The 60,452-nt window shown below is 38.9% G+C and overlaps 2 protein-coding genes across 3 annotated transcripts; both read right to left on the reverse strand.

Moving 5' to 3' along the window:
* Positions 1-2,953: 2,953 nt before the first annotated feature.
* Positions 2,954-16,780, reverse strand: LOC143854316 (cactus-binding carboxy-terminal, cactin). 2 transcript variants are annotated; one of them, XM_077364200.1, is made up of 13 exons: positions 16,420-16,780; positions 16,100-16,191; positions 14,797-14,896; positions 14,099-14,170; positions 13,883-13,945; positions 13,575-13,715; positions 10,893-10,988; positions 9,254-9,547; positions 7,955-8,093; positions 7,481-7,623; positions 4,188-4,364; positions 3,802-4,068; positions 2,954-3,402 (listed from the first exon to the last, which is right to left on the reverse strand). In XM_077364200.1, exons 1-13 carry the CDS (start codon positions 16,609-16,611, stop codon positions 3,283-3,285), a joined length of 1,896 nt encoding a protein of 631 aa, XP_077220315.1. In that variant the 5' UTR covers positions 16,612-16,780; the 3' UTR covers positions 2,954-3,282. The 2 variants fall into 2 exon arrangements, with proteins under 2 accessions (XP_077220315.1, XP_077220316.1); XM_077364201.1 differs by having other exon boundaries at positions 9,254-9,538; positions 16,420-16,774.
* Positions 16,781-19,133: 2,353 nt separating this feature from the next.
* Positions 19,134-44,804, reverse strand: LOC143854251 (NADH-ubiquinone oxidoreductase-like protein). Its single transcript, XM_077364121.1, has 2 exons — positions 44,438-44,804; positions 19,134-19,510 (listed from the first exon to the last, which is right to left on the reverse strand). Exons 1-2 carry the CDS (start codon positions 44,745-44,747, stop codon positions 19,317-19,319), a joined length of 504 nt encoding a protein of 167 aa, XP_077220236.1. The 5' UTR covers positions 44,748-44,804; the 3' UTR covers positions 19,134-19,316.
* Between the last annotated feature and the right edge of the window lie 15,648 nt (positions 44,805-60,452).

Genomic DNA, 60,452 nt, shown 5'->3' on the forward strand with positions numbered 1-60,452 from the left:
GAAGCCTATGCAGAGGAGATTTTCAATTCTGTTTTTGGGCTTCCAGTTCTCAACCAAGATGGGATTGCTATGAGGGTTCCAAGGTGTTGGAACTCCACAAATACAATCACTTGTCTATTTAGGGTGTGTGAGATTACCTTAATTATGCCTCTAAAAACCTAATCTAGGTTTGGATCAATTACATTAAAAAATGGTCTTCAATATTAATTTCTTCATGTCTTCAAGTCTTCATGACTTCTTGCTTGATGACTTTGGCCTTCCAATTAGTGGTCCAATGTGGGCTTCTTGGCCTTCAATCCAAGCATCCTTGATCTTACTTTATCAAGATCTACAACTTAGACAAACAAACACATTAGTGATAAATGATCACTTGTGTATTGGAATCATCAAAACAAGATGGGAATGCCAAGGTAAAAACCATTGGGCTTACAATCTCCCCCTTTTTGATGATGACAAGCACAAGAGATTTACAAATCAAAGCATATATTCTTTTCACATTTTTCTTACACTAGAGACTTTACTCTAGATTCTTCTCCCCCTTTGTCATCAACAAAAAGAAGGGGTAAGAAAAACAAGGGTTTAAAATTTACAATTTTAAAGCTCCCCCTTTTTTTAAAGAAAAATTCAATTTTAACTCCCCCTAGTTAAAATAATTTTACAATACAAGAGGGGTTATCAAACAAAACATACAAATGAAATATATTCAATTTTAAGTTCAAAAACCCCTAATCTACACAATATGAATATCATCATATGGGGGTTTTGGGAACCCAAGATTTCTTGGTCCCACATCTAGCCCTACTCTTGGATGCACATTGGAATTGGTAATGACCATTCATTCCACAAAAATGGCATCTAACAAGAGGGTTAGATACACTAGTCCTATCATGATAAGCATGTTGAGGTCTAAGACTAGTTTTACTTAGGATTATGTCAATAATTTTATTTCCATTTAGAAATCCATGTAAACATAATCTAAGTCTTTCATTTTCATTATGAAGATGGGATGTTTGAACTAAAGCTCATTTCTTTCATCTTCATAAGAATTGGAGGAGCTTGCCATATTTTGAAATTTTAAAAGTTGGCAAGTTTTCTCATCCAAGCTACCCTTAAGGGTATTAATCTCAAGTTTATGATTTTCAAGTGTAACTTGTTCTTGAGATATGGAAGAAGATAAATCACTTTTCAAAAATTCAAGTTCTTTTTCTAACTTTAAAATGGATTTTTTAAGAACTTTGTTTTTGGAAATTTGGGTATGCAAGGTTTCACATAATTCATCATAAGGTATGCTATCACTTTTACTACTAGATGAAGAATATGAGGGGTTAGAGTTTACCTCAACTTCATGGGTGATTGTCATGAAGCAAAGATCATCTTTTTTATTTTCTTCCCCTTCACTTGAGCTTTTGCCCGATGTGCTTAACGCATCCCAACCGGCGGCAAGAGCCTTATGCTTCTTCCAATCCTTCTTACCCTTGTACTTAGAAGAAGTTGATTTTAGAAGTGGACAATCCGGTCTTTTGTGTCCTATCTTCCTGCAATTGAAGCATCTTAAGGGTCCATCAACATCACTTTCTTCTTTCTTTTTCTTATCTTTCTTATGCTTCTTTCTCCACAAGCTCTTGAATCTTCGTAAAGCTTCTTCTTTGTCACTATCCGCTTCACTTGATGAGTCTTCCTTGGAAGCCTTGAGTGCTAGGGATCTAAATTCCCTCTCCTTCTCCTTTGGCTTCTTTTCCTCTTGTCGGCTAGTAAGAAGCATCTCATGGGTGATGAGAGATCCTACAAGCTCCTCTATGGTTAGAGTCTTGAGATTTTTTGACTCCTGAATCGCGGTCACCTTTGGATCCCAATGGGGAGGAAGAGACCTAAGTAATTTACTCACAAGCTCATCGTTAGGATAAGATTTACCAAGATTAGCTAGTTCGTTAGAAATAATAGAAAAACGAGTATACATTTCCGAAATACTCTCGTTTGGACTCATTCTAAACATTTCATACTTGCTCTTTAACAAGTTTATTTTGGAATCCTTGACTTGTGATGTTCCCTCATGGGTAGTTGCAAGGGTATCCCAAATAGTCTTGGCGGAATCAAAAAGAGCAACTCTATTAAACTCCTCGGTAGCTAAGGCACAAAACAAGGAATTTATTGCTTTGTAGTTCAAATTAGCTTGCCTTTTCTCTACCACATTCCATTCTTCAAAAGGATTGGAAGGTACATTGTATCCATTTTCAACAATGTACCAAAGTTCCACATCTATCGAAAGAAGATAGATGCGCATCCTTGTTTTCCAATGTCCATAGTTTGACCCATTGAAGAAAGGAGGTCTAGTTGTGGAATGGCCTTCCGGAAGTCCGGTTCCAATGTGGGCTTCTTGGCCTTCAATCCAAGCATCCTTGATCTTACTTTATCAAGATCTACAACTTAGACAAACAAACACATTAGTGATAAATGATCACTTGTGTATTGGAATCATCAAAACAAGATGGGAATGCCAAGGTAAAAACCATTGGGCTTACAGGGTTCCCCAGGGTCTCAACCCTAACCCAACCCAAATTAAATCCGGTTGGCTTTCCCAACCCAATTTAAGGCAAAATCAGGTCGAGCCCGCTGAGCCCTACCCCTACTGTGAATAGACATAAATGAAAGAAAAGAAAAATATGAATGATATTTTCATTCAATCTGTTCCTATCAGATGGAATGGTAATGACGGAGGGTTAAGTATCATCATATGGACCTCATTTTTGGGGCAAATTTATCTGCGGCAGGCCAGGCCAGGCCCGGCCCCAAAAGGTAAATGGTTTAGATCATCCATTCATGTGGGCCCATTATTTTATTTTATTTTAGGCCATCCACCATATAAAAACTCTTTCATGGCAAGCGGCCATTGGAAAAGCAGATCGCCCTAGTTCAAGCCACAACAATGTAACTACAAATAAGAAATCAAGACCACTAGAAAAGGCAGTCTCACTATCTATTGTGTAGTATACTCATTGGGGATGTTCTGAAGTGGAGGATCGAAAGCATATACAAGAATAAAATAAACCGAGGCTTCTTATCCTCATCAGCCCTTACAAGATTTTTTTAGCACCAAAACTTTGGAGCTGTTTATCTAACTTACATTGTTTTGTTTTTCGCCCCAGGGACCTTTCGGGGGACCTTTAGGAAGGAGACCGGCAGAACCGGTGTGTTTCGGGCACAGAAAAATTCCACTCTGTTTGAAAATAACATACAAGGCAATGCGGATAATGGTGGCAGAATCAGACATGAGCAGGTGGGTCTTTATCTGCGATACCGGTAGCGTTTGAAGTTAAAGTAGACATGAAGAATCCCGCGTTCAAATGTGCACTTGAAGCCCTTCTTGTGTGAATACTCCCATTCCTTATTCACAATCCGGAATGCCTGTTTTGACCATGAAAAGAAGAAATCAATCACGTAATTAAACACATATAAGCTCTTCTAGAAGCATAGTTTTAAATTTTCGCCGAAATCTGAAATTTCGGTCAAAATATTTCGATTTCGGCCGAGGCCAAAATGAAATTCACCATGAATCGGATTTTTACATAATTTTGCCGAAATTGCAGAATTTTCACTTTTATTTACAAAATTTCCACTGAAATTTCAGACATGTCCACAGAAATATTAAAAATACCAAAAATTTTAACCTAATTTTACATGATTTCGGCCAAAATTTTCAGCAAAACAGAAATTTTTCAATTTCGGTGGTGGCCGAAACCGACACCGAAACCGAAATTTAAAACATTGTCTAGAAGGTCAGCCATGAGAGTGAATGAAACTTACTATGTCCTCGTAAGGGGGTCCAGCATGAAATCTTATAAAACAAGTCTCACCGCTACTCCCATCCTTCTCTATGGTATACACTGGAGCCTTTGTTTTATCAACAAGATCCGGATAAAATATATTGAATTTGTACCCTTGCACAATCTTTGGAGGAGGATTATCATGATCGTAGTGTGTTTGGTTGTATTTATTCCATTCGTATCCCGTATGAACACGGTTGAAGTACTTGGGTTTTCTCGGACGGTATTTATCATGCCACCAGTACACCTGCACGCAAATCAATAGCTTAGCAATGTAATGTCATTTAAAGTGAACAGTAAAAATGAAAAGATAACAGTTGTTCTTGCAAAATAAAATAAAATAAATAAACAGTGGTCCTTGCGAACCTGTGACTCCAGATTTACTTCAGCACCAGAGCCAAATACTGCATCCCCCTCCTCCATGGCTCCCATTGCTTTCATTGCTTTCATTTCTAAGTTGTCTTCAGGTGGAGTAGACTTTGCAGCCATGGCTTCTTGAATCCGTCTTTGTTGTTCTTCTAATACAGCCACACGTTTCCATTCCTGTTTTAAATAAATCACCGGGTATTTAAGAGAGCAAATCACATATGTAAAGAAATTACAGAGTATGTAAGCAGTTATATAGTTCTGTTAAAAGTTTGAGGTCCGTAGTTGGGATCAAGTGCCATAGCCTGTCACAAATATTGTTGTCTGGAATTTCAAGGCAACGGAAAATAAAAGGGAGATGATATCCCCCTTGCATACGCATGCGCCCCCCTTATAACGTGATTTGACGTGAACAGTGGGCAACTTTAACGCTTTTTGACGTCAAGACACATTATAAGGGGGGCGCATGCGTACTGCAGGGGGTTGAAAATATCATCGCCCAAAATAAAAATATCAGGATAATATCGTGATATTTTATGATGAAAATGAAAATATCGCTGTAGGTTTAAAATCTGAGGACTATTTCGGGAGTTTATCGTTTTAACAAAATGTCGCAATAAAAATGCAATATTTTGGAAATATCAGATATATTTGTGACATAGGATATATTTGTGACATAGGCCACAGCCTAGCGTAGTATAGGAATGTGTTTCAAAACCATGAACACCAGGACCCAGCTCGCTGCTTAAAGAAAAACAAAGAAAGGCTCATATAAATAAGGTCATAAACTCGAACCCCATCTCCTTTGCAAGTACACAAAATCGTGGCTTAGCACCACAGCACAATCAGTGGACACCACTTGGCCAGACATAGGATTCTCAACATGGATAATCAATCAAGAGTGCAAAAGATTTACAAAATTAAGAAATTTGGACCTTGTGTACATCAAGAAACAAAGAGAGTGATTTCTGCCAAGTGCTCGTCATTAACTGAATCAATGGGTCCTATTTTTTATTTTTTATTTTTATGATTTCTGCCAAGTGCTCATTATTTAACTGAATCAATGGGTTCTATCTTTCTTTCTTTTTGTTGGCGTTTTTTGCAATTCCTTTTGATGTTTTTTTGGAAGGAGATTCCTATTGAGATTATGCATCCCAAGTTAAAAACCAATTGTAAGCTCAGCTTTGAACCAATCCAGATAGGCGTCATTTGACCAACAGTGACCCGCATCCTAGATGGGCTAGCCTTCTGTTCCATTTTAGTGACAGCTTCCTTCAAAGCAGTTTCACTGGATATCCCACCTAAAGCAAAGCGAAAAGGGTTCCTGCGCTCGAGTGCTGGAAACAAGGTGGGGCCCACATTTTTTGGGTGATCCTAACCATTCATTTGACAGGTTCCATCATGGATGGGGGTGTACCAAAAATCAGCTCCATTGGACCATCTTAGGGTGTCCATTTGTAGGGGAGAAAATAGACAAATATTGTTTGTCCACAAATCTGCCCATTTTTCACCCCACAAATGGACACCCTATGGTGATCCAATGGAGCTGATTTTTGGTGGACACCCTATCCATGAAAGGGCCCATCAAATGAATTATTTGGATCCCCCCCCCCCCCTCCCCCAAATCTGCGCTCGAGCGCAGAAACCCTTTTCTATATATATATATATGAGGAAGTGGTTTGTGTGCAGCAACACAGATAAGCTATCTGTGCATGGCTGCACAAACCATGGGGGGGCCTCATTTTTGGGGGGATCCAAAGCATTCATTTGGAAGGCCCTTCCATAGATAGGGTGTGTACCAAAAATCAGCCCTTTAGGATCATCCTAACCCTACCATTTATGGAGGAAAAAAATGGGCAGAAACAGTGTCTGTCCATTTTCCCCTCCAACTTTGATTGGGTTAGGATGATCCAATGGGGCTGATTTTTTATACACACCCTATCCATGGAAGGGCCTTCCAAATGAATGCTTTGGATCCCCAAAAAATGTGGCCCCCACTATGGTTTGTGCAGCCATGCACAGATAGCTTATCTGTGCAGCTGCACACAAACCATTTCCTCCATATATATATATATATATATATATATATATATATATATATAGAGAGAGAGAGAGAGAGAGAGAGAGAGGAAATGGGGTGTGTATATATAGAGGAAATGGTGTGTGTGTGTGTGTGTGTGTGTGTGTGTATATACACACATACACACACACACACACCCCCTTCCCTGTCTGCGCTCGAGCGCAGAAACCCTTTTCTCATATATATATATACCCCCTGTCTGCGCTCGAGCGCAGAAACCCTTTTCTCATATATATATATATATATATATATATATATATATATATATATATATATATATATATATATATCAGGAAAAGGATTGTACGCTCGAGCGTACCATAAGCTTGGTACGTTCGAGTGCCCAATCACATGGGTCCCACATTTTTGTGGTGATCCAAAGCATTCATTTGCAAGGCCCTATCATAGATAGGGTGTGTACCAAAACTCAGCTCCATTGAATCATCCTAACCCCTCCAAAAGTGGAGGGAAAAAATGGGCAGATTTGTGGACAAACAATGTCGGTCCATTTTGACCTCCACAAATGGATGGGTTAGGATAATCCTATGAAGCTGATTTTTGGTACACATCCCATCTATGTAAGGGCCTTTCAAATGAATGCTTTGGATCATCCTAACAAAGTGGGCCCACATGTGATTGGGCACTCGAGCGTACCATAAGCTTGGTACACTCGAGCGTACAATCCTTTTCCTCTCTATATATATATATATATATATATATATATATATATATATATATATATATATATATATAAATAGAGGAAAAGGATTGTGAGCTTGAGCGTTGGAACATATTCGTGAGCTTGAGCTCAAAAACCATTGAGGCCCACATTGTTAGGATGATCCAAAGCATTCACTAGAAAGGGTCTTACATAGATAGGGTGTGTACAAAAAATCAGCTCCATAGGATCATCCTAACCCATCCATTTGTGGAGGTCAAAATGGACAGACCACAAATCTGCCCATTTTTGCCCTCTACTTTTGGAGGGGTTAGGATGATTCAATGGAGCTGATTTTTGGTACACACCCTCTCTATGATAGGCCCTTGCAAATGAATGGTTTGGATCCTCACAGAAATTGTGGGACCCATGTGATTGGTGCACTCAAGCGCACCATTCCTTATTAGAGCTTGAGTGCACGAACATATTCCTCATATATATATATATATATATATATATATGAGTCATAAACTGACAGCCAACAAAATACATTACCAGTTCAACTCTGTCCTGTTCAGGGTCTATTGCTTCTTCATCTTCATCGGCATGCAACAACTCTGGTGAAAATGAACCAGGCTCTTCTTCTGGCTCGTCCTCAGGTTCATCCATCATGGGTTCCGGGGAGTAGGGTTCATCATCTATATATGAAACACAAATCAGATAAAGTACACTAAGGCCTGTTAGGATGGTAAGAATAAAACTAATGATGGAAAAAAAAAATTGGATTTTTTTCTTTCCATAATCTATAGGGATATCATTATAAATTGATGGCTCCTCTAAAGAAAAAATGAATAGAATTGGTTAAGTTACAGCTTTCGTGAATAAAAAAACATGGGAAATTTTAGAAATATTTTTTCCTTTCCAACCTTTTCCCTAAAATTCTTGCAATCCAAACAGGGCCTAAATGAAATGCAGCTCATACGGAAATCAGTGCCCACCAAAGTTCGGATGGAGAATTAAAGACAATACCTTCCACAGTATGCACGGCATCCTCCTCTTTCGGCTGGGAATCATGATCTGATTCTATGCTCTGTTCAATCTCCACTGGCTGCTCCAAACGTTGTAAATGCTTCCATAGAAGTTTGGTATGAATTTCCTTCAAACAGGCCTGAAATGGATATAATTTAAAAACATAAAACTCCTGAGAATACCATTCCAAAAAAAAACCTCCAATGAATAATAGCGAAGAAACAATTCAGCTACTATAATGAAGAAAATTTGCAGTACAAGGCAGAATTTAATCATCCAGACGAGTTCAGGTGAACAAGTCAGGATGCATACATATTTTTTTGAGTATTCAATGCTCCAGTTTCCAATTTTTTTATTTATTTTTAACTAGTGAAAAAGCTCTAGTTTCCATATCTAGTCCTATAACCCAACAATGAAATTTCGAGCCCCCATTGCCTTCATCCTAGGTCATCATAGTCATCCTAAGATTTGCAATGACCTGCATAGTTTGTCGATGGCCTATTGATCCTCTGCTAGTATTCTTCATAGCCAATTGCTTCAAATTACGCGGGGTTGCTTTGATTTGTCAATGTAATGTTCTTTCTTGTAGCTAACATATGAATGGTTCAGTATCCAACTCTAAGCATACCTTTTCACTGCCTCTTACTCTTATTCAAAAACCAAGGAGAGGATCAGGGGTCAACCATGGAAAAAGACATCACAGAACCACTATACCCTATGTAAGTCTCAACCTAGTACATGCTTAAAAAACAAAGACATTGGATCCTCCTTTTATTCCCAAATGCATAGAACATTCTATCACATGATGACCTAAAATATTCAGATTTACACTAAGTTTTCTATAATAATCATTATCATGTGATTTATGTAATATTGAAACTTCATAGTAACAAAAATGGTAAGATTGACAATTAAAATGGCAATTAGCTTGAATAACCAAATGCCAATGTGGCTGTATATTTGTTTTCAGTTACCCCTACACATGGTTTTAAATGTCGGTTTCGGTATCGGTTTTGGCCACAACCGAAACCGGAATTTTTTGGTTTCGGCCGAAATTTCTACTGAAATCATGTAAAATTCAGAAAAAACAATTTCGGTATTTTACAAGATTTCAGTGGAAATTTTGGTAATTTCACAGCAATTTCAGTGGAAATCTTGTAAATTTCGGCGAAATTACTGAAATTTCGGATTTATGTATTTCCGGTGTCGGTCCCGGCCGAAATCTGAAATTTTGGTATTTCGGCCGAAATTTAAAACCATGGTCCTAGATAATCTGAAAGGTGGGTGAGCATTATGTACCTTTGCCTTGTATATATGAAGTCGTTTCAGAACGGCCTCCCAATACTCAACAACCTTGGCTGTGCCAGAACGCATCTGTGACTCAATCTGGCATTGGAGTGCCTCCAGCTCAGAGTGTGTTTTCCCTTGGAAAAAGTTCTTGACATCAGCTTCAACGCTCGAATGCAATCCCCTTTCTTCTGCAAGTATCTCAGCAGGGGGTTCCTCACCACGTACCCTTGCCCGATCTAACGCATCCCTTTTCCGAGCTTCAGCTAGCTCCCAATCACAAACCACCATTAATGCCTGTTCCAACTTCCAAAATATAAATTGTCAAATTCGAGTAAAGATAAGATTGGGTTATATGATACAATTGGATGGAGGTGTGAGAATATCAGAAACAAAGATAAGAGCTCAATTCAATATTAATACGGTAAGAAACATCACATCTTAGATTTCACAGCTTAAAAAGGAAGATGGAGCTGATGAATTAAGGAGTATTCAGGGAGCCACATTAAGTGATGGAACAAAGACACCCCTTGGTTAACTGGAAAAAGACAATATTGTGTGACATGAATATTCAACCATTGATTCCCAAAATCACGTCTCATTCCAACCAGACATCATTATGAAAAAAAATTTGAACTCAATGATGAAACCAGCAACCCGTCATGGTGGCATCAAGCACATGCCCTCGAAAGAAAAAGTATCCGTAGTTGATCATTTACCTCTCATGCACAAAATAACCATAATGAGTGAGTGGCTTCTCACCTCACAACCTCCGGTAATTGACACACAAAGCTTAACAATTTTTGAAAACAAAAACATTTTCCTGAAAAATAGCAATTAACAATTACAACATTTCTAATTAATTAAATTCTAGAATTTCTTAAAACAATCATGTGCATTAAAGCCCAGAATAATTAGGTTCAGCCAAAACAATTTGGATGCAATATTGATTCTCAGCTAGATAATATACTCACCAAAGTGACGATGTGCTCATGTTCTCGATACTTGGACAAGCTGAGCATGTATGACATTTATGCTCCAGCTAGAGGGAGATTGTAGAAGACTACGTATGAAAGCATATTTCTTAAGTTTCAGGGACAGTTTTATCCTTAGTTTGTAACTTATTGAAACTTAATGTCCCTTCGGTCACTTTTCACTTAACTATAAAAAAGATTGGTGTGTGTGAGTGTGTGTGTGTGTGTGGTGGGGGGGGTTTAGATGGGTGGGATAGAAGAACATATTCTCCCCCTCACTAACCATGTCTTTTTTTCATCTCTCCTCTTTCATTCTTCCTTTCTTTTGTATTTATGGCTATTCTACTTTTAGTTTTATTCTACAGATTTATAACAAAGCACATACTAAAAGTTACACAACATTGTCTCCATATAATTATAACATTTGTATGCGGGGACCATATTAAAAAGTTACCATACCTTATTTGTATGTAATAGGCAAAAAAAATCATCCATGGATTTTATAGTATAAGTTTTAATATGTTAAATTAGCATAAAACAAGGAGTATTCCCCAGTTCCTAGATAAATTCCGGTCTTTAAATAAAATAAAATGAGGAGTATTCCAAGACCTGATAGATAAACGATCAAGGATAATACGACTACAAGATACTTATTTAGAGAAGGAAAAGGATGAGACCTCCCAAAATTCAATATGCGTTGGTGTTGCCCTGTCCAAATCGAGATGCATTTTAATGTCATCACGGAGCTCTTCCATTTCCTTAACTGTCAGACCCTGTTACATTCATATAAATTATCCAGGTTGAGCATACTCAGCATATAGCAATAACAGAATATCATAAGCATCATTCATTTAATATAAACTCAAAATATCATTCATATATATATATATATATATATATATATATATATATATATATATATATATATATATATAAAAACTCAAGCACAAAAAGAGACTCCAACCACCAGTACTAAGAATATCATAGAACAACATTCAAGGCTTTCTGACACTACCCAAGCAAGTATAAACCTGTAGCGAGACGTCTGTAGTCTTAGTCTACTGAACCTCAAGCAATCAGTTTAAGTGCTCTACTACAAAACCAAGAGATAAAAGTTTAAACAATCTCAAATCTAAAGGTATCAGCGATTACTAGAATCCTAAGCTCACGTCCCTATATAGCTCACTTAATCTATGAAATACAAATCAATCTGCTATTATTGAGCCTGTTCTCTATGCTTATTATGCAAAAAATCTTGTGTTGAATTTCTTTAGTTTCATTTCAATAAGGGTAGCGTGTAAGGTTTTCAATCTTTTATCAATTGCAGATAGTGAAAAACTATGTTCTTATGGAAATAAAGGTGGCTAGAGTTTTCTTGCAGGGGTTTGTTAGAAAACTGGACACAACTTGATAATCTATATAATGAAATGAAGCATATTGTTAAAAATACACAAAGAATAACATAATGACCCGAAGGTTACTTTGCAAAAAGGAACAGATGTGCCATAACCAGTGTTTTGAAAATCGGAATCAAATTGTAGATCGTGATAGGGGTCGAATCTTAATGGATCATAATTTGTATCATAAATCGTAAGGTTCATTCAAATTTATATATAAAGCATAAACATACAAATATAAAGATACATAATAACTAATTATTCACTTTCCATCCAAATCCATTGGTTTAAATAGAAATTAGCATGATTAGTTATTCATTATGATAATCTCGATTACTTTGAACGAGCAATCGGGTGACTTGTTTGCTAACAAGCTGGTTACATACTAATCAATCATTTCCCATCCACATCAATGCATACAGAATAATAATCTTAAAAATAATATAAAAAAAAGCTCATTTCAATTCAGAAAGTCTCAAAATCATTTGATAAATATCAATTATCAAAAAATGTTAAGTCGTCGTTGTAATCCTCATTATGGTCATATCCCTCGTCGATGTAAAGTAATATCCTTAAGCACATGCACTGTGCTTAATTGAGGGCAGATACCAACATGAGTTCCCCAAAGGTGTAAGAAGAGAAAGTATGTTGCAGTGTTAATATTTATCCGCATATTCATTTTGTAACCGTTAGTATGCATGTAGTCACTGTAAGACAAAAGGAGAAAGTAAGCTTTAAGAATAAACAAAGAACTTCTAATCTCACGGTTCTCGCATGCTTTTAATCTCACCCAAAGGTCATTCAATCCCCAATTCTAATCTCAGCCAAAGAAGGTAACATGCAGTCCCTACGTACTTCTAATCTCAGTGTGAAACAAAAGCAGAGAGGTGATGCTTGAAAACTATTTTTTGTTACGCTTTTGGACTTTTTCCGTGCTAAGAATGGAAAAACAAAAACTAGAGCAGAACATGTTCTGCAATCCTGATCCACGACACTCATTTCCCCAAATCCCACCTTTTGAGTGATAAAAAAACATGCTTTTACAAAGAGACATGGAATTGTTTAAAGAGATTCTCATTCTTCTATTTCTGCTCATTTAGTACACTCAAAAGGAGGGAGAATGAGAAGATTTGTTGAATGAGGACAAAATGCATATGTTGACTTGTAGTCCCCACTTTACTTCGAATCTTACCCAAGGATGGGTAAAAAACAAAAACATAACTACTTCAAGTGGGAGTTGCTTCGGTCGAAAGACTTGTTTAGGCAGGAAGCGATGGTCGCCAATTCTTCTTTGTTTTCGTAGTGGTATTCTTGTTCTTCTGTTGCTAATGGTTAGAAACAGTTGCAGAATTTGTTCCACTGGTTCAAAGTAGTTCAACTGAACTAGTTCTAAATGGTCTTTACCCCTTTTCTTCATCATTTCTTCTCCTTCGTATACTGCTTTACGGCTCAAACTGGTTTGATTCATTTGAACTCCTAGTCCTCTTTCTTCTTCCTTCTCAAGAGAGGATTTTCGAGTGCTGCTTCCAACTCAGGAGAGAGAGGGGAGTCTTTCGAAAAAAAGGCCCTATTTTCTCTTATACAGAACATAATTAGGATAAATCGCATGAAGCATGCAATTCAATAAAAATGCAAGATTCATACAAATATAGATTCAATCATGGGATTCAAATCGAAATCCATAAGATTTGACTTCAATCGAAACATTTTCAAAACAATGGCCATAACCACATTCGCAATCACCCATGTAGCACAAGCAAAAAGGATCAAAAGGATCAATTCTTACTGTATATATGATTTCATAACTTTAAATAAAACAAAATCCCATTCTTGTTTTGCACAGGTTCAAGTAGTGGCATGCGTAACAAGAAAAAGGAAAGTATGAATACATGGATGAGTAGAAAGAGGATTGTAGTGTCTATATTGGACCTGACAAAAAAGGAGAATACAAGGGATATTCACCTTGAAGACCATGTAAGGTTCATTTATCTCGATATCAAAATCTTCTGAACCGTTAAGATTCTTGGAAAGAATATCGATAGGCTTTGTACGCCCCTCTCGCAGCCTAATGTCTGACCTAATTTTGCTTTGATCAAAATGGAACTGTTGAATAAAATGTTAGTAATTGACACAAACATATATCATAGTGAACTCCAAAAATAGAACTAAAATATCAAAGTTACAATAAGTCAAAAGCAATAAGATCATCGTGAAATGTTCATATGGAGAAAATAGGAGAAAAGGTATGTGAGACAGTTGCATTTTCATACCTCTTCTTCTTTCTTTTCCCAATCCTGGAACTCAGCCCTAGCACGTTCCCTAGCCAACATTGCCTGCCATAGGGAATAAACATGGAAAATCATAATATATACCCTAGTTCCTTCTTATCACAATACTACAACTTAACATCCCTCTAGATTATGTCTAGCATAATTCTTTTTTTAGATAAAAAAGAACCACTATGAAATACTGAAATCTAAGCTGACCATTTCCTCCTCATGCTGGGCCTTTTCAATTGCTCTCTCTTCCCTCCTTTTTTTCACCTTTTCAATCTCTCCCTGCATATGATTCAAAACATAGTAAGTACACTATAATCCATCTTAGAGAGGATTGAGTAATTGTCTAATTTACATCATAGATATAACATATTCCAAAAGTAAACTTTATCATAAATGGAAGAAATGAATAGATCATCTTTCAGGTTAACTAATACGCTTTATATTATGATGCGTAATAATAGCTTCATGTTGACCTGTCATACATATTAAGAGGCATACAACACATCCTATATAAATTACCAAATCAAATTCATCAAACACGAGGTATGACTGACATGCATGAGAGCAAAAACTTTATAAGCTACTGAGTACTGGCAATCTATGGAATGCGACCAGAAATTATAAATTGTTAAAGAATCTCCAGCAGATAAAATTAGAGACGAAATAAAATACATAATAACATTTACAAAGAACAAACAATTAACTAAGAAATCAGAAGACGTGATAAAGCTTTTGTATGAACTAAGAAAAATCTTTTGAGCTGTAGAATGAGCTTCCAAAAATATATAAGTATTCTTTTCAAAAATAGTAAAATAAGTATTAAATCAAAGGCAAGCTTTTTCTTTTGTAATAAAGGTGATAATTAGAAAACAGAAGCTTCCTAATGAGCACGTTTAAATATATACCATCCTTTCTCTTTGTTTCTTCTTTTCAGCTTTGACTGAAAGCATATCCAGTGTTAGGCCTTGAGAAACATCACGCTCTATCTTCTTCCGCCACACAAACCTGCCACCTCATGAATGGTTAATTTACAAGAATAAATTATAAGAATCAGAATATATCTAAGAATTGATTAGGAAGTCAAACTAATAATAGAAGTAGTTTTAGCTTTCGAGGGACACTATAAATACCATCCAAATATTGAAAGTAAGCACGAAAAAAAGAAAACTTCATCCCGAAGTCCACTAATAAAACAACTAACGAAAAAAAACTTCTAGAAGCCTGTGGGTGCAGTTGGTCAATTCTTCGAACTTCTCCTGATATTGCTTAGCCGAACCGATTTGTCTTAGCTTTGTCAGATCGCCCATGGCATCTTCGTAGGCTGTGGTCCGAAACGAACGTATAAAGCTTGTACAAACTCATCCCACGAAGCCGCTACCTTGGTCGTTTCCAACCAAAGAAACCATTGTAAGGCTTTATCCTCGAGATGAATAGAGGCCAAAGATACCTTTGGGCCCTCTTCAATTTGATTAAAGTTGAAGAATTTTTCACAACGATAGATCCATCCCTTAGGGTCCTCTCCATGGAAACGAGGAAACTCTACCTTAGCAAATTGGGTCTGAATTGAGCCTTGAGATGCTGCTGACGAGTCTTCTCATGAGGACCGGGATGACTCCGGTCGGGAAGACTCCACTGGTTCGTTTCCTTCCGAAGAAGACAATTTTGCCGTGAGTTGCTCATACTTAAGATCCATGGCAGACATCAACTCTCATGGAAGTGTTTGATTGACTCCTCCATGTGTTTTGCTTCTTGCGCTCTAGTCCCATCCGCCATCCTGTTGTTCTCCACAGTCCAAGGATGGACTTCTCTGATACCACTTGATAGGGAAATTTAGGAAGAAGAGATGCAATCAGCAAAACTAGACTCTCTCATCTAGGGGGAAACCTTTGTGGAGTTATATTTTTCTTGAATATTCGTTGGATCCCTCCATATTACAGATTTTCCATGCTTTATTTCCTCCACTAATCACTTCCTACAATTTCTCCCACATCCTACAATTCTACCTTAACAATTATTTTGAAACTCAAACAGCAAAAGTAACATTTGAAATTCAAACAACAGAAGCAACTAAAAACACCTAACAATAACGACCCAAATAAACAAGGACTTGTAGGAAATCCTCACAAGACCAAAAAAAAGAAAGAACAAAGATAAATTTCCAGAAAAAAACTGAAGATTGAAAGGCAAATAATGAATTGAAAGACTTACTTCTCATTGAGATTGGAATCGCCAAAGGGATTGGTGTCGTTTGAGTACCCGGAAACCGTCTGAGATTTCAATTTTTTCGCAACTTTCAGAGCCTGATAAACAAATTAAAACATGAGAAAACAAAAAAAAGGAGAGGGGGGGGGGGGGGGGGAATAAATAAATCCACAAAACCCTAGGAGAGAGAAAAACAAAAAAATAAACACACAGAGGACGAAACTGGAAACCGCCTACTTTCTTCAAAGGGAAATAAAACAACATAAACCCTAGAAGAGAGAAATATACAAAGAAAGAAAGATAGAGAAAACAAAAAAAATCCCTACTTTCTTCTGCGCTTTCTTGGCCAGGTACTCCGCAATTTGTTCTTCGGTGATATTTCGGGAGGATTTTCGATTCCTCGACCTGTCACCACCGTCTGAATCAGAATCCGATCCATCACTGCCTGAGCCCCGGCGCCGGCGCCGGCTGGTCCGATCTGTCCTTGAGCTCCGACGAGAATGAGAATCCTTTTCCATTGCAAAAATAAGAACAAACGAACGAAGAAGAATTTCTATTTCTACAGCAATGCTTCAGTCAGTATATAAAATTACGCGGGCCAACTGGATCGTTGTGGAGCCCTACGTGAGTCACATCGTGGATTGATTATGTTAGGTCTATTGAAGCCCTAAGCAGTGTGAAATTCGGGATTTTACAATGTAAGTAGGTTGAAGGGTAGTAGGAGAGGGGTGAAAAATAGCAAAAGAAAAGGTAAAACTACTAAAAAACCCCTAAATCAAAAGAGACCCCCCCCAGATTTTCTTAATTACCCATAACATTGTCTTATACTCTTATGCTATAATTATCTTTCATAGCATTCTTGGCGCATACAATGCCTACATGGGTGTAAAATAATGTGTGCCATATGAAGATGAGGTGGGTGTGACTTCTCTCCTACCACAAATATGAGATAAGACTATAAGAGTTTGTATGCCCAAAGTTTTATATGGTTTAAGCCTGTATAGTCTATTATTTAATGGGCCACAATGCAAATAGGTTGTGCCCTAAAAATCGTTTCCATAGGATAATCTCAACCCTCCAATCTATAGAGGTTTCCATAATATGCAGTTCCTCTATAGATAGGAGAGCTACAATCATACTATGTAAATGATTTTTTGGACACAACCTATTTATGTTGTGGCCCATCAAATGGATATGGTGTAAGCCTTACAATGCATAGAATCTCCGTACGCCCGTTCATAATATAATTCTCCTACTTAAAATTGTGCATTTGTCTTGGTGTGTGGCCCTTCAGAATTTTTCAAAAAGTACTGTATAGGATGATCCAAATCATTCATTTGTTGGCTCACAACGTAGATAGGTTGTGCCCCAAAAATCATTTTCATAGGATGATCCTAGCCCTCCTTCTGTAATGTGCAGTCCCTCTATAAATTGGTATGGAAAAATTTTTGGGGCCCAACAAATGAACGGTTGGATCATCCTATGAAGTGGGCCATAGAGTATATTTGAATATTACTAGACTATACGGCCACACACAATGTAAAATCTCTAGACGGAGAGGCGCACATAATATTTTAGCACAGATTACGCACATCCATCTTATAGTTTTCCAAGGCTACTGATATTTGCACTAACATGTTTTGATAATTGCACTAAGTCATCCTGTCTATTATTATTTAAATAGCTGTCAAAGGTTATTATAATTTCCAAAAAGGTATGAGAAGCCAATTAAAAAAGAGAGAGACAAGCCGAGTTTGTGCAATTATTAAAACATGGTAGTGCAAATATCAGTAGTCTTTTTCAATTTCAAAAGTATTATCCAGTGAGTTATAAAAAGTCATGAAATGGCCAATAGCTTTAAATTTTTTAAAATTATTTCTAAAAAGCCCCAAAACATCAATAAAAAAAGGAGTAAACAAAGAAAAAAGATAGAATGAACAACCTAGGGGATGTGTTACATATTAGAAACTATTAATCTATCTCCGAAACATCCCGTTTTCGTAAGGTAGTAGCTAATCGAGGGATGAGTTTTAACCCTATTCGTTTAGATTGTGACAACCGATGGTGAGGACCCCAACCGATTATTGGCCCCGAATTGTGACTGAGGCCCAGTTTGTCTTGAATCTTGAGAATTGATTGAGTCCAAAACTGCTTACGAGGCTCAAAATTAAGACCACATTTGTCTAGGATTTTGAGAACCGATTGTGAGTCCAAAAATGATTATTGGAATCAAAACAGGGCCTAAACGTAAATTTGAATCCATTAATCAGTGTTGGAGTCACAATTGGTTATCAAGATTCAAAACAAACTGGGCTTTCACAAGGATATCTTTAATATGTGAAATAAAGATTAGCAAATCACAACCCATATATGCCCGCACAAGTTTCCGAGGCCTTCCAAAAGAGCCTTTCACTTATGTTTCATTTGAATCAGCATGACCATTAAACAATTTCCATTTTGAATCTGAGAAAATCTCCTTCAATCAACATTCTTAACAGTTTGACCTAGAAAATCCATTAAGGCCCTGTTCGTTTAACATTATGCCAACCGATTGTGATTCCAAAACAAATTATTGGACTCAAATTTAAACGTAATTTTGACTCCTCTATTGGTTTTGGACTCAAGTGGTGGGAGTGGGGCATGGAGAAGGGGAGAGAGATAGAATTTAGAGGGCATGATAGGGGAGGTGGTGAGAAGTGGCTGAAAAAACAGGGAAAAGATAAGGTCTAGTCAAAAACAGAGTTTTTGTTTTCTTTATTTTCCAGCCACTAGGCATCTGTTTTTGTTTTCTTTATTTTCCAGCCACTAGGCACCATATTCTCACTCATGCCCTCTCAATTCTCTCCCTCTCCCACTCTCTCCCTATGCCTATCTCAACACTCGGTAAGCTAATATTCCATGAAAAAAATTTCATGGCTGTAAAACATGGCCTTAGAATTTTTATCCGTGAATCAAATTTTCTTCACAGTTCATACTGATTTCCAATGGTTACACTATAATCATCACAAGCACAATCAGCAAGGACATATTGCAACCTCAATTATAAAGCCACCACCCATTCGTTTTAAACCAGAGGTTTGCACTTATTCTTCCTAGAAAAGTACTCAATTGTTTCAGAAAAGAAGTCTGGAACACAGTGAAATAGATAATACAAAAGCTCATGCATATGGAATTCCTAAATTCAGCCCTAGAAACTGATCTTTCTTGACAGGACCACTACAAATTATTCCTTCAACTGAGGGTTAGAAGTTGAGGACTCAACTTTCTTTGCAGCATCAGAAGTAATAGCCTCCAATGTCTTGTAAAACTCTTCTGGAAGTGGGGATGGCCTGTGATGAGGAACATGTGTAGGAACTGGTGCATCATTTTCAATGACCTCACATTCATAGCCTTCAGGAACGCCCCAAGGGTCCCATTCTGTCATAAAATATTAAAAAGATTGCATGTAAGAAGCATTTAGTTTCATGTAACTATAAAAGGGTTTATCAGGAATTTATCAGTATCTTGTATCGCTATCTACTGATTTATTGGCTATATATAGGTAATGGGTAGATGATATATAGAAGGTGAAATATCTGTGACAGATTAGTAATGGTTTAGAACAATGTGATAAAATTAGAAGGTGGACTATTTAAAAACTTCTTTAGAGGTGAACTCTAAAATCATTCAGAAAATCAACACATAATTCAAAAGGAAAATGATATCAGCACAACCATGTTTTAATAATTGCACAGACCCAGCTTGTCTGTTCTTTTCTAATTGGCTTGTGAGAACTTTTTGGGAACTGTAATAACCTCTTGACAGCTCTTTAAATACTAAAAGACAAGATGCGTTAGTGAAAATATGAAAACAAGGTTGTGCTGATCATTTCCCATTCAAAATCATGAAAATTAAGATCAATATTTCAGCCAAACACATCCTTCTACTTCGATCGTCATTGACTTAACCAAAAAGTAAACTATTATTTGTACAACTAACTTCGACACGACGGAAGCTAAATCACATCATTTTTATCAAGCCTAATTCAGTTCAAAGTTCAAACCATGCATTTATCAAGCACAGCATCCACAGAACTCAAAAAAAAAAGGTACAATGGTGTCATGATGTGATAAATAATCCACTATTACAGATTTACAGGGGTAAAAAAAAAATCTAAATCAGATCCAATGGATGTCTCTTACGGAACAAAAGGAAATAGATCCATTGGCAGCCACTACTTACCTCGTGCTCCCCATCCACACATATTGACTAACTTTATTATTCAAATATGTGATATAAATAATATGACAAATCCAGATTTTGATAGATTTAACATTTAAGATCTTTTTTTTTCGAACAAGTGAAATATTATCAATCAAAAAATAAAATGGCAGAAAGGAAACACATACATATTTTAAGATATCAACTTCTCTCAAAAGTCATTTGAGGACAATGTTGATTCCCAACATACGCCTTGTCAAAAAGACATAGATCAGAAATATCAAATGCACATAAAGGATACTATACCAGTATTCTGAGCTATTTCAACATTGGGATCTGGTAAAACGATACATAATAAACGTATAATTAACAATAGAACCTATGTATTTAAGTTTTCCCTTATAATTATGTTTGTCGGTTATCATTCAAAAAAAAAATTGTTCGTCTGGTTATATCATTTTTATAAATTTTATCGTTCATTATAGGACAAAACAATTACTTCTAAATTATAACAGGAATGAAGTAGTTAGCCATTCAAGGAAAAAAAAGAATGAAGTAGCTAAAAATCTAAGGCCCTCACTATGGCTAGAAACATCAAAACCTCCATCGAGACAAATAAGGCTGACCAACCAAACGAAGTTAGAGAGAATAAAAGATTGTATCATGAAATCAAGTCAAATTCAATCAAAGACGCGGTCGATAAAAAAGTTAGGGTTTTATATTCTTTACTCTAAAAAGATTTCTCAAAGATATAACCCAAAAACAAATTTTTCTTTTACATACTGTATATAAAGAGAAGAGTTCGTCCTACTTTTGAGGGGGAAAGAAGAAAAAAAGAATTATCAAGTTTAATTTTTCAAGGATTAAACATTTTTGAGATCTTCAAAACAAACAACATGTTTTCTTCTCAAAATTCACAACCTTTTAATCGCACACAAGTTACAGAATTTTTAGCCTACTAAAATCATTGTACCACTGATAGGATTTGAGACAGAGAGAGATAAGAAGAAGAAGAATACCTCTTTGGTATAATTATTTTCTCATGTTTAGAAATATAAATGAGTGATTTTCTAGCCTTTTGCTAGGGTTAAAGACGTGCATAATTCTAAAGAGTGTAGTAGGAGTGCTTGAGGTGTCGGTTTCGGCCCAGTAAATTTCTGGTTCCTCTAATTCCTCTTCTGATTCGGTTCCCTCTCTAGGAGTGCTTGAGGTGTCAGAGTCTTTGGACTCATCGGAGTCTGTGTAACCCTCATTGTTTCTCCCTCGACACATCTCGTTATGCCGGATCAAAGGGGCTGGAATCCCCCCATATTCGTCAGTGGGGCTAATGTAATCCCTCTGGGAGTTGATCTAAACCATCTTCGGGAGTTCTCAAGGTGCAGCTAATTTTCAAGGGGGTCCTGAGGTGTTGGACTCTTGGGAGTTGGTAAGGAGCAAAAGAGAGAAAAGGTTGGACAAGCTTGTGGCTAGAAGACAAGGAGATGGCTTCGAAGATTGGAGATGCAGTAAATGTTTTTTTTGGAATTTCCGAAGAAGAGCGGAATGTTGGAGATGCAAGAAAGTTTGGTCTAATTTAGATTTCAACTTCAGCCCGGTATCTAAAAGGACTGGAAATCAATTGCGTAATAGGGGTGTGAGTAATCATTTGGAGATTAACTCAAGAGAATCCATTCCGATAATTTCTGAAGGCATTGGTTCTTCTCTTGAAGTTATCCCTTTGCAGTCGATTAGCAATGTCAATTTAGGGATATGAGGAAGGATTAAGGACGATTGGTCTGGGAATGTTCAGGCAATGGAACTTTGGCTTTCCAGAAATGGAGGGTATTATGGAGGTATATCTGTGCATAAGATTGACAATCTTGAAATTTTAATCACTACTAAAGCCGGTGTTGACAGGAGAAAATTGATGGAGGAATGGTTCAGGAAGGAAGATTCTCCTTTCTTTGAAATTTCTTTGTGGGCTAATAAGTTTTCGATGGAAGGACCTAAAATTTGGTGGGTTGTCGAAGGTGTCCCTCCGGAAGCATGGTGGGAAGAGAATTTCCGTCGAATTGGGGAGAGAATTGGCAAGGTAATTGATCTAGACCCTTCGTGTAAATATGGATGTGGATATCAGAGGGCTCGGATGCTCATCTCTGTCGAAGGATTGATAGGGAATGAGGTTTCTCTTCAGGTGTCTTTAAGGGGATCAGTAAGATGGGTGAGAATTTTTAAAGAGGAAGAGGATGAAGAAGGGGTTTCTGTACTCAATGAGGCTTTTAATTTTAGAGAGAAATTTGGTGTAATGGCTGGTTCGGATGACTCTAGGTCTGAAGATCTTGCCTTATCTCCTCTAGAATCGTCTGTGGGAGTTTTCGAGGCCGCCGGTGATAGGAGAGAAGAAGCGGTGGGCGGGGTTTCTGAGGAGGCGCATGGTAGCAAATCTTTTCAGCAAGCGCAAGTTAGCATTGACCCAGCTGGAGACAATTTCGGATTTCAAAATTTTGTTTCCCCCCCTGCGTACAGGTGGCGAAGTGTTATGGGGGGAAATCTTGTGGGAGCGTCTCTGATGGGTCCCACTAGCTCCATCGACAAATTTTTTGAGTCCTTTATTAATCCCTCTTCTTTGTCCCCTTTGAGTTTGGGCCCAGCTTCTGAGCCCAGTTGGGCCCATAGTTTGTACCCTGAAGAGGAGGGTGTTTGTGTGAGCCCAAGTCATAGCAGTTTTGATTTCGAGTTTGATTTAAGAGACGTCTCGGAAGATTTGGTGCTTTCTTCCCCGAGCGTGGACTATCAGTCAAAGAGTGGATCTCTGTCTTCTTTTTCTTCTACCTTTGGGTCCAATCGAAAGGGCTCATTCCCTTCCCTTCGCTCTGCAGTAAGTCGTAGCTCTGGGGATGGCCCTGTTTCTTCAAACAGAAATAGAATTGTTACTCTTAAACAGATGGTGGTGGAGGAGATTTCGTCTTGCCTGAATTTTGATTTAGAGGAAGTCGTTGATGGGAGTACAGTTATGGTGGATAAAGAGTTTGGGCTAGGTGAAGTTATCCCTAGCGATCCTTCTTCTGCGACTGTACATTTATCTCGAGGAGAAGAGTCTGCTCTAATTCAAACCAACTTACTTAGAAACTTGTTTTTCAGAAAGAAAGGAAAAGGTATATCCAGAGGGGTTTGCAATTTTAGAGTTGAGGACATCAATGGGGGTTTCCTTCCAATCGATCCAATCAATGTCAGGAAAAAGAAAGAAGATATTGCAGATCAATCCTTCTATCTAGTGGAAGTTGATCCAATTGTTGAAGAAGGGGGGAGACTTGATGAAGACATGGTTATTATTGAGCATGAATTCTCTGAGAAGAAGGATCTCAGCCTCGCCCCTCTTTCTCCGTCTAAGAGAGGGGTTAATCTTGTAGTTGATAACATCTGAAATTAAGCAAGGATCTCGGGGTTTTGTATGGAGGGCCTGAAGAAGACTTCAGATTGCAAATCAAATTGGCAGAGCTGAGAGAATTAGTGTCAAAGAACCAGGCTCTTAAAGGAGATGAGACGGACAGAGAATTAAGAAGGCTCAGTTCTGGGATTAAATATGGCAAAGGGGAGAAGGGTGCGGGGGACTCTGTGGTTCAGAAGGGTAGAGTGAACAAAGGAAGAAAGGGGAGGAGTTCTTTTGACATTTGTTTTAAATGAAAATTCTTTCTTGGAATGCAAATGGCTTGGGGGCTCAAGTTAAGAAAATCCAGCTCAAGGATATTCTGAAGAAGGCAAATCCTGATGTAATTTGTATTCAGGAAACCAAACTGGAAGAAGTATCTAGAGGCATCTTGAAATTATGTGTAGTTAAATCATTCTGGATTTTGAATTTATTCCGTCCAAAGGGGCCTCTAGTGGCATCATGGTAGCATGGAATGAGTCTCTCTGGAAGAAGACAGATGTATGGAAAGGAACATTTTCATTATCTGTGGCTCTATGCAAGTCAGGGGATTCATCTAATTGGCTGTTGTCGGGTGTCTATGGCCCTGTTCGAAGGGAGGATAAACTGGTTTTCTGGGAAGAGTTGAATTATGTGAGAAGATTGTACCATCACCCTTGGTGTATAGGTGGAGATTTCAATGAAATTAGAGATGTGGGAGAATGGTTGGGTTGTACAACTTCGAATCATCACATGCGGGCTTTTGCTAATTTCATTTCCTCTAATGATCTTGTGGATTTACCTTTATCGGGGCCGACTTACACTTGGTCGAGAGGCGAAAGGCACAGTAGATTGGATAGGTTCTTCCTCTCTGTGGACTGGTTGTCTAAGGTTCCTGATGTTTTCCAATTGGCCCTGGTTCATTCGGTATCTGATCATTGCCCGATAGTTTTGGATCCCAGGTTGGAATCTTGGGGACCTCCTCCTTTCAGGTTTGAAATAGCATGGTTAAATTATCCCAATTTCTTGGAGTTGCTCGAAGAATGGTGGAATTCTTGTCTAGCTCAAGGTAAAGCAGATGTGGTGATTGGCAAAAAATTACGATTCATTAAGGAAAAGGTTAAATCTTGGGCTAAGGGCAAAAAGTCATAAATGGTGGCTAGGAAGGGTCATGGTTTTAAATTTCGGTTTCGTTTCGGCCGAAATTTTTCGGTTTCGCTAGAAAACGAAACGAAAAGAACAGAGTCGGAAAAGTGCAAAATTTCGCCGAAACGTTTCAGTGAAATTACCGAAATTTCGGCTTGAATTTCGTTTCCACACCGAAACAGTAAAAAGAAAGCCTTTTTAATTTGAAATTTCGTCAAAATTTCAATGAAATCTAGTGAGATCACGGGCCATATAGAAAAAGCCTCATAAAATTTCAAAATCTCTGAAGAAATGTCACATTTCAGCAGAAATTATGACAAAAAAACCAAAGAGGCCAAAAAAAAGTGAAAAAAAGGGGAAGACTGAGGGAATCTAACCTGACCTTGCATGTGAATTTGTGATTTCTTGCCTATAAAATTACATCACCTCCATCTGCCTTTCATCATCTTCCCAACAAAGCTAAAGTATAGCTTCTTCATCTTCCCAACAAACCCAAAGCAAGCTTCAGCCTCAAGCTCCTGCAGCTTTAAGTAGGTTATGTTTCTAGGGCTTTGCTTCTTCATCTTCCTGGAGGGTTGCAAGATTCGGCCGAAGCCACGGAGGTTGAGCCGAAGCCACGGTTTCTAGGGCTTTGCTTCTTCATCTTCCCGGAGTTTCATTTGCAGAGGTAAATGGTAAGAAAGTAAATGGGCAAGGGGTGTGAATTATCCTATAGTGGGTGCCAAACTGCCAATATATCAATGCCCATAATTTTTATTTTTTTTAAAAGTATTGTACAGCCCACTTCATCAGATGATCCAAACCATTCATCTGTGGTTTAGGGCCACATTGTAAAGAGGTTGTGCCCCATTATTTTTCTAAAAGTACTCAAGAGCCCACTTCATAAGATGATCCAAACCATTCATTTGTAAGGGACACAACATAAATAGGTTGTGCCCCAAAAATCATCTCCATAGGATGATCCTGACCCTCCAACATTTACATGTTTTCATTTTGAGGTCCTTAAATATATCGGAAGGTCAGGATCATCCTATGAAGATGATTTTTGGGGCACAACCTATGGGTGCCAAACTGCCAATATATCAACGCCCATCATTTTTTTAGAAGTAATGTACGTCCCACTTCATCATATTATCCGAACCATTCATCTGTGGTTTGGGGCCACAATGTAAATACTAAATAGGTTGTACGTGCCCCATTATTTTTCTAAAAGTACTCAACAGCCCACTTCATAAGATGATCCAAACCATTCATTTATAAGGGACACAACATAAATAGGTTGTGCCCCAAAAATCATCCCCATAGGATGATCCTAACCCTCCAATATTTACATGTTCTCATATTTTTGAGGTCCTTAAATATATCGGAAGGTCAGGATCATCCTATGAAGATGATTTTTGGGGCACAACCTATGCGCGCCAAACTGCCAATATATCAACGCCCATAATTTTTTTAGAACTATTGTACGTCCCACTTCATCAGATGATCCGAACCATTCATCTGTGGTTTAGGGCCACAATGTAAATACTAAATAGGTTGTACGTGCCCCATTATTTTTGTAAAAGTACTCAACAGCCCACTTCATAAGATGATCCAAACCATTCATTTGTAAGGGACACAACATAAATAGGTTGTGCCCCAAAAATCATCTCCATAGGATGATCCTGACCCTCCAATATTTACATGTTTTCATATTTTGAGGTCCCTAAATATATCGGAAGGTCAGGATCATCCTATGAAGATAATTTTTGGGCCACAACCTATTTACATTGTGTTCCTACAAATGAACGGTTTGGATCATTTTCATAGGTCATACAGTACTTTTAGGGGACAACCTATTTACAAATGACTCCACTTTTATACTACAAGGGGTTTTATTAGGGAGAAAAGCGGGTGGATATATCATTTCTCAGTTTTTTAACTTACACAGAACATTCTTGAACCCACCCTGTACTATATCCACCCTCTTTTTCCCCGGGACAGCCCCCTCTAGTATATTAGTTACTACTCTTTTAGACTACAAGGGGTTGTACTAGAAAGAAACAGGAGACGGTACATTTCTCGAGGAAAGATTTTTCCTTGGAAAATTTGTTTATTTCCACAATTTATTGGAGAATGGTAGATTTTAGGAATGTCATTTATTTAATTAAAGGTCCCTGTACATAAAACATGACTTCTTTGGTTCAACTGTTCAAGTCACTTATATTCTTGTGTAATCAAACAATGGAAAACTGTTAAAGTTTGGAATAGTTTTCATTTCTTAACTTCCCCAGAAAATTTTGAAAGGAATAATATTGCTAAAATTTGCTACTATTTTCACAACCTATTTACATTGTGTCTCTTTGATCTTTCAAAGTCTTTACTGTCACCATGCCACGACATCGTCATGAAGAGGATGGGGATGGGGATGATGCTCGAGATATTGGTTGGCTACATGGGCGATCTAATGGCAGCAGGCAGAAGACTATATGCAATTATTGCGGAAAGAAAATAGGAAGTGGGGGTGTTACACGATTGAAACACCACCTGGTAGGTGGTTATGGAGATGTATCAGTATGCCCATCTTGCCCTAAGGAGGTTAGGACACTCATCTCAAATTCATTGAAGGGGAGCAAACAAAATAAGCAAGGATAAAGCGAGGAGGAGAGAAGAGTTTATCGATGCTGTGGCGGGAAACTATGATGGAGCAGAATGGATGGATGATGATGATGATGATATTGCATATCCATCTGATATCGAGACAAGCAGACAGAGGATGGAGTATAGACGAGCTATGGCAGAGTCTGTGGCTATCGAGAACGAGAGGCGGCAGATGAACAATCTTAATGCTACGAGGCCAAATTTTGGCCGATCCATACACGAGGCGGGTGGGGGTAGTTCGAGGGGAGCTGCAGATGAGGGTAACATAGGAGGAAAGCCAATGCAGATGGGTTTGACACATGGGGGCAGCCTAAGGGATCCAGCAAGCATGGACCCAGCGATATGCACAAAGGGAAAACAAAGGGGTATCAGGGGCATGTGGGGAAATGCGAGGGAGAAGGTTGGACGAGCATATGCAAAATTTGCCTTCCACAACGGCATCCCAACAAATGCTGCAAATAGCGTATACTTGCAGCACTTTATTGATACAGCTGGCCAACACGGGTTAGGAGTGAAGGCCCCCACTTCATATGAGGTTATGAACAAATACTTGCCCATGGAAGTGGCTGAACTGGAGGAGTACATCAATGGGCTGAAGAAGCAGTGGGCCGAGTATGGAGTGACAATCATGTGTGATGGTTGGACTGGTCATACAAGACAGTCTATCATCAACTTTATGGTATATTGTGATGGTAAGACTGTCTTCTTGAAGAGTATTGAGGCATCCGACGTTGTAAAAGATGCAAAATTCATATATAAGCATATGGTTGAAGTGATTAAAGAGGTTGGAAAGAAGAATGTTGTTCAAATTGTCACTGACAATGGGAGCAACTATAAGAAGCAGGACAAAAGATTATGGAGAAGTACAGTATGTTCTCGACTCCGTGTGCAGCACATTGCATCGACCTTATGCTGAAGGACATCGGAAAGAAAGCAACGGTGAAGAAGCTAGTTGATGAGGCCAGATCAGTGACTAACTTCTTATACAATCATGGGTATATACTGGCCCTCATGAGAAGCTTGTGTGGAGGAGACTTGGTACGCCCTGGGCTTACTAGGTTTGCAACTAATTACGTCGCTCTCCAGAGTATGTTGGATAAGAAGGTTGGTCTAAAGCAATTATTCTCTTGCAAAGAGTGAAATGAGTATAAGGAGAGCAGGAGTGTAGCTGGGAAGAAGGCCGAGGAGATCGTCGGTAGACCATCGTTTTGGGATCATCGCAGGACTATAGTTGGCATATTGGAGCCAATTGTAAAGGTATTGAGGATGGTAGATGAGGACAAAAAGCCTACCGTGGGTTCTTTGTATCACGCCATCCAATTGATGAAAGAGGCAATAATAGTGGCTGCTCCTCGATCCTATCAGGGCTACCATAAAATCATTGATGATAGATGGACGAAAATGCTCCTTCACCCACTCCATTCGATCAATTTATATTTATTATCTCTTACGTCATTATTTACAATATACTAACAAATTATTATTTTATTTAGCATATTATCTCAACCCAAAGTACCAGTACTCGCAAAACGTTGGCACTCGAATGGATCTCATTGAAGACTTAGAGACTGTGGTAGCCAAGTTGGAACCGGATGCGACTGCACAATCCGTTGTTCTTGGAGAGGTGAGCATTTCATTATTTCAACGTAAATAGATGGATATGCATTAGAATTTTCTACTACTAACTATTGGTGTTAATTCAATTATAGCTCAAGTGGTTTAGGGATGCAACTGGCTCCTTTGGACGTGCAGCTGCCATGGTCGGGCGAGCTACGACATTGCCAGGTAAAGGCTTGCTATAAATATTAGTTGTCAATCGACAGTAACTAATTAAAATATTATTATTATTTTGCAGCTGAGCGGTGGGTGTTATATGGGTCAGATGCTGCTAACCTAAGAAAGATAGCCGTAAAAGTGTTGTCTCAGACAGCATCTTCTTTAGGTTGTGAGAGAAATTGGAGCACATTCAACCTCATTCACTCAAAGAGACGTAACAGGCTTGGACATCAAAACCTACACAAGCTTGTATACATCCACTACAACACACATTTGAGGATGAAGCACGTCTCTACAAGCAATAATCAGGAGGACTACACCGACCCTATTGATCTGACGGACATATTCTGTGAAAATGATGAGGATGACCCTCTATATGAGTGGGTGAGGGAGGTTGGAGAGCCGCTGATTGATGCCCCGAGAGGTCGACCGAATCCTCTAATCATTGCAGAGATGGGAATAGATTCGGATACATTGCCAGAGACACAGGGCCTCTCTCAACCCGTTGCCATTCCAATACGGAATAGTGATGATGATTGGTCGACAGATTCGCCATCAGATGATGATAGACGGGGTGGCAATGCTAGTAGTGGTGGGGGCAACATGGGAGGTGCTGGAACTTCTGGTGGTAGAGGGGGTAGTGTGGGAAGTGTGGAAGGTGAGACTTATAGACCACTTAGCCCATTCACAGTGGAACAGGAGTTTGACCATGCTACACAAAACCAAGATCATGGTGCACGACCGCAGACAAGGCATGGGCAAGTATTCCAACGACGACGGAGGTATCAACCCACCGATGAAGAAAATGACTCCCTAGATGCCCATTCACGTTATGGAGTTGATAGTTTGACAGACACATTCGACGGTATGAGCATGGAAGGTGGGATTTCGCGGAGTGTGGGAATTGCCAACTCTACCGATTCTGGTTCATATGGTTATGGATTGATTGATGCATCTTCTGAGAGTCGACAAGGTTCGACTACTCCTTACGGCTATGGGTACCCATATGGCTCTAATACACAAACGCAGTCACAGACTGAGTCATATGGCTATGGGATGCCATATGACCTATACGCACATGCACATGCACATGGCGAGGCATCATCTTCTTACGGAGCAGCATTGACAATACCTGGCCCTAATGTCATGTACCCACGTTTCGGACTGTTGATGCAAGTTGAGCAGTATGTCTTTGATTATTATGTCCAGCAATACCAACAAATACATGTGGTTAACATGTCCTGGCAGGAATACTACTTGTTTATTGAAGATCAAATTCGTCAGCAGATGCACCGTGCCCATCATGAGAGAAGGAGGGATGATGAATTTGAACCGCCTCATAATTCAATGTGGTATTGACAGAGGGGGCCCCTTAGAGATAGTTGGTGATTGTACTTTCTTTACATTACACTTTATTTCATTGTACTTCTTTCCTTTGACTTTAGAATACACTTCATTGTTTCCAACATATGCGATAGCACATGTTTCTAAATTTTGATGTTTTTGAACTACCATAGATGACTTTCATGCTTAAATGATGGTTTCTATGTGTGTATTTGTGCTTATTCTAGCATTTCCAAAAGTTTCATCTTAAAATTCCTATCATTTGCATATGATTTCATTCGTTTCTATGATTTTACAAGATTTCGTTCGAAATTTCGTACCGAAACCGAAACCGAGATTTAAAACCTTGGGAAGGGTGAGATCGAGGCTAGAATGGCCGCTTTGAAAGCTTTGGAGGATTCTGGTGATGGTGGGGAGGAGGTATGGTTAGAGTTGACTAAATTGAAGCAGGAGCATCAAGACTTTTTACTTCATGAGGAAATTACTTGGCGTCAGAAGTCAAGAGTGAGATGGCTGTCTGAGGGGGATAAGAATACTGCCTATTTTCATGCCATGGCGAGTTCTCGAAGGAGATCCAACAGAATTGAATCTTTACTAGTGAATGGAGATGTGGTTTCTTGCAAGGAGGGCATTTCAGAGGCTATTCTGGATTTCTTTTCTTCTCTCTACTCTTCCGAAAATTTGCCCGCCCCATCCCCGAAGGTATTGAGTTTGACTCTCTCTCTTTGTCTGATAGTGCGAATTTAGACAAGCCATTTTCTGCGGAAGAAATTTATTCAGCTCTTTTTTCGTTGGCAAAAGATAAGGCCCCTGGTCCTGATGGCTTTTGCATTGCTTTTTTCCAATCTTGCTGGCCTTTTGTGAAGGCAGATATTTTGAAATTCTTTATGGAGTTCTATGAAGGGGGGGAGTTTGGATAGAGGTACGGGATCCACATTCATTTCTTTAATCCCTAAAGTGGAAGGGGCTGTTAAAGTTTCGGATTTTAGGCCCATTAGCCTGGTGGGCTGCCTTCATAAGATTCTAGCAAAAGAGTTGGCGGATCGCATTAAAGTTGTTCTCCTTTTCATCATTTCTGACAGCCAGAGTGCTTTTGTAAGCAAAAGACAAATCTTGGACTGCTCCTTGATTGCAAATGAGGCCATCGATTTTCGATTAAAAAGTGGAGAAAAAGGTATTGTTTGTAAACTGGGCATGGAAAAAGCTTATAACCAGGTGGAGTGGAACTGCTTAGATTACATTCTAGGCAGAATGGGCTTCAACAATAGATGGCGTGCTTGGATGCGAAAATGTGTTTCTTCAGCTTGGTTCTCGGTGTTGGTGAATGGGTCTGCAAAGGGTTTCCTCAAATCTTCAAAGGGTTTAAGACAAGGGGATCCTCTTTCCCCTTTTCTTTTTGTGATTGTCGCTGAAGTTTTGAGTAAGCTTATTCTAAAAGGGTGTGAGAAAGGTTTGATTGAAGGCTTCTGTATTGGTAAGGATCAAGTAGAGATTTCAATTTTGCAGTTTGCTGATGATACCTTGCTTTTCAATGCGCCGGAAGAGACTAAGCTGTTGAATATAAAGGCTATCCTGCGGTGTTATGAGTTAATCTCTGGTCAGCGCTCAAACTTTTTTAAATCGAGTTTTTTTGCCATCAATATCATGGAGGACGAGGCTAGAAAGTTAGTGGATATTCTTGGTTGTAAATTTGATGCTCTTCCATCTTCTTATTTAGGTCTTCCATTGGGAGGGGGTAGACCTAAAAAAGCTATGTGGGAACCTATTGTTCATCGTCTTGAGAAGAGTTTAGACTTGAAACGAAACTTGGTTTCTAAAGGCGGTAGATTAACTCTAATTAAATCAGTTTTAGCCAACATGCCGGTTTACTTTTATCCCTTTTCCATTGTCCTGCTCATGTAGTGGCAAGGATGGAGAAAATTCAAAGAAGGTTCCTTTGGGGTGGCTCAAATATTAAATCTGGATTTCCTCTGGTCAAATGGGAAAAGGTGTGTTCAAATATTAGAGATGGAGGTTTGGGAATAAAAAGGATTAAAGAATTCAATAATGCTTTGACGAGTAAATGGTTGTGGAGATTCGGAGAAGAAGAGCACTCCCTTTGGGCCAGAGTTGTTAGTTGTAAGTACGGCACATCATCTGGCAGATGGGAATCTACTTATTGTTATTCGGCAAAAGATTTGACAGTTTGGAGAGATATCCTTAAATTATCTCATATGTTCCGTAAGGGGTGTCGATTTAAGGTTTACAAGGGGGGTAGAATTAGATTTTGGCTAGATGCTTGGTGTTCCGAAGAACCCTTAAAAGACATTTTTCCTGAGTTATTTTTGGTGGCTGCTGTTAAAGAGGTATTCGTAGTGGATTGTTTTGAAAGACTGGAGAACAAGATCATTTGGTGCCCTAAATCTAGGAGGAATTTTTTCGACAGAGAATTATCTTCCCTTTCAAATTTGTTTACACTGATTGAAGGACCCTATATCAAAAGAGTAGGATCGGATAAGAGAATCTGGATTCATTGTAAGTCTTGAGTGTTTTCTGTAAAATCATGCTACTCAAGTAGGGTGGTCGGAGTTCCTGATGAATTAGTAGCAAATGTGTGGCCTTTTTCCTGCCCACCACGGGTGGCTTTTTTCGGTTGGGCTGTTAGCCGGGGGAGAATTCAAACAATGGATTTTTTGAGAAGGAAAGTGTAACGACCCGATTTCCGTCGTGTCGCTACGAGCAAAAGAAAGTAAAAATCATGGAAATATTTTTTTTTTTTTTTTTATACAAGCATCAACGACGATCCCGATAGAATCTTATTACAACTTAAAAATGATACATGACGTAAGACGTCAAAATGCAAGGACTCCAGGAACGAACTCTCTGATCACACAGTCCCTTATCCCATGGTTCCTTCATTTGCAAATGCTCCGCCATCTAATGCCTCAACCCCTGTGGTGGAGGAATCAACGTCAAAGCAGGGTCATCCAAAGACCGAGCAAAGTAAAAGAGACAATAATAACAGTGCATACAATAAAATCCACATTTCAATAATGTCTAGAATAAAGATTACAATGCCCATGGCAATATAAATCAAAGGAGTGACAATAATTTCAATGTATGCTATGTATGCATGTATGCAACAATTTTATAAAATGAGACAGCACATTCCCCAGGTACATCCGGCTTTTCCCCCATTTATTTTTCTGTCAGTTCTTTTCTGACTTTTTCATTTTCTTTTATTTTTTTCTGCCGGTGTCCTTGCCGCACGGCTAACCACTACCCCTGTCTGAAGGTAGTGACGTTATGGACTTGGATTACGGTCTCGCATTTGCCGAGCCGGGGATACTATCCCTCGGGGATACTTTCCCTTTTTGGTTGGTTTGCCAACGAAAGGCAGTACACGCTTCTCGCGTTGGCCTTTGGACCTTAGGTCCCAGGATGATTCCACCACACCCTTAAGTTCCCCTTCACTTTCCCCCATGTATGCAACATGTATGCAATTACTTACCTTTGCCTTTCTTCCTGCATTCATTTCAATTCATTTGATTCCAGCATTCATTTCAATTCATTTGATTCCAGGCAAGCGAGTATAAATTCACTAAGCAGGTATTTATCAGGCAATTTATAAGCAGAGCTACATTGCATAGACAATTATATTGAACACCATTACAAGACAAGGTCTAGCTGTCACCTGCCTTTTCTTATAGTCGCAGTAGGACGAGATGGCTCCTGTAGGCAAATAAGTGAAATAGGTCAACTTATTTTAGTCTAGGTCCTTTTAATATCACACAGACAACACTTGTCCTTTCTGTGTCCATTTATGTCCTAAAATAAGGTTCCCTGTGTTCACTATTCATGTGGGCCCCACATGCTACTATTCATGTGGGCCCCATCATGTCACTATTTATGTGGGCCCCGCATGTCACTATTTATGTGGGCCCCATCATGTCACTATTTATGTGGGCCCTGCATGTCACTATTTATGTGGGCCCCGCATGTCACTACTTATGTGGGCCCCATCATGTCACTATTCATTTCACCATAAGTTGATAAAGTTTACTTTACGGTTACTATGCTAGTATTTCACCGTTAAGTATATAGGTGGTAGAACCAACCATTACTTTATCCATATAGGTGGTAAAACCAACCATTACTTCAAATAAAATATAGGTAGGTGGTAGAACCAACCATGAAAGAGATCATTAAATAATTTAGGTGGTAGAACCAACCATTGAAAGAGATCATTAAATAATTTAGGTGGTAGAACCAACCATTGAAAGAGATCATTGCTTTCAAATAATTTTAGGTGGTAGAACCAACCATGAAAGAGAGACTATTATAAAAGACTTACTTGGTAGTGGATTTTCTTTTTCCTTCTTCTCTCTCTCTCTTCCTCTTTCTCTTTCTTCTCTTCTCTTCCTCTCTCTCTCTCTCTTCTCTTCTCTTCTCTTCTCTTCTCTTCTCCTTTTCTTCTCCTCCTCCTCCTCTATTTATAGACATTTTTTTGCATAGTACTTTTTGCATAGTAAAGACTATTTACTATTTTAAATTATTATTTCTGTCGGTCAATAGTATTTTTGCATAGTACTTTTGCATAGTAAAAACTATTTACTATTTTAAATTATTATTTTCGTCGGTTAACAGTATTTTGCATAGTTAATAATATTTTTTTATTATTAATTTTGTCGGTCAATAGTATTTTTGCATTTTTTTATTATTATTTTCGTCGGTGCGATGATATTTTCGTTTCCACTAGGGATGGGTCCCGCTGGTGGTAGGACCCGCTGGTCGTGGGGCCCGCTCGTGTGGGACCCGCTGATGTGGGACCCACTGGTGTTGGATCCGCTTATGTGGGGCCTGCTTGTATGGGGCCCGCTGATGTGGGACCCGCTTATGAATAGTACTCGGTGGGTCCTACTGTGAATAATACTTTTAAATAGTGTATCTCAATAGTGAACTTGCATAGTATTTCTGCATAGTAATCTCGCATAGTGACTATTGTGAATAGTAATTGTGAATAGTGACTATTGGAAATTTTTAACATATATATATATCTATTCCGTTTTTGTTGACATCTGGGGCGGTGGCTTAGTGGTAGGAAGCCGTTCAATCTTAGCTTAGACTTGGGTTCGAATCGTGTACGCCCCATTATGCCAGATGTCCTCATGCCCGATTAACTTGGGGAAAATGAGTAATGGCCGATGATTACCCACCTATGAGGCCATTTTTATATTTATATATATATATTTTTTTACCGGTTCTTACATTCTACCCCCCTTAAAAAAAATTTCGTCCCCGAAATTCCTACGCCCATAACCTAGATATCTTGATAATCAGAATCTCGACACATGATAATTTAAGATCATCTCCTTTACTTTGTAAATCTTAATTTTGATTAGAAATTAACGTCTTGTGAAATCCATCATAATCTGCACTGCCTCTTAAATACTACTAATCTTCTATTCTAGGCAGACATTTTACTCCTATGAATTCCCTTGTTTCCCATAATCCAAAATTTATAAATAAGTTTTCTGACCTTCTGTTGCCCCATCCTGTACCTCGTTGTCATCGTTGATTAGGGCGAAGAAACGCTTTTCAGTTCCTGGCTGTGCGTTCTTATCTTGGGTCAGAGGGCGGTACTGATTTCTTCTTCCCTGGTTCTGCTGATTTGTTTGCACCGGTTGATATTGTGGCGGAGGTGGGCGGTTTTGGATGAAGGCTGGTGCCTTAGGGCAATCCCTTCTTCTCCAGCATTGCCCAACGTGAATCCTTCCACAGTGGGGGCACAAGTTCTTTGATGGTGGACCAAAATTTTTTTTTTTTTTTTTTTTTTTTTTTTTTTTTCCAGTTTACCCTTGAAATGTGACACATCATATGTCACCTATTAGCTATCTAACCCTACTTAACGACACAACCCACAAGCACCAGGGTTTCCGTAAACCCGGGCTCTGATACCACAACTGTAACGACCCGATTTCCGTCGTGTCGCTACGAGCAAAAGAAAGTAAAAATCATGGAAATATTTTTTTTTTTTTTTTTATACAAGCATCAACGACGATCCCGATAGAATCTTATTACAACTTAAAAATGATACATGACGTAAGACGTCAAAATGCAAGGACTCCAGGAACGAACTCTCTGATCACACAGTCCCTTATCCCATGGTTCCTTCATTTGCAAATGCTCCGCCATCTAATGCCTCAACCCCTGTGGTGGAGGAATCAACGTCAAAGCAGGGTCATCCAAAGACCGAGCAAAGTAAAAGAGACAATAATAACAGTGCATACAATAAAATCCACATTTCAATAATGTCTAGAATAAAGATTACAATGCCCATGGCAATATAAATCAAAGGAGTGACAATAATTTCAATGTATGCTATGTATGCATGTATGCAACAATTTTATAAAATGAGACAGCACATTCCCCAGGTACATCCGGCTTTTCCCCCATTTATTTTTCTGTCAGTTCTTTTCTGACTTTTTCATTTTCTTTTATTTTTTTCTGCCGGTGTCCTTGCCGCACGGCTAACCACTACCCCTGTCTGAAGGTAGTGACGTTATGGACTTGGATTACGGTCTCGCATTTGCCGAGCCGGGGATACTATCCCTCGGGGATACTTTCCCTTTTTGGTTGGTTTGCCAACGAAAGGCAGTACACGCTTCTCGCGTTGGCCTTTGGACCTTAGGTCCCAGGATGATTCCACCACACCCTTAAGTTCCCCTTCACTTTCCCCCATGTATGCAACATGTATGCAATTACTTACCTTTGCCTTTCTTCCTGCATTCATTTCAATTCATTTGATTCCAGCATTCATTTCAATTCATTTGATTCCAGGCAAGCGAGTATAAATTCACTAAGCAGGTATTTATCAGGCAATTTATAAGCAGAGCTACATTGCATAGACAATTATATTGAACACCATTACAAGACAAGGTCTAGCTGTCACCTGCCTTTTCTTATAGTCGCAGTAGGACGAGATGGCTCCTGTAGGCAAATAAGTGAAATAGGTCAACTTATTTTAGTCTAGGTCCTTTTAATATCACACAGACAACACTTGTCCTTTCTGTGTCCATTTATGTCCTAAAATAAGGTTCCCTGTGTTCACTATTCATGTGGGCCCCACATGCTACTATTCATGTGGGCCCCATCATGTCACTATTTATGTGGGCCCCGCATGTCACTATTTATGTGGGCCCCATCATGTCACTATTTATGTGGGCCCTGCATGTCACTATTTATGTGGGCCCCGCATGTCACTACTTATGTGGGCCCCATCATGTCACTATTCATTTCACCATAAGTTGATAAAGTTTACTTTACGGTTACTATGCTAGTATTTCACCGTTAAGTATATAGGTGGTAGAACCAACCATTACTTTATCCATATAGGTGGTAAAACCAACCATTACTTCAAATAAAATATAGGTAGGTGGTAGAACCAACCATGAAAGAGATCATTAAATAATTTAGGTGGTAGAACCAACCATTGAAAGAGATCATTAAATAATTTAGGTGGTAGAACCAACCATTGAAAGAGATCATTGCTTTCAAATAATTTTAGGTGGTAGAACCAACCATGAAAGAGAGACTATTATAAAAGACTTACTTGGTAGTGGATTTTCTTTTTCCTTCTTCTCTCTCTCTCTTCCTCTTTCTCTTTCTTCTCTTCTCTTCCTCTCTCTCTCTCTCTTCTCTTCTCTTCTCTTCTCTTCTCTTCTCCTTTTCTTCTCCTCCTCCTCCTCTATTTATAGACATTTTTTTGCATAGTACTTTTTGCATAGTAAAGACTATTTACTATTTTAAATTATTATTTCTGTCGGTCAATAGTATTTTTGCATAGTACTTTTGCATAGTAAAAACTATTTACTATTTTAAATTATTATTTTCGTCGGTTAACAGTATTTTGCATAGTTAATAATATTTTTTTATTATTAATTTTGTCGGTCAATAGTATTTTTGCATTTTTTTATTATTATTTTCGTCGGTGCGATGATATTTTCGTTTCCACTAGGGATGGGTCCCGCTGGTGGTAGGACCCGCTGGTCGTGGGGCCCGCTCGTGTGGGACCCGCTGATGTGGGACCCACTGGTGTTGGATCCGCTTATGTGGGGCCTGCTTGTATGGGGCCCGCTGATGTGGGACCCGCTTATGAATAGTACTCGGTGGGTCCTACTGTGAATAATACTTTTAAATAGTGTATCTCAATAGTGAACTTGCATAGTATTTCTGCATAGTAATCTCGCATAGTGACTATTGTGAATAGTAATTGTGAATAGTGACTATTGGAAATTTTTAACATATATATATATCTATTCCGTTTTTGTTGACATCTGGGGCGGTGGCTTAGTGGTAGGAAGCCGTTCAATCTTAGCTTAGACTTGGGTTCGAATCGTGTACGCCCCATTATGCCAGATGTCCTCATGCCCGATTAACTTGGGGAAAATGAGTAATGGCCGATGATTACCCACCTATGAGGCCATTTTTATATTTATATATATATATTTTTTTACCGGTTCTTACAGAAAGGAAGGATGTTGGTGAATCATTGCCCCCTTTGTCTTCAGGATGGGGAATCGATTGATCATCTTTTCCTTCATTGTAAGTACGCAAGGGTGATTTGGGGTCTGTTGTTGTCTAGATTCAGTATTCTTTGGGTTATCCCAAATACTATTCTGCAGATTCTTCAATGTTGAGATTATGTGCCTTGGAAGAAAAAGGGGAAAGCTTTGTGAAGTATTTGCCTTTTGGCTAACTGGTGGTCATATATGGAAAGAAAGAAATGATCGAGTTTTTGTCGGTAAGGCCAAGTCAGCTTACGGGACCTTTCAAAGGATTGTAGCAATTTCGATTCAGTGGGCTAAAAGCTCTTCCCTGTTCTTTGGTACCTCTGCTTATGATTTGTGGGAGGGTTGGCTTATTGTTTGCTCAGAAGGTTCTTCCAAGCCAAAGATTGTCCAACAATGGTCTAACCCACCGCCCGGTTTCTTCAAACTTAATTTTGATGGAGCATGTTCCGGGAATCCTGGTTTGGGGGGAAGAGGTGGTCTTCTTAGAGATGAAAAACGTTTGGTAATTTGGGCTTATTCAGGTCCATGTGGTCTATGTGATTCTAATGAGGCGGAAGTTAAAGCGGCTTTTTCTGGAATCTTGCAGGAATGTTGGACAAAGTGATTATTGAAGGAGATTCATCCAATGTAGTGAAATGGATTTCGGGATCTGCTCCACCTCCATGAAGATTCCTCTCCATGATCGAAGAGATCTCAGATAGACTTTCGAGTTCTCTCGCCTCTTTTAGTCATGTGAGAAGATCAGCCAATGGTGAAGCAGATGTTTTGGCCAAATCGGGAGCCATTAGATCTAGTGTGGAGTGGTGTGATTTTATGCCTCCCTAGTTTTTTCTGTGATTATTGTTCTCCTTGTATTTTTTTCTCTCTCTCCTTGTATTCTTTTGTTAGTGGATCTTCTCGATTCCTTTTAATATATTATCATTTCAAAAAAAAATAAAAAATCATTGTACCACTTGTTTGGGCCCTCACATGTGTCAATTAAGTAGATCATTATAAAAATCCAAGATTCCGTTTTATTTTCATTTTTTTCTTTTCTCTTCTCCTTATTCTTATCTTTCTTCTTTTGTTCTTACTTTCTTTCTAGAATCTTCACATGGACAAAATTTTCATACATTGAAATGCTGCTGGAGAGAGAGAAATTTTACAATCCAAAGAAGAAAAGAGAGAGAATTCAAAGTTGACGCACATGAAGAAATAGAAATGCATATTGAATGTAAAAATAAAGAGAACAAGTGAATAAAGAAACCACTATCTTACTCTACAATCTAACGCGCCCACCAGTTCTTTTGATTTTCAACCTCCCAAATTTCACAACTCACAAACTTGTAAAAGAAATCCCTGATTACGACTACTTATGATAGACCCTACTTTCTTACTAAGAAAATTTTCATTTTACCTAAATCCATATGCAACTCATTCAAATCTGCTGGATAGGTTTTTTATTTCAATAAGGGCATGTTTGGCTACCATGAATTTGTTTCCATGATAAATCGGTTTCTCCAAGTGGAGATGAGGGTGAAGTGGCTAATAATAAGGAAACCAAATCCAGTAAACTAGTGTCTCCGGCGATTAGATGCAGCTAAAAATCGGTAAAAGGCTGATCCGATTTTGACTAGAGTTTTTTTTTTCCCAATTTTTACCCGCATCTAATTGCCGGAGACACTAGTTTCCTGGATTTGGTTTCCTTTTTTTAGGGACTTCACCCTCGTCTCCACTTGGAGAAACTGATTTATCATGAAAACAAATTCATGGTAGCCAAAAGTGCCCTAAATGCACCAAAGTCCTAAGTCCCAACAAATATCTAACTCATGCGAAATCTGGAGGATAACTTTTCTATTTAAGCAGAATATGCCAACCATATCTCCATATGCCGACAAATGTTGACACCTTCTAAGAAGCACAGTAAAAGAGAGCTGATGTGGACCATAAAAGGTGCCCCTGTTTGGATGGTTATGGGGCCGCCCGGTTTAGGTGGATGTCCTTCATTGTATATTTGATGAATGGTCATACCAATCTTCTTTAGTTCCTCTTCCTTAACCATGTTCTTTGTAGGCTTTTGATTCTTGTATTTGATGAGGAATTGGGTTCAGTGCAGACATCCCCATGTTGAGTGTCATAGTCCTTGTGTCCTACGGTTTCCACCACTTAAGCTTTCTTGGGAAGTTGTTCAAGGAGTACCACATTGACTTTAGCTTGATCAACTCCATACAAGACTGAGATGTTGAGGACGGGACTAATGTTAAGGTTGCTCAATAAGGTTACCTGGTGCATCGGTTCGCTTGGTTCAGGTACAGTTTTGTGGTTCACAGCTCACACCTCCTATATGAAACTGATTCATTACAGGTTTGAACAGATACTCAAAGTGGATGATGAAAAATATATAGGAGAGCAAGAAATATGGAAGTTGGGAGTTGAAATTGGGCATCAGACAGCGTACGATTCATGTTGGTTCATAATTCACCCTATTTGATCTATTATCGTGAACCATATTACAAACTGGTCCCTGCGTATTAGCTCGCAGTACAGTAAGTCATTGAGGGAACCAGGTAACATAGGTCTGGATCTACCCTGAAAATTTTGCATGGCCCTATCTTCTTTTCTTTCTTTTTTTAAAATAACATGGCCCTATCTTCTCGGCTTGGATCTTATGATAGGTACGATGATACATATGCTCTTGCAAGAGAAAGCCTGTGTCATTATCAGCTTCTTCGAACGCCTAAGCCTGCAAATGAAGATCCAAATCATGCTTGCACTTCTCTCATTAAATCAACAATATGTTGGGATAGATATCCATAGGCCAACTCAAACAAGGTCATTCGACTCATTCCAACTTTTCGATTGATGGAACTATTGCAGGCAAACTCAGCTAAAGGGAGTACTAGATCCCACATGATCTTCGACTAGACACCTTAGGAGATAACCCAAGCTACAATTTACAACTTCAGCCTGCTATTGGGTTGAGAATGATAGACACTTTGAAAGGCAACATACAAATATGACATTGCGTTCTGAAGTGATAAGCTAGAAATCCTATAAAGAAGAACCGCCTTCTAGAAGATAACATCAGGTATTTTGGAAGCATCGAGTGTCCTCCAAGGAAGGAAGTGGGCCATCTTTGAGAAACGATGCACCACGAAAAATATCAAATCAATGCCAGATGCCCCAAAACAAAATCCATGGATAAGGCCTTCCATGTTGATGTAGGTATGAGGAGGGGTAGAGCTCGATACTTTGTGATTGTCTCTTGGCAATTTGATGGTAGGCATCTTCCCATGATTTGCTCCATTTCTTTCATCTTAGGCCAATAATACTTGCCTCAAGAAGTGCAATGATCTTATCTCTCGCAAATGTCCTCCTAGATCGCTAGCATGGAGCTCAAAATTTATTTGCTTCCTAAGAGATGTCAAGAATGCAGAAGGATGTATAATAGAAAATGTAGCCACCATGGAGCGTAAACTTGGACGATTGCCCTTTTAGTCCTTATATGAGTTCTTCCTTATACTTATCCCTGATATTATCAATTCCAAGCTTCCAACCAACTCCCTGGCCAGAGTAAACAAAATAGTAATCTCCAACTCTGTGCTGTGCTGGCCACCTTGTTTTGTACACTTTATGTTTGAGTACAAAAGCATAGTTAGAAGAAGGCACTCGCTTTGCATGCTGAGAATTGGGCTTGCATTGTGATCGTAAGTACCTTAAAGCCTCATGATATAAGTAAAACACAAGCTAGTGATGAAGAAGATAATGTCTATAATATTTAAAAGCTTGGATAATGTCGTAAAAGACTCACGTCACAAGTGAAGTATCCTGCTTGAGGCAATGTTGAGCATTTCGCTAGAGAAGCCAATAAGGCATTTGTTAAGATATACTCACTCATGTCTTTCCTTTCTCCCCAAACATCCCTTTTTCTCCTTCACTCTTCTCTCTTTCTTACATTAGATCAATCCATAGTCGCCAGTGTGGGAAGCGAGTGTGAGAAGTGATGTGGGAAGCGAGGGGTTTAAAAAAGAGGAAATGCGGGAAGCGAAAAACTCTAAAGAAAGTAAAGAGGAAAAAATGTGTGTAAAGCGTCATTGAATGTCAACATGATGTAATAAGCCTCATTGGAAGCAAACAAGAAGTACATAGAGTAGGGCCAACAATTGTGCGACATGTATGGCCAACCCAAGAAAAAAGGAGGGGCACACCTTGGGGGGAGTGTTGAAGTATAAATGATTACATAACATCAACTCTAACAGCTTAAGCTTTTAGAGTAATCTGTTGATTCACAACATCAAAAGGAGAAAATAGTCTTTGAGGAAGAAATAATCATCTAAATAGGAAGCGCATACCTAATTAAGAGGAAACACGTAGGAATAGGGGTGTAAACGAGCCGAGCCGAGCTTGGCCAGGCTCGCCTCGGCTCGTTAAGCTCAAAAGCTCGGCTCGGGCTCAAACCAGGCTCGAGCTCGGGTTATATTAAGTTCACACCCCTCATCTTCCCTGGACAGCCCTACTAGTGTAATTTGACTACTTTTTTTACACTATGGGAGGTGGTCCTAGTAACAAATGGGGTTCCAAAAATGAAGTGACATATTTTGCCCCCCCCTTTCACTCCCTGGACAACCCTTTTAATGTATATATTAATATATAATATATATATTTAAATATATTAAATTCTTAACGAGCCTTAACGAGCCGAGCCGAGCCGAGCCTAAATTGGGCTCGGCTCGTTAAGCTTAACGAGCCTGGCGAGCCGGCTCGGCTCGGCTCGTTAAGGATTCGAGCCGAGCTCGAGCGAGCTTCCGAGCCCGAGCCAAAATTGACACCCTTACGTAGGAAGCGTCTTGGAGGTATGGATCAATCTAATATTTCCACTTGATGTCAGATCGAGATAAATTGACCAAAACTCTATACGCATTTGAATTTCTTCATCTGACTGTACAAATGATGTAAGCAGATGTAATGTTCGAAGCTTAAACCCTAGATGAAAGGTGTATGATCTGAAAGACAATGATTGAAGAGTTTTCTTTTGGTTTTTCAAGAGTTTTGAACATCTCTTTAGTCAGGTATGGCTAAAATTCTATTAAATTCCATAAAAAAATCGGATCCCTTGAATCTGATTAATTTCTTGATAAGAGATTGTGTTTGGAGGGATTTTCTATTATGATTTACATCGTTTTTGGGGAAGAAGGAAAGTGATTTCAGACGAATTGAATCATATCATATAACAAGAAAGGAAAATTAGGGCATCGAGGTGATCTAAAACAACTAATTCTGAATCGAAATTAAAGATTCAAAAAAGAGAGAATGAATTCTGACCGATCATTTTGGAGATTAGTTTGAGCTCATCTTGTGCTTCGTCGATGAGCTCCTCGACCTGTCCGCATCCGATCCTCTTCTCGATCTGCTCCCAATCGTTCTCCTCTTGACAGATCTTAAGCCTATGGTTTGTAAAGCTCTCTACCGCTTTTCTATAGCCCTCGTCTTCAGGTACGGCTTTTATCTCCTTTAGGGTTCGATTGTAGAGAGATATCAGAACTTCTCTCCCATTCGGAACTACATCCAGTCCAACAATCCCTGTTGTTTCTTTCACCTTTGCCAATAGCGGACCAAATCTACGGAGGAACATTTTCACTTCTCTATCTATCTTTCACTCTCTCAGTTTCAGAGAAAAATCAGAAAAATAAAATGGAAAACGGAGTTTTTATATGGTGTAAGCCGTTGTACTCCCTTATTTTTCAAAAGATACTTTACGGAACAGATCATCATAGGATGATCCAAACCGTTCATAAGACAGAACACGACGTAAATAGGGTGCAAGTTTGGCCCTGTCAACCCGAACAGGGTCTGGGCTGGATTTTCCAACCGTGAGGGCGGGTCAGGGTTCATTTTCTAAGCCCTGAGTCGGGTCGGGTTTAGGGTTAATGCCTCTGGTCGGTCCGGTTCGACCCGACCCTAAGTTTTCTATTATAGAATTAAACCATTTGTGTTTCTTTTGCTAATGTTTTCTATTATCTTGAATTATGTTTCTTTAGATTATTATTATGGGTTTTGCTAATGAAAAGGGCACTCATTAAGGAGCATTTAAAGCACCTATTTTCATGTACCCACGCTTTTATCCTCAAAACACCTATTATGGGTTTTGGCGTACCGTTTGAAAAAGCGTTTAAAACGCCGTTTTGCAAAACGGTGTTTTGCCAAACGGCGTTTTCATGTTTGGTTGGCCAGATCAAAACGACATATTAAACGGCAAACGGAGGTATTGTGTGTTTGGTTGCAAATGCCCCAAAACAGAGTTTGGCGTGGTAAAATGACCAAAAAGGGCATTGTTTGGTTGGCCTCAATGTAACTCAACTACTCTCTCATTAGGCCTAATATTAAAAGGTTATTAGGATCTCATTCAAACACTACTAAAATTAAACATCATTCCCAACAAAAAAAAAGGCTATACCTTTGGAGTTCTTCTCCTTCTTCTTCTTAACGGCTGGATTTGCCAGATTTGACGGACGAGTGGAGGCGTTGAGGCAGTGAGGCGTGAGAGGGTTTGCAACTTTGCAAAGTAGATGAAAAAAGTAAGAAACTAGGGTTTCTTTTAATTCTTTTGTCTTTAAAAAATCAAAATTAAGTGATTATATAATGATATCAACAGCCACTTGTTTTGAATTAAATATTAACAATTTAACAAATTTGTGTCCTCAAGAATGATATTAACACGCCCACTTTTTTGGTATTTGACGTAACGCATAAAATCGCAAGCATATACGTAAAAATGGGTTTTGGTGAGGGCAAACACGTAAAAACCCACAGCCCAAAAACTTCATTCAAAACGGCGTTTTGCAAACGGACCTAACGGCGTTTCAAACGGTGGCTGCGCACCCAAACACTCCCAAACAGCCATTTGGCCCCAAAACGGTGTTTCAAACGTCAAACGGTGTTTTAAACGGTACGCCAAACACGCACTTATTATTAGAGAACCGTTTCCCACAATTTCATTTCTATTACGAGAAAATAACAAGAATACCCCTATGTCATAAAAGATAATAGCCAAACTACCTTAACCCATTTTCCATGAGATTGAAATATTTTATTATTTTATATGAGATAAGTTTATTTTTGTCATTTTCATGAGATAGTGTATTTTGTTCATAGGATCGATGATCCTAACCTTCCAATCTATGCATTTTTATTTATTGTGGTGTCCATTTTAAACTTCCTCAAATCAAAGGGTTATGATCATTCTATGGAGAAGATTTTACGGGCCCACACTATCTACATTAGGGCCCAACAAATGAATGGTTGGATCACCCACCCAAACAATGTTGGCACACGTATTTTTTTCATTTGTTGGGGGTGTGCCCAGAAAATATTTTTCAATCCTAACCCCGATCTATGTAGTTTTTTTATATTGCGGTGTCCATTTTAAACATTCTCAAATCAAAGGGTTAAGATCATTCTATGGAGAAGATTTTATTAGAGAATAAAATTAGATCTGAATTAGAGATTAAAATCTGGGCCTAACAAAATGAATGGTTGGATCACCAAAAAAATGCGGCCACCAGTATTTTTTCGGGTTGCACGTAAGTGCAGAGCCGTCCACCATGTAAATTGTCTTGCATTAGATAGGTCTTTTTTTATTTTCTATGAGATATAAGTGTATTGGTCATTTTTTATGAGTGAGTGGTACTTTGATCATTTTCTATGAGATAGGGTCTTTTTATTTTCCATGATATATGAGTTTTTTTTTTCCCCGAAGAGATAGGTGTATTTAACACTTTCTATGAGATATAAGTATTTTTGTCATTTTTCATGAGATTTAAGTAGGTATATTTTCGTTATCTTTTATGAGATAAGGGTATTCTTGTTATTTTGTCATGGTGGGGGTATTTTTGTAAAAACCAAACCCAAGCCTCTTTTGTTGAAATTGTAATTATGGAAATAAAATCTCGACTACAATCGTTGCTCCAGTAATAAATGTGTTTGAGGATATATGCGTGGGGGTGCATGAAAATAGGTGCTTTAAATGTCAGGGCACTCGTTCGCAAAACCCTATTATTATTAATTGATTGTCTCTGCTGCCCATCATGTTGTTGAATTCATGTTGTCTTATTTTGTTCCCTTTCTATGTTTATTGATCATTTTGTTCTATATGATATGTAGTTGCTTTATTTTTGGCATTTTTAACTGGTATTTGCACTAGGGTCAATCAGGGCCAGCCTGGCTTGGCCCGATCAGGGCAGGCTAGCGCTGATCGGGCTAGGGCTGCGCTGAGCCCTATAGGGCGGGCAATGGGTTAAGATTTTTCGGCCCTGACTCAGGGTCAGGGCCAAGATAATGGGATCTAGGGTTGGGCTAAGGTTTTGAAAAACCCGACCCTGTTACAGCCCTAGTAAATAGGTTGTTCGCCAAAAATCATTTCCATAGGATGAACCTAGCCCTCCGATCTATAGAGGTTTCTATAATATGCAGTTCTTTATAGATCGGAGGGTTGGGATCATCCTATGGAAATGATTTTTGGGGAACAACCTATTTACGTTGCGTTCCATCTTATTGACGGTTTGGATCATCCTATCATGTGGTCCGTACATTACTTTTTGAAAAATAAGGGACTAGAAAGGGAGATTTGCTAAGCATTTTCATGGGAAGGCATTTCATGGCTTACTTTTGCAGTGGAGAACAGCCATCTAAGATGAATAATCAATAAGACAGAATCTGCTATGTGACTGAATGGTTTTCCACGAAATTGCCTAGTAAATCCCTTCCTAACGAGCCTCTTGGTGTAAAATGAAGATTTTATATGGTATAAAGCCCGTATGGTTGAGCATTTCTCAAAAAGTGTTGTAAGACTTACACTGTGGGATGATCCAAACCATCCATTTGATGGGCCACAATGTAAATATTTTGTGCCCAACAAATAATTTACATATGACGATCCTAGCCCTCCGATCTATTGAGGAATTGCATATTATGAAAACCTCTATTGATCGGAGGGTTAGGATCATGGTTTTAAGTTTCGACCAAATGCCACAATTTCGCGTTTCAGTCGAGACCGAAACCAAAATTGAGTATACCCAAAACGTTACAAAATTTCATTTTTCCCGACATTTCATCCAAAATTTAAGGAATTTCACCCAAAAATCTTAATTTTGTTCATTTTTTAATAATTTTCCGAAATTTCGGCCGAAAAATCAAAATTTTGTATGAGATAAAATATTATTTTATTTGATTTCGGCAGAAATTTAAAACCATGGTTAGGATTATCCTATGGAAATGATTTTTGTGGCACAACATACCACAACATACTTACGTTGTGGCCCATCAAATGGACGGTTTGGAATGGTCGAAAGCTTGATTAAAAACGAGAAAGATATTGAGATGGTCAGATACAATTAAAAAAAGAGGAAATGACAAAAAAAAAGGGCTTTGATATGACAATGACCTGTCAAGGGGGGAGAGTTGTAAATGACTAATGTAGAGTTATTTTGACGAGAATACCCTTACCGTACGTTTTTCTCTCTCCCTCTCCCTCTCTCTCTCTCTCTCTCTCTCTCTCTCCCCCTATCAAATCAAATTACAGGCTATGATTACCTTCAGCTGTTGTATTTTGAAATTTGAGAACCCCAAACCACTTTACAATATACACCCACCTCTCTCTCTCTCTCTCTCTCTCTCTCTCTCTCTCTCTCTCTCTGGCGGTCTTCTCCGGCACTCTCTCTACCTCTCTCGCCGGTCCTCTCTCTCCCCGTCACCGGCACAAAAGAGGTTGGTACCCCTCTCACTGTGATTTTCTCCTTCAGTTTTTTCAGTTATTGTTCCCATAAAGTCTAGAAAACCCCTAAAGTTTGAGAAACAAATGGTTTGAAGCAATAATATTTGAGAATTCATTGGGTTCAAAACGTAATATATAACAAATCAGTTAACAAAACTCGTAATCTTTTTAAAGATCAATGGTTTATACAAATAATTTTTCAAAGATCAATGGTTTAAATCAATAATTTCTGAAACATTAATGGTTTAAACCACTAAGTTTTGGAAAAAATGGTTTAAATCAATATTTGTGAGAAATCATTTTTAAAACCCTTAATATATCGAAAATCAGTTATAATTTTTCAAAGATCAATGGTTTAAACCAATAGTTTCTGAGAAATTTATTTTTAAACCTATAATCTGCATGGTTTAAACCACAAATTTTTTAAAAATCAATTGGAAAATTCCTAATTTCTGCAAAATCAATGGTTTAAACCTACAGTTTGTGAGAAGTTATTGATTTAACCCACTAAGTTTTGAACTATTAATGGTTTAAACCAATACTTTGGGTGAAATATCTGCTTTAAAACCTAAAATCTGTTGAGGAAACCCCTAATTGTTAAATAATTAATGGTTTAGACCAACAATTGATAACAAATTATTGGTTTAAACCCCACGTATTTTGTAAATCTGTTCATAAAGACCTACATTTTCACAAATCAATGGTTTAAACTTATAAGTTCACAGACATTATCGGTTGAAACCCCTAAATTGGGAGAAATCATTGGTTTAAACCCCTAATATTTCTGAAACCACTTAAGAAAACCTCTGATTTTTAATAAATCAATGGTTTAAAACCTGTAGTTTCTAACCCATTATTAGTTTAAACCCCTACAGTTTGAGAAATAAATGGTTTGAAGCAATAATTTGTTAAAGATCAATGATTTAAACCACTAAAGTTTGAAAAATCAATGGTTTAAACCAATAATGTGTGAGATGTCATTGGTTTAAACCCCTAATATTTTAGAACTCAGTTGAGCTAATTTTTCAAATATCAATTGTTTAAATCAATAATTTCTCACAGATTATTGGTTTACACCCCACAATCAATTGTTTAAACCAATAATGTGTAAGATATCATTGGTTTAAACCCCTAATATTTTAGAACTCAATTGAGAAAACCCCTAATGTTTCAAATATCAATGGTTTAAATTAATAATTTCTCACAGATTATTGGTTTACACCCCTAAAGTTTGAACAATCAATTGTTTAAACCAATAATGTGTTGGATATCATTTTTTTAAACCCCTAATATTTTAGAACTCAGTTGAGAAAATTCCTAATTTTTCAAATATCAATGGTTTAAATCAATAATTTCTCACAGATTATTGGTTTACACTCCTAAAGTTTGAACAATCAATTGTTTAAACCAATAATGTGTGAGATATCATTGGTTTAAACCCCTAATATTTTAGAACTCAGTTGAGAAAACACCTAATTTTTCAAATATCAATGGTTTAAATCAATAATTTCTCACAGATTATTTGTTTAGACCCCTAAAGTTTGAAATATCAATTGTTTAAACCAATAATATGTGAGATGTCATTGGTTTAAACCCCTAATATTTTAGAACTCAGTTGAGAAAATCCCTAATTTTTCAAATATCAATGGTTTAAATAAATAATTTCTCACAGATTATTGATTTACACCCCACAATCAATTGTTTAAACCAATAATGTGTGAGATATCATTGGTTTAAACCCCTAATATTTTACAACTCAGTTGAGAAAACTCCTAATTTTTCAAATATCAATGATTTAAATCAATAATTTCTCACAGATTATTTGTTTAGACCCCTAAAGTTTGAAATATCAATTGTTTAACCCAATAATGTGTGAGATGTCATTGGTTTAAACCCCTAATATTTTAGAACTCAGTTGAGAAAACCCTTAATTTTTTAAATATTAATGGTTTAAATCAATAATTTCTCACAGATTATTGGTTTACACCGCTAAAGTAGACATCTCTGTGTCAACATGGGTAGTGAGCCGCTCAAACTGCGTGGTCATAAATCGCTCAAGGGCCTCCTGCATGGCTGTGAAACCCTGAGAGAAATTCGAAGAGGCATAGGGCGCCGCAGGGGCCTCGGTGTCCGGAGCCTCCTCGTCTTCTTCTTCATCAGGGTCTACGACAACTTCTTCATCAGGGTTAACGGCAACAACTTCATTCGCAAGTGCCATGCGCCGGACGGTCCGATCATCAAAAGGAGCGGTGGGAGTGTCGGTGGCCTCACCCTCCAGAGTGATACCGAAGTGGCGAAATACACAGGTAAGGAGCATGCCATACGGCAGTGAGGCGCGGTATCGAGAAAGAGTCTGGAACATGAAGCGAAAGATGATGTATGGTAGACAAAGCCGGCGACTCTCAAGGATGCAATATATGAGGTATGCCTCAAGGGGTAGGATGGCATCGGTCATGCCACCGTGTGGGGTGAAGTTGTTGAACATGAAGTTATGAAGCATTTTGGCCACGGGTATGAGGTCAGAAGTTTGCACAAGCATGTTGGGCCGATAGCACTTGGTAATTCGGCCAAACACAATGTCGTGATCAAGATCTGGGAGGGAATGGATCCCATTGCCTGGCCAAAAGTAATGGTCAAAGCCATCGGAACTAATTGCGAGAATCTCAGCAAGTTGATGAATATTTAGTTTGATGAGGGGTGTTCTTGACACGAGATTCAATTCGAAAGTAAGAGGGAGTGATAGTGAGATTGGTATAGAAAAGACGAACTAACCGAGGGTAGACAAGGTCGTGGAGATGAAGAAATTGGGTCCAGCCAAGGGCATCAAATCGCGCTTGAAGGTCGAAATGTTGGAGAACATCGGGCTCAATGAATCGGCCGGTGAGGATGCCCCGATTAGCCAGTTTTGGCCATGTTTTCTTGGCTTGGGCGGAGGAGAAGTATGAATTGGAAATAACCTCAGTTTCCGAAATCAGAGCTTTAGCCTTGGCTTTCTTTCTTGATGGTCCTTCATCGTCTCGCCCGCCGGAGGAACCGCCAGGGTTTGGATTTTTCGTTCTAGGCATAATTGGAAAATTAGGGTTTGAAGAGAAGGAACAAAAAGAGAGAAAAAGAGGGATTTGAAGCCCTAAATGGAAGAATATGATGAAAGAAGGGGAGAGAAGGAAGAAAAAAGGGTTGGATGTAGGATGGAGAGGAGAGATTGAGGAAAAGAAGAGGAAGGGACACCTAAAATATGGAAAAATGAGGGAAAGAGGAAAGGGTTTCAAGAAAAATGGTGTGGGTAGGGTTTATGAGAGAAATGTAGGGTTTGCTAAGGAAGAAGAGGATCGAGGATGGAGGGAGGATGGATGGGTGGATTTAGGAAAACAAAAACAAAAAACAAAGGAGGTTTTTGAGATGGAGGAGAAAAAGGGAGAAAGAAATAAAAATGAGAAAAACGAGTCGGTCCAGGCATTATAAGCGCCTGGGCCGACTCTCGGAGTTCCGAGAAAATACGTCGGAATTCCGAGACCTTTTTTGGCTTATTTGGGTTACTGCAGAATTCTGAGAAAATTTCTCTGAATTCCGGTTGCGGAATTCCGAGAATTTCTCGGAGGTCCGAGCAAGGTTTTCGTTTGTTTAGGTTTTTTATCTGGCTACTGCGGAATTCCGACCAATTTCTCGGAGTTCCGCAGATTATTTTTTTTTGGTGATTGGTTTTTTTCATGCTTACTGCGGAATTCCGACGAATTTCTCGGAATTCCGAGATTTTCGTCGGAATTCCGCAGTAGTGTTTGTAGGTTGTTTTTTTTTTTTGAATGTTTCCCCAACCGAGTCTGGGTTCAAAACTTATTATTGGCCACAAATTTACTTTTATAAGTTCGACTGAAGTAATCAACTTTCGGCTTACATTGGATCTCAAAATCTAAAACAAATTTACAGAGTACAAACCATCATCCATGTATTTGATAAGATCCACATACAGAACAACATAGATGTTTTCGTGTTGGAATGTGTACCACTTACATATCCGTGTAAAGCCTATCTTATTTACAACAACATTTTCTGCTTGTTGATACAGAAAGACAAACCAAATACAATGTTGATATGCAAAATGATTTTTGGCATCTTCCCAGCCTTTAGCCACATATAAACATTACAAGGAGATTGTTTCTTATATCAAACTTAACATAGACACCTACATTTGAAATGGAATTCAACCTCGCCAAGCCTGCTTGTTCATCAACTCCTACAAGTTCAGAACAGTGCCACACCGGCCTTCTAAGAAATCCTCCAACAATTGTCCTCTCATCAGCTCTATATCTGCCTGACTGAACTCTGGCGGAACGTCACGTGCCAGGCAGTCCATCTCCTTAAGCACAAACAGCCCGCAATCATTGCTGCAAAACAACAACACATCATCGACCACGCTCTTCCACAATTAATTTATACTTCCAAACTGATTTTAAGTGAAATTTAATACCTGTTGAGTTGTAAGGGCCTCTTCTCGACTTCCACCATTCTAAACTTGCTTACATCCAACTCCCACATACTTAAGTATAGCCCTTCAAGGTATTGTATCTATAAAACAATCCATACAAGCTAAGGATTTTATATACATTGAAATATAACCAAGGAAAGTGGGACCCGAACTCACCAATGGTACAACATCTCTATAGTAGACCTGCTCTCTCAAGGAGTTGAAGATGTAGAACTTCTCATCCACCATATCGAGGACCAGGAGAATCCAATGATGAGGGACATGCACCGGGAATAAGACTCTTTTAGGGCATCCAGCGGGTACTCGTTTAAGCGTTTCACAAACTTCTTAACACTATCGGGGCCATTGTAGTCTTTGCTAGTTACACAATCCCACAAAAATAATACAAGAGAAGTTAATGGAGTGAGCAAAACAAATTCGAACCTTGTGAACAACCACCTATAAAGAAAATGATTGGAAATGAAAAACTATTTATTCTTACATAGAGGAAGGTAGTAATGGACACACAGGCTCTTTCTCCAGGCTTTCTGTTATTTTCGTCCTGGACGTTTAGATATTCAGCGTATACATTCATAACCTACGTAAAATAACATATAGAGATTTGAGACAAATATCGATGGTGAAAGAATTCAGCTCTAGAATAAATAACCAAATTATTTACCAGAGAACTTAACCACTCTATGGGGTTGTTAAGGATAAGCAAGTCCTCGGCACACAGGAACTCACCGTTGAGATGTATAACTCGTTCGCTGCAAAATACCTGATAGTTTAGGATTTACAAAGGCTAGATAACTATATTGCAAAATGGCTTCAGTCCAATTTACCTTGGGGGAAGCGCAAGAAGCTTTGGGAGCAACCGATGGCATTGCAGCTCTGCCACCACCAATGCTTTATCATTGACCTTCTTAGTACCCAAAGCCGTATACGGCGAACTAGTGTATTGAGAGGGTTTCCTTTTCCTCAAACGCAGCTTCACTCCTCTCTCAATACTCCAAATCACTTTTGCCACAGGTTTCAGTGGACTGTCGGAGTTGGAAATCACATTCCGCTTTATTCCCTCCTCCAAGGAATCCTGGCTGGGGATGACTACCACCCCTCGGTCATCTCCTCCCATCATCTCCCCCTCTCCTTCATCCTCCCATTTGGCCTCCATGCCACCCCAGGCAATGATCCTCTTAAGCTCAGCTATTTCATTTTCATGTCGTACTGACCTCCCTTCAAGTTCTCTAACCCTCTCCACTAACAAATCAAAATCAGCATTGCTTATAGACACATGCTCTTCCTTCACTTCCCTATCAATATCTCTTTTTCTCCCTGTCCTCCCCTTAAAAGGTATGCTCTTCTGAAAAGTGAAAATGGAAAATTAGTAACATATCACTCAGAGAATGAACTCTATAGTAAGTGAAAATAGACTTACAATTCAGTACCTTTAGTAACATATCACTCAGAGACGCTATCGTTTCTTCCTCTAAAATCCGAATGTCTTGGAGGCATTCTTCCTCTGTTGGGGCGGTCGCAAAAGCTTCTTTGTTATAAAGCTATGATCAATAGAGAAAATTTAGATAACTTGAATATGACGAGCTTATGTAAGAAAGACGGGGTTTGTTCCTTACCACTGTGATCGGAGTAGCAGCCTCTTTGTCCTCATCTGCTGCGGCGGATACGAGACCCTCTGAAATGGGAATGTCGTGGACGACATGTTCTGTCTTACCAACCTACGAACAATTAATTAAATTTAGATAATCTGAATATAACGACCCTATGCAAGAAAGAGAGTGATGTTTGTTACCTCTCCTATCAGAGTATCAGACTCATCGACCTCATCTTCCTATAAAGTACATGGGTTTCCCTCGTGCTGGCAGAATTGAGTTGATAAAAACTGTGCTTAACTCTTATCAATTTTTATGGTCTGCTGCATTTTCCCTTCCTATTGGCACTCTCAACGCTATTGAAAAGATATTTAGGATTTCCTTTGGGCTGGTTGCTCCCTCCAAAACAGGTACCACCCGGTTGCTTGGGATCTCATATGTAGGCCAAAGGTAGAAGGAGGGATGGACATTCGTTGTCTTTCCGACCTTAACAAGGCTTCTCAGTTCAAATTACTTTGGTACATTATCCAAAAGAAGAACATTCCATGGGTGAATTGGTTCCATATGAAATATATTAGGGGAAGAAACTTTTGGGATCTTCCCATGCCTTCTAATCCCTCTTGGGCGGCAAGACATATTTTGAAAATCCGAGATGAAATCTGTCCCCTGATCTGCTATGCTATTGGAAATGGAGAGGGGATCAACTTCTGGAATTTTCCATGGCATCCAAATGGCCCTATCAACTCCCAAAGTTCCATAGGAAACCTCACTTCCATCATTCCTCGAAATGCTACTATTGCTGATCTAAGGTCTGCTGGTAAATGGGATCGTGTTCTCTATGATCCTCCTCACAATCTTGCTGATTTTTTGGACTCGGGCATTTATCTTTCAGGCTGTACCGAGTCTTCTGCTATTTGGAAACCATCAAATGATGGAATGTTCTCGTTCAGAAATGCTTGGGATCAGATTCGGAAAAAACATGAAGTGATTCCCTGGACCAAGACAATCTGGTTCTCTGGTCATAATCCCCGGCATAGCCATATTGCTTGGCAAGCCCTTCACTATAAGTTGAGTACTATGGATCGTCTTCTCTTCCTTGGTCAATCCAGAAACACTAGATGTCTCATCTGCAAGCCAAGCGCGGAATCTATTGATCACATCTTTTTCCGTTGCTCTTTTTCCTCTTGGATATGGGGATTCATTCTTGGGAGATTCAATCCTAGGAGAAAACCTCTTGACTCTCTTCTAGCTGAAGAATCTTGGATTAGATCAAGTTATGGGGAAAAGGCCAATCTACCATAGCCATGAAGATTGCTTTTTCGGCTTCGATTTACTACATTTGGATGGAAAGAAACAAGAGGGTATTTGATCACAAAGAGCAGCACAAGCAATCCATTCTCAGGCACATTCTATCCATTATCAAAGGCTTTGTTCACTTCTTTTCCCTGGTGTTGTTTTCCCTGGAAAAGAACCCTTTTTTTCCCTGACAAGACAGGATTTCTGTGTTCACTTCTTTTCCAGGGAAAAATATTATCATATGTGGAATTTCTTATTTAAGAGCTGAAAATGACGTGGAAATTGACTTTTTCCCTGTTACTCGAGATTTGGTTTCCGATTAAATATATCGGAAAGAGGCTTTCCAAGGAAAACGAAACATTTTCCTTGATAGTTTCCCTGGATTCCTTTTCGTTTTGCCATGTCACCTGGAAAGGAATGGAAAATGAAATCCTTTCCTTTCCTTTCGGGGGAAAAGAAGTGAACAGAGCCAAAGAGAAAATGATTTTCCTTAAGCTCAAAGATTTCCCTTCAGACAGAAATATAGAAATTTCTAAAAGCCTTGGAATTTCTTATCAATTCCAGGATATTCAGCCAAAGCAATGCAAATGGGAACCCCTAGACTGTAACTCTCATAAGTTAAATTTTGATGCTTCTCTAACTGCAGACAAAGCAACTTTAGGTGGTGTGGACCCCGATCCGAGAGAGGCGGCGGTGGAGGACGTGTGCCTCCACGCGAGTCAGTCTCAGGATCATCCACGTGAATGGAGAGCTCTACCAAGGAACTCTCGAAAGAAGTGCCTCTCACAGCATGAGTGGCGATATGAAAGGTGAGATACCTCTCGATTCGGGGACTAGCCCAGATTCGAGGCGTACCTTAAACAAAGAAGAGTCGCCATCCAAGGAAAAGGCAAATGGGCCCTGGATCCCATACTATGCTCTGTTGCAACGGATAACCAGAGATATAAAATAAGGTTCGTGCCTGGTTACGAATTCGGAAGGTCTAAAGAGCACCTCATCCGCCCAAGTGCAAACACCTGGTCTCTTATGCCATTTACTTAATAATTTTGGAGAGCTTTGGGCGAAAATCATATGGAATGGGAATGAATATCTCCGAGAAGACGTCTATCTAATCATGCATGTCTCGGAGATGAAATCAAAGGCACACAAGATAAAATAAAAGAAACCTGTGTCACCTAAGCATAGCTAGGTTATAAGTGACATGCCTAATGGGTGTCTAAGTTCTGATGAACAAACACATGCACGACACACCAAAAAGTATAAGGTCTGCGCAATAAAGTAAGAAAACACTGTAAAACATAGAAAAATGACTCGATACTATACAACCCTAAGACTCTAATCTATACCTAGGCCCGAGTCTTTAGATGATCTGATGTTCATCCAAAGAAGCCTACGTATCCCCGCCTCCACGAGAATCAAGGCAACGTAGTTCTTCGCACCTATTCTAAGCTATGATGCCTAAGACATCTAGACCTCTATCCTAGACTCGATCTAAAAGACCGGACTAGTTCTTAAAGCTTCTTGTGTGATTATTTAAATTCCAATGGATTGTAGATTTTTAGGACACCCTATATGCCTTAACTAAATGCAGGTTAGCCCTAAGCTAATGCAGGTGGTTCCTATAATCTATGTGTAGCTAGGCTGTACGCCCTAAGGGAAACAATGGGATCACTAGCGTATCCAAGACTTAATCATCAATCGGCGATATGAATCGCCAACTGACATGGACGGAGGCGCTCCTATAACTCTAGGACAAACTCCTAACTCTAACACAAACACAAACAAACCACACAACACATCAAAGACAAACTCAAAACTCTAAAACTCTTTAACTAGGACAAACTCCTAACTCTAGAGGAAGATCTTGTTGAAAACAAGGTTTTGAAGATTTTTGGTATTTTTTCTTAAAATGGGTAAATGATTTATTTACAAAGGTTTGGCTGGACCTGAGATAAGAATCTCAAGCTGCACTACGTACCTCGTGGAAGATGATCAAGCCAACGTAGTTCGAAACAGATTTCCTAACTACTCCTAATGACTCAAGATTTTTGGTTTTTTAGGTGTTTTTGTTGTTTTTAAGTGTTTTTGACTCAAGGGAGACAAATCCTATCATCATAAGGGGAAGACAGACTCCTGATATCCCGCAAAGGTTGGACAGCATCCTATGCTTTGCGGAGGGAAAATGAACAGAATAACAACTCTGCAAGGGTTGGACAGCATCCTATACCTTACAAGAGCGGATAGAAAAAACACAAGATTTGATGAGAGGTTGGATAAAATCCTAACCCCTAATGATGATAGGACTGACTCCTGAAAGAAAAACAGACTCTCTAGCTAAGGACAGACTCCTAGGCTAAGGACTGACTCTGAAAATAGGATTCTTAAGAAGGAGGTGCTAATGAGACAAAGCCTGTCTCCTAAAAGAAAAAGAGATAAAGAAGGGTGCTAGTGAGACTATCAAGCTGAGATAAAACTCACAAGTAATAAGGGAAGACCTTGTGCATATTTAGCAAAGGTAAAACATCCAGCCGGGCCGGACAGCTACCTAGCCCTAGGGTGCAACAAATGTGCAACCAGATACCCATATAGGATAGGGGTATGAAGCCAAGCCGAGTAGGGTGTTCTCCCAAAACCAAATGATACACAAAGAGGAGGTTTAGCAAGAAAATGAGACTAGGTAAGTCTCTTAGACACAGAGGTAGGATAGAGAAAATACTAACAAGGAAAAAGAGACCTTGTGCATATTTGACAAAGGTAAAACACCCAGCCGGGCCGGACAGCTACCTAGCCCTAGGGTGCAACAAATGTGCAACCAGATACCCATATAGGATAGGGGTATGAAGCCAAGCCGAGTAGGGTGTTCTCCCAAAACCAAACGACGCACAAAGAGGAGGGTTTAGCAAGAAAATGAGACTAGGTAAGTCTCTTAGACACAGAGGTAGGATAGAGAAAATACTAACAAGGAAAAAGAGACCTTGTGCATATTTGGCAAAGGTAAAACACCCAGCCGGGCCGGACAGCTACCTAGCCCTAGGGTGCAACAAATGTGCAACCAGATACCCATATAGGATAGGGGTATGAAGCCAAGCCGAGTAGGGTGTTCTCCCAAAACCAAATGATACACAAAGAGGAGGTTTAGAAAGAAAAATGAGATTGTGCGAGACTCCTAAACAAAAAGATAAGCTCCAAGAGAGGCGCTGACGAGACACGGCATGTCTCCTAAGGATGGACTCACTAACGAGACAAAGCTTGTCTCTAAAGGATACAACTTTCTCTGTCTGAGATATAGCCTGTCTCCCTGAGAGGGCTCTAGAGAACTCTTTCATTGCCCTTGCAATGAATAGATTTCTAATTTCTAGGAGATACACACCATAAAGACTTGGACAAGTCTTTAAGCAAAGAAGGGAGTGCTACTTGGACTGAGCGAGTCCCCTAATGATGGGCTTGGGCTAACGCCTTCATCGCCCTACAAGAAAAGGAGATTCTAGTATCTAAAGAATCTTAACAGAAATCTATAAGACTGTGTTAGTCTATCAAAAAGAGAAGAAAAGGCTATCAGATAATCGCAAATTTTATTCTAAAAATAAATCAATTGTCAAGCAAAGAAAAATATACAATCTAATAGCAATCATAAAATGATAAATAACATTAATTAGTCCAGACCAGCCGCTGGATAGCCTAATAAAGTAGAAACAATATCAAACACTTCAAAACCAACCACAAACCCCAATACGGGGACTCCAATGAAATCAGATGATGCCAAAGTAATCATCTGATATCATATACACATGATAATATTTCTAATCCCGCCTTGAGATCAGACAGTACTCATGTCGATAATATCGAACAGAGTAGTCATCTGATCTCCTTCTTCCTATTAACAATTTATTTAAATAAATAGGAATGAGTATAAGAAGCTTTGAGATAACCACACCTGAATAATCCATTTATCTTCAGAATCTAAATCAAAACTATAAGATGAAAGAGAAATATTAAATTTCCAACAGATTATAGAAACACATTAAATGATATTTACATCACCCTAAAAGATGGGCTTGGGATAACTCCTTCATCGCCCTTGCAATGAAAGGACAAATTCTAAAGGTTTCTAAAGACTATGCAAGTTTATAGAAAGAAAAGAAGAAAGAAGGGGGGACTATCACGATCAGGTAAATCCCTCTAAAGATGGGCTTGGGCTAG

This window comes from Tasmannia lanceolata, unplaced genomic scaffold (assembly GCF_043159265.1).
Source record: "Tasmannia lanceolata isolate RefF3 unplaced genomic scaffold, GAP_Taslan_0.1 ptg000020l, whole genome shotgun sequence".
In the NCBI taxonomy this organism is placed as follows: domain Eukaryota; kingdom Viridiplantae; phylum Streptophyta; class Magnoliopsida; order Canellales; family Winteraceae; genus Tasmannia; species Tasmannia lanceolata.

Coding starts and splice junctions, on each gene's coding strand:
- LOC143854316 (XM_077364200.1), bottom strand. CDS start 16,611: ATGGAAAAGGATTCTCATTCTCGTCGGAGCTCAAGGACAGATCGGACC. Junction 13,946..14,098: donor CCCAGCATGAGGAGGAAATG/GTCAGCTTAGAT, acceptor TCCCTATGGCAG/GCAATGTTGGCTAGGGAACG. Junction 4,365..7,480: donor AACAGGACAGAGTTGAACTG/GTAATGTATTTT, acceptor TATTTAAAACAG/GAATGGAAACGTGTGGCTGT.
- LOC143854251 (XM_077364121.1), bottom strand. CDS start 44,747: ATGTTCCTCCGTAGATTTGGTCCGCTATTGGCAAAGGTGAAAGAAACA. Junction 19,511..44,437: donor ACTAATCTCCAAAATGATCG/GTCAGAATTCAT, acceptor ATTTTATGACAG/AATGGGACCCTTGGGGCGTT.